Source organism: Martes martes, assembly GCF_963455335.1.
Source record: "Martes martes genome assembly, chromosome: 3".
Taxonomy (NCBI): Eukaryota; Metazoa; Chordata; class Mammalia; order Carnivora; family Mustelidae; genus Martes; species Martes martes.
Window position 1 is genome coordinate 62570097 of NC_137890.1, and position 71432 is coordinate 62641528.

General features: G+C 43.4%; 1 protein-coding gene across 2 annotated transcripts; it reads left to right on the forward strand.

The window, feature by feature from the left end:
* Nucleotides 1–31447: 31447 nt before the first annotated feature.
* On the forward strand, nt 31448–59297 carry LOC308339384 (mitochondrial ornithine transporter 1-like). Of its 2 annotated transcripts, none has more exons than XM_080797988.1 (7): nt 31448–31693; nt 34499–34623; nt 48193–48451; nt 52275–52412; nt 55769–55938; nt 56910–57068; nt 58857–59297. In XM_080797988.1, exons 2-7 carry the CDS (start codon nt 34569–34571, stop codon nt 58979–58981), a joined length of 906 nt encoding a protein of 301 aa, XP_080654114.1. In that variant the 5' UTR covers nt 31448–31693; nt 34499–34568; the 3' UTR covers nt 58982–59297. The 2 variants fall into 2 exon arrangements, with proteins under 2 accessions (XP_080654114.1, XP_080654113.1); XM_080797987.1 differs by having other exon boundaries at nt 31557–31793.
* Nucleotides 59298–71432: the final 12135 nt, after the last annotated feature.

Consider the following 71432-nt stretch of genomic DNA (forward strand, 5'->3'; position numbering starts at 1 on the left):
GACTTCAGGAAGGGGAGGGGACCTCAGTGGTTGCATTTTATAACTGCAGGAGAAAAGTCTCATAGAGCGAAGAGCAGGATTAACCCTCTCAGTCTTACTTGGACTCTAGCTAAGAGAGAGGCCTAATGAAGGAAGGAGGAAGAGGAGAACCAGCTTGGATTCTGTGGGCAGATAAAGATCTTTTCATTTCAGTATCTCCCAAATGGTTATCTGAGGCCGGGAGGCACTTAACCTTTTAGCTTTGCTTCCTCTGTTCCTCCCTGTGCACCACCCTCCTCCCCACAACAGTTTTGCTTTTTTTTTTTTTTTTTTTTTTTTTTTTTGTGGTCTCTGTGCCCACCATGGATGGGGTTTGGGCTCACAAACCCTAGTTCAAGAGTCGCATCCTCTACTGACTGAGCCACCCAGGCACCTCCAGTTTTCCTTTTTTAATCTAAAAAATTAGTGCTTTTCTCTACCATTTTCATGCTGCAGAAAGCCTGCCATGAAGGTGTCGTGAGAAAGGACACATCATGTTGTCTAGGTGAGAAATCCCTGCATACAGAATGGGAGGGTCTTTATCTTTTTGTTGGCTGGGAGGGTGAATGAAGAGGGCTCACCCGATTTCAAATCCAGTTTGGATAGAGAAATTATAATGAATTGCATAATTCCTAGGGTTGTAAATATTGTGTCCTTCAAAGCTTGAAAACAAAATAACCACATATGTATTTGGGAATGGTCTATACAAGTAAATATCAAATACCTTAGACAGTTTGGTTGCTTGGAAGCAAGGTCAAAGCATGTGGTTTAGCTAGAGGCTCTTATTTTGGCAGATTCTTGAGGTAGTGATAAGTCAAAATGTGGATTTTATTGTACTATTTTGACATGAAAGGAATTTTTTTTCCTGTTGTTCTCATATAACCTTAAATGTAGGGTTGTATCAGGATAAATCAGTCACTCTAATTTTGTTTCAGAGATGATGTAGTTTCTGGAATTTGTGACTTGTAATTTGCAGAATCATCAATTTGTCACACCAGTGAAGTTTCAATGTCAGGTTCAGCCCACCATACTGTGATTTGAATGTAGGAGAAACCCACCTACCTTAAGGCAAGTGTTACATCACCTGTCTGCATCTGGGACCTCTCTGTCTCTCAGTCTGAGGGGCCAGCTCTGAAGTGGGGGGAGGGGAACTTGCCAAACTTGTAAATATCACCTAAGGTTGTTGTGTACTGGGTACCAAGCTGGTTGCATCTCTCTAAATTTGAATGTAAACCTTTTCTCTCTGGATGGGTAGATATGCATGCCATCTTGAAATTTACATGCAGTGAATGTGAAGGCTTCCTGTGGACCATCCTGCTGACTTTTATGTAATCTGTGGGGCTGAATTGGTTTCTCCTTTCTTTTTAGTGTCCCATTATAACATTTGCATATACTGAATGTGAAAGATTCCTACACCTCTGTTACTGGTATGTCTTAAATGGTTTCTTAAACCTCTTAGAATTCATAAAATAGAATTGATTATATAGCGCCTAGATTTATGTCTATTATATATATTTGTATTAACAGGCAAATTTGTATATTTGGCGGGGAGGGGGGGATGGTATGTATATAACACTGATTTCAAACACAGTATTTGATGGCTCTACATTTTAGAAGAGATCACCAAATGGTTTTTATTGCTATTTTCTCTTCTGAAGTATTGGGGAAAGTTAAAAAATAAATACTAAGGAAAGGTGTTAGGGTCAAAAATTCCTGTAATTAGGTGTGTTTAGATGTGATTTACATCATCTTTTTTGGTTCTGTAATTGGTACTTCCCCAACTGTGATCACAGTGCTTTGTAGTAGCACTGTAATACTATATCCTAGTATTCCTGGATATTTCTTTAAGGTGCTTTGTATTTCTTGAAATGCCATTTGATATCTTTGAATAGTTATATAGAGGACGTTCTAAAAACAAACAAACAAACCCCCCACAAAACCCCCAGAACACAAGAAAGCAGATTTAGAATTACCAAAATAGAAATTTAGAATCATGGTTGCCACAGCTTTCTTAATTTCCCTGCTTACACTTTGGTGCTTAGATGGGTCCTGTGTATTTGGGGGCTAGTCCCCACACTGTCTGTTTCCACTTTTTCAGAGACAGACCTTCTGTATGATCCTTTTAGCCTGTGGTGTCTAACTCAGAAGTAAATATTCTGGAGTTATCTTTCCAGGTTAGTTGGGTTTCGAGCCATTTAATAAGTAGTTTGAATATTGAAGTTTGTGTCATTGCATTCCTTAGTGTGATTGCTTTATTTTTGCTTTATTTTGAGCTAAAGGTAGAGGATGTGGGAGAGAGATACAGGATAAAATGGAGAGAATATTATATCGATACATATGTAGCTCACATTTACTTGTTCATTCTGCTCAGCAAACTAAGGGAGGGTGCATGTTTGCAAGTCAGTTTCAGAATTCATTACCATTGGATTGCATGGCTTATAAATTATATTTCTAGGAAATATAAAATTATATTAAAAAAACTAAAATAATGGCTGTTGTGCCTTGTGATTCTGTTGAACAATGTAAATGATCTTGGGTTATATCATTTGCTGAATGCATTCGTAGAAAGACCCTACTTAATTTTTTTTGCGATGAAATTATGGAGACATTTTAATCAAAGACAAGCTGTTGATGGCTATGGTTCTTAGACTAACCATGACTTCCGCCTGTGTTTGTATAAAAGGAAAGAAGAGAAAAAAGGAAAACACATGCAGTCACGGAAGTCAAGAGCTGAGGTCATTCTCCTTCGATTGACAGCTCAGGGCCTCCAGTTAAGCTCTTTCACACTTCCCACCCCCATTTGTGTTTCAAATAACTTTTAAAGAAGACTGGGAGAAAGAAGTAAAGATGTCAGAGGCATAAAGTGAGAACTTTAAACATCTCAGATTCTAAGGTACTGCATCAGAGGGGTTTCTTTCCTGATAAAATTCTTTTTGTGATCCTTAACTGTGAATATTACATCTGGGATTTGAAATGGAGAGCCCTCCTTTAGTTACATGCCCTATTAAGCTGAGACTGTTTCAGGGACTCACCTAAATAAAAAAAGACATTGAATTTTATTAAGCAAACTTTGGAGTCTTGTACTTGCCTTTTTTTTTTTTTTTAAGATTTTATTTATTTATTTGACAGACAGATCACAAGTAGGCAGAGAGGCAGGCAGAGAGAGAGAGAGAGGGAAGCAGGCTCCCTGCTGAGCAGAGAGCGCACTGCGGGGCTCGATCCCGGTACCCTGGGATCATGACCTGAGCCGAAGGCAGCGGTTTAACCCACTGAGCCACCCAGGCGTCCCCTTGTCCTTGCCTTTTGCACAAAGCGCATCTCTCCTGGTGAGGTCGGCCTGCTCCCTCAGGCTACTTTGTTACTCTGGCTTGAAACAAGTGAGCAGTGGCTTTCCTGCAGACCTTGGCAGGGCTCGTCCGTCAGGGGTGCACTGATAAGAGCTTAATGACTAGTTAGACTGTATTTATTTTGCAGATGAACTTGGATGTCACCAGGACAGCACACGCGTGTAGGCTTAAAAACTTCTGAATTTAATGCCTCTTCCATCTTTCATCAGGTTATAGCTTTTGAATTTATAGTTATTCGTTCTAGCTATAAATACATTAATAGTATTTTTCTTTGGCCACATATGGGGTATGACCTTTGACATCCTGCTTGGCTGTGCCTGGGAATTTAACATCCTTCAGTTTAGATGGAATTCCCTTGCTTTGTTTCCTGTGATAGTGTGGGGAATACACATTTTGGCTCTTTCAACCAGTGGTGGAGGAAGACAGGAAAAAAATAAAAATTGAACCACACAGAGAGGGTCTTAATTATTTCTGCTGGGTGTGGTTCAAAAACAAACGTGCTCTTTATAGGAGTCTGAGCCTACAAAATTATTTAGTGCAGAATATTAGGAAAATATTATAATGATATTTAGTTGTTTTTTTTTTTTAATCTGGGTTTAATTTTTTGACTAGTTAGATATTTTAGGGTCTTTGAACTCTTGTATTTATAGTAGATAGAAAGTGTCTTGGGGCACCTGGGTGGCTCAGTGGGTTAAAGCCTCTGCCTTGGGCTCAGGTCATGATCCCAGGGTCCTGGGATGGAGCCCCCGCATAGGGCTCTCTGCTCAGCAGGGAGCCTGCTTCCTTTCCTCTCTCTCTGCCTGCCTCTCTGCCTACTTGTGATCTCTATCAAATAAATAAATAAAATCTTAAAAGAAAGAAAGAAAGAAAGAAAATGTCTTTTTGTGATGCTTTTATGTCTCAAGTATGCTATCAATAGCAGAGAAAGCTACAAAAGGGTACATATCACTTCTCTCCCCTGAGCAGGAGAGTGTTTTGCTGTTACTAAGTTTACAAGTGTGATTGTTTTCCTGAACCACTGTTAGAACCTCCATCAAAAATTATCCCTTCCGAATTGTCATAAAATTCAGTTCCTAAAATTTGATGAGGTAGAGAGAAATGCTGAAGCCAGACTTTCGCAGTATTCCCTTTTTAGAAGTCACAAAATTCCACTTTTGCCTTAAGTACTTTAAACAGAAAATCATGACACCCTGTTTATGACACCCTCCCTGACTACTCCCCCCTCCCCCGCATTAAAAGGCTTACTTTTTGTTCATTAATTTTCTCATTGCCCATCTAAAGCTGATACCTGGGGTAGATTAGCTAAAAATGTGGGATGTAGGGCATCTATCTGATCTGGTCCCAGTTATTCACTAAATGAAGAATGCCACATAGTCTTCTGAGCTTCTGAGGGTACAGATCTAAATGGTTTATATTAAAAGGGTCTTTTTGATCATCTCCTACTTCTCCCCTCCTTACGTTTTCATTTCCTCTTTGCGTTCTTTCTTATTTTCAGCCCCCTAATTTATTTAATTTGAATAAATTTCTCCAACCTATTAATGTAAATCAGGTGAAACGTTTCTTCCAGGGTTATTGCTGGTTACTGGTACGTTTTTACTTCATTAAAACAACCCTACTGCCATGGGAAATGGTCACTAAATTACTAATAGATCTAATCCCATTCAAAAGTATTTATAAGTAGAATATTTAATGTCTGCCAAATTGTTCCAATTTTAGTATATGTGCTGCCGAAGCGAGCACAATGTCTGCCAAATTGTATAGGAGTTAGGTTAAAGTGTTTGGATTCTCATTTATTTCCTAGTTCTTGAATTTTGGCTTGGGCTTTCAAGTTCCTTAAACTTTGTGTAATGAAGGTATGAAGAATCATGGAGATTATTTTTAATTTTTTTATTTTGAAGTAATCTCTATACCTAACGTGGGGTTCAGAGTCCCAACCCTGAGATTAAGAGTTGCATGCTCTGCTGATGGAGCCAGCCAGGTGCCCCTGAAGTTTCATTTCGAACAAATTTTAGAACTACCCATCTGAAACAGAAGCCTCTCTTCGGCCTTTTGCGGATTTTGAGAATCTGTTACTTCCCACACTGCTATAAGCCTAGGTTTTTGCCTATAATTCCCCACTCCCCTGCCCCTGGTTTGCTTCTGGTTCTGGATTTGGGAGCCACCTTGAATTAGCTTAATTTATTTTCCCTTCTGGAACAGGAAGCCAGTTCCTATAATTACTGTTTTCCCAGCTAACCAGTCCTAACTCTTTAATAAGCCTTTCAGAAGACTTAGATTTCTATGCGTTGACAAAACACAGAATCCCAAACCTAGTCTTCTGTTGTGGGTGGGGAATGACCAGTGAAGTACACAGAGGGGTTGCTGGTGCCCTTGTCTGGGGACACCATGCTTCTGGGAGGGTGGCTTGAGCCTGTGCTAGTTTTTGGATGCTGTCACCATTTGACATAGAAGAACTGTAGTAGACTGTAGGGGCGTAGGGGCCTGTGCTTCTAACCTGTGTTCAGAGGATGGTAGTACTGTGCCTCATCAGAGCAAGTTCCACATTAAGCAAGGCCCATAAAGAGGAGAGTAACTGAGAGGGGTAAGCTAAATGGAAACAACTCAATGTATTGTAGTCTTTAAGCTAAAAAATCTGTAAGTATGTGTTTACCTGTTTTGAAAGATACATATATTTTTTAAAGAGGTTTTTTTTTTTTTAAGATTTTAATTTATTTATTTGACAGAGACACAGTGAGGCAGGGAACACAAGCAGGGGGACTGGGAGAGGGAGAAGCGGGCTTCCTGTGGAGTAGGGAGCCTGATGTGGGGCTCTATCCCAGGACCCCAGGATCATGACCTGAGCCAAAGGCAGACACTTAATGACTGAGCCGCCCAGGTGCCTCCCCTTTTAAATATTTTTATTTTATGTATTTGATAGAGAAGAAGTACAAGCAGGGAGAAGGGAGTAGCAGGGAGAGGGAGAAGCAGGCTCTTGCTGAGCAGAGAGCCTGATGAGCAGAGAGCCCGACGTGCGGCTCTATCCCAGGAGTGACCGGAGCTAAAGGCAGATGCTTAACCAACTGAGCCACCCAGGTGCCCTAAAAGATAGTTTTACTAAAATTCAGTTTGTACTGGTAAATAGTCAGGGAAGGGAAGGAAACAGCTTTTCCGGCATCAGATAGTCTGGTTGTATACATGCCAATTTCCACTGAATCTGCACTATCAAATCCATCCCATTATGTGATGTGTAGTTAACCTATATTTGACTTTTGGGAAGAGAGAACCAACCAAGGTGCAAGATAAGTAAATACAGCCGTATCAGTGTTAATTCTGGGTACATTTTTTTTTTTTTAAAGATCCTAAAGTAACCTCTGTCCCCATTGTAGGGCTTGAACTCACAACCCCAAAAGAGTCACATGCTCTTCTGATGGAGCCAGCCAGGTGCCCCTTTAGGTGCATACTGTTACTACGTGTCCTCATAGAGTTAAAAGTGTATCTTCATTTCGTTCAGTGGTGACTCCTAAACTCTGGAGCCATAACCTGGTTTAGCAGACTTTGCACCTTCCTGTCCCATCTGTGTTTAACCCAGAAATTATTAATTTGGAGATGGGTGGTGTTGGCTGACTTCACATTCTGATATGTCTCTGTGTTAGCATAGTCTATACATTAGTAAAAGGAGTTAAAAATCGCAGGGTTGTATGGTTTTTGTGCTTTAATGAGTATGAGCGAGAATGCTGTCCCTGTTTTGCTTTAATACTTGGCATGGACATTTTTGTCTGTTGATGACAGAGATTTGACCCGTGTCAAACCAGGCAGGCTTTATGGAGTTGGCATCTCCAGTGCTAAGGGCTCCAAGCTCCTGTAAACTGCTTGGGAAGTGCCTGAGCCAGCGCTGCATGTGTGACCTCTTACATGCCTTGGGATGACCCATGTACAGATACTGTGCCATGAATATTTCTTCAGCTGCATTGGATTGGGTGTTCATTTTGTCTCTGTCTTCATCATCATCTCCCTACCCCTCCTAATATTTCCCTTTCTGTTAGAAGCGGTGAAGTTCCCACGTTCCTCTGTTAGTTGATGTGGAAATTTTGCCTACTTGGCTTCATTTGAGGTGAGCTGAGGTAGGAGAGGAATACTGGTCTTAATCAGAGATTGTTGGGGATGTGTGTTTTAATTTCCTTCTGTCTCCATTTTGCCACCTGTGATTTTAGAGAGTCTAATTGGCTGCCAGTGCCAGCTCCTGCAAAACATGCTTGGAGGTCTTTAGTCAGATCAGTTTTCTTACACCTCTGGAAGGATGTCCTTAGATTACCAAGGTGTTCCCGAACTGATGTTGGGACCATTGCAGAGCCATCAGAATTCCTAACATTTGCGTTTTATCAAATGACCTCAAGAGCCTCACCCAGATCTATAATATTGTGGTAAATATTAGGAGTCCTGGATTCTGTTTTCAGATTGGTAACCAGATAATTTATATTTAGATAAATCACATCACTGCTGTACTAGTTTCTTGATCTGTAAAATGGGGTTAACGATACCATGGGGAAGAACTTGATAGGGCAAATGGAAGTGTTTAGAGCAGGAGCTGTATAATTACGCTATACTATACACTTCAGCATTAGTCAAAACAGTTGGACTTAAAATTCAGAGTAGCTGGGAGTTTGGGGCTTTCATTTTTCTGTTTATGGGTTTCTGGATTATACGGAATATTCTTGTTTATTTATTAAATAGATTTTATTATTTATTCATGAGAGACAGAGATAGGCAGAGGCAGAGGGAGAAGCAGTCTCCCTGCAGAGCAGGGAGCCCAATGTGGGACTTGATCCCAGGACCCTTGGATCGAGATGTGAGCCCTAAGGCAGATGCCCAACCAACTGAGCCACCCAGGTGCCCTGGGATATTTATATTCATTTATTTATATTTATTTATATTTATTTATTTATATATATATTTTTAAAAAATTGTTTATTTGACAGAGAGAGCATGTATAAGCAGGGGGAATTGCAGGGCAGAGGGAGAAGCAGGCTCTCCCCCTGACCTCCACTGACTGAGCCATCTGGGTCCCTTGTATGGAATATTTTCAGGTAAAAAGCACAGATCAGAACCAAAGAAAGCCAAAATACTTAGTTATCTTTCCTAATAATACAGCACCGAGTATGATAGGGACATTCTGGAAGACTTGTTTTGTATTTTGGAAGAGCTTCTGATGGCATGGGAAAATACCTAGCAACATGAAAAAGCAGAATATAAAATTGTATATGAATTGATCTGACTGTATGAAATATCTTTCAATGTCCAGTTGTGTCAAAAATCTGAAGGAAGTAATACTCAGATGTTAATGATGGGAAGTATTTGGATTGTATAAATATGGGTAATTTATTTTTCCTTTATATTTTGACTGCCTTTTCACATTTTAAGCACCAAACACATTAGAAGCGTGTAAGGTTTTTGGAATGAAAATTAAGTTTATGGTTTTCCATTCCTCTTTGAGAGAGAATATTGGATTCAGGCAAGTGTTGATTAGTTTTACTGTTAAAGGAAGGAGAAGAGGATGGGGATTAGACTGCATATTTATTATTCAATTGCATAAGCATACCAGGTAGATATTGTTACTATCCCTATTTTTAATTATTTTTCCTTTTGTTTTTACTATTTTTTTAAGTTTTTATTTGTTCGTTTAAGCAATTTCTGCACCCAACATGGGGCTTGTACTCATGATCCCAAGATCAAGAGTCTCATGCTTCTCTGACTGAGCCAGCCAGGTGCCCTCTATCCCCATTTTTTAGATGAGGAAACTGAGGCACAAAATTAATTGCCCAATGTTACATAGTAAGTAATGGAACCAAGCAAGATGTCAGTGGTTTTTTATTATAAAACTCAGGCTCTTAACCACTTCACTGTGCTACATCAGAGAGAATGATTATTTTTGGACTCTTGGAGAACAAGAGTTCTCTCTGCCTGCCTCTCTGCCTACTTGTGATCTCTCTATCAAATAAATAAATTAAAATCTTTAAAAAAAACACAAAAAACAGAACTAGAACTTAAATTTAAAATTGGAAATATGAGGGTAAAATAATATTAATGGATAATAATAAGTTAATTAACAGAATCTAAACTGTTAATGCAGAAACTGACAATCCCAAGACAAATTTTTGTTGACTCATCTAGCTGGTTAACTTTTTAATTTAATTTTTAATTTTTTATTTTTTTAATTTAATTTATTTTATTGGCAGAGAGAGACACAGTGAGAGGGGGAGAAGCAGGCTCCCTGCAGAGCAGGGATCCTGATGCTGGGCTTGATCCCAGGACCCTGGGATCATGACCTGAGCTGAAGGTAGCCGCTTAAAGACTGAGCCACCCAGATGCCCCAAGCTGGTTAACTCTTGAGGATGACAAAGTACTTTGATGTAAAGAACCTTTGGGTTAGTGGATTTTTTCCTCTTCTGAGCAGAGGAAAGAGTTTGTGGTGATGATTAATGAATGGTTGGGAAGAGATGACCAAGTGACCCAACATGGCTTACAGCGTGGCCAGAAGGAGTTGCCCGGTGTTTTCCTTTGTAGGTGAATGGGTGGACTTTACTCCTTTGTGCTGTGGACTCTGTCACTCCCTCCACATTCTGCTTAAAAGAAGGAAAGTAGTTCCTTTCACAGATGGACTTGGCTTGTTGATGCTCTGTGGTTGACAAAAAGAACAAGTACTGACCCATTTGGACAGAAAAGACTTTGTTCTTAGGGTGAGCTTAAGCTTCAGAATGGTTACTGAGTCCTCATTTGAGGGGCAAGGATGAGGTAAAATTCTCCCATTAAGCTGTTATCCAAACTTCGCTAAGTGCTAGTCAGTCTTCCTTAACATTTGGCAGTGTCTCCAATGCATGGATAGGAAACTGAGGCCAAGGGAGGCCTTGGGGCTTGCTCCAGACCACCCTCCTGGCATTGTAGGAGTTGTGGATTGCCAAGCTTTCTTACTAGATCATCAGTTGGCCTGTATAACTACTGGGATTTCCCTTGTTAGAGAAAGTCTTTCGGTTTTGCTTTGCAATATGCATGAAGAGAGTTGTGTGGTTCAGAGGCAGTGATAGCCTGGGCTTCCCAGGTAGGTACTGCTTGCCTTTGGATCTTGCTTCCAAATAATATTCATTCCCATATAACTTTTAAGAAATCATGTCAGCTTAACAGTGGTTCTTCTTTTCACTGCTTCTGTATGTTGTTTGTGTGAAGTGGTGGTATTTTAGATGTTCCTAAACAAGTAGTTCATAATAGATGGACAGGATTTGTGCTAATGTAGCATGAGATTATGTAGGTTATTAATATTTGTTTTTTTTTAAGATTTTATTTATTTATTTGACAGAGAGATCACAAGTAGGCAGAGTGGCAGGCAGAGGGAGTGGGGGGAAGCAGGCTCCCCACTGAGCAGAGAGCCAGATGCAGGGCTCGATCCCAGGACCCTGAGATCATGACCTGATCCAAAGGCAGAGGCTTAATCCACTGAGCCACCCAGGTGCTCCGTAATAATTGTTTTATTAAAAAAATTTCTTCTTTTTTTTAAAAGATTTTATTTATTTATTTGACACAGAGCGAGATAACAGGTAGGCAGAGAGACAAGCAGAGAGAGAGAGGGAAGCAGGCTCCCCACTGAGCAGACCCTCTGAGCCACCCAGGCGCCCCAAAGTGATAGAATTTCTGTTTACCTATGTGAAAGGTCTCCTTGGGGCAGTAAGTAGTGTTTAGAACCTTGAGTATTGTCACCAAATTTATTCAAGGTTGTTAAACTTAGCAGAACTTATTCAAGTTAACATTAAGTATGGGTTTCTTCATCTCTGAAATGAGAATAATACTTCCTGGGATTGTTGTGAGGGCTGAGATTGGGGTTGCCACATAAGAAGGCAGAGGTTGCTGTCTCCCCTGTCCTCTATCCATTTTATCCACAGAGATTTTTTCAGATAGAAGGGAGAAAGGAAAAAATTCTAAGTATTTCTACATTCTTGTTGTATAAAAGACTAGGCTGGTAGTTCTCAACTGGGAAGGATTTTGCCCCCCAGGGCACATTTGGCAATTGGGGAAAGACTTTTGGTTGTGGAAATGGAGCAGGAGGGGGTCACTACTGGCTTATCTAGAGGCAAAAGGCCAGAGTTGTTGCTAAACATCAAAACATCCCTCAGTGCTCTGGACAGCCCCTCAACAAAGAATGATCTGGTCTCAAATGGCTAATACTGCTGAGATTGAGAAACCTTGCTCTGTGCAAAATTACCCTGTATATTTTCCCTACACTGAAATCCCTTTACTTGTTGATGATTAAGTGTCTGCAAAACTCAGAATGGCATGAATATAGAGTTTGCTTCAGTTCTTCTCCTCACCGTCCTAAGAGGTCAATAGATCATTCAGGACCCTTGCTGCCTTCTGAGACCTTGGATCCCCCAGGTGTGTGTTAGCAGAATGCTCATCCCAGGCCTGGTCCTCATGCTTCACAGAATGGGCATTGCTCCCACTGTGCTTCCTTCCTCCTCCCACACAACCTTTTTTACCACCTCCTTTATGAAGCTTTTTTTGATTTCCTCAGTGGAATTTCTTCCCTTGGATTCCTCATAACAGGTGTGCTTTCTCATGGAGATTCTCCTGGATTTGTGTCTTGCTTCCTGTGTCTCATTAGGCTCTGAGCTCTGTAGGGCAATACTCTTCCTTCTCTTTCCTGGTTCTGGAAACACCTGAGTTTAGTTCCTCACACATAATGGGCATGAAACAGACATTTAAAAAAACAGTTTATGTTTTTCTTGATGAGGATGTGAAACTGTTTTATTCTTTCAAGTTCTGTCTTCCTTCTATTACTTTACTGTTCCTCTGTAAGTTACATGATGATGATAATGATGATAATGATGAGAGTGATGATGTCATCAAAGGTTCTCATCTGGTTTCACATGTTTTTCTAGAGTAACCATTTAAAGTATCAGGTCCACTGTTGCTTTTGGACTAACCTAACCTAACCCAATCCATATGATTCTTATATGTAGAAAGGAAGAGAGTGTTTCAGTCTTTTCTGCCACTGAACTGTGCTGGTAGAAAAAGAAATTTCAAGAATTTAAAAAAAAAAAGTACAGTTAAAGTAGGCAGACATATTGTTAAGGAAGTAGGTGGACTCTCGATAAATATGTGTATTGTAGCTTGGAAATAACTCTAAAGTGCTTTAAAATTTTAGTTTTACCTGTAATTGATTTATAGAGAAACAAAATGTTCTGAAATTCTGTATTATTGGTTATCTAAACCATAGATTTAAGTTATTCTCATAAAGTTACTAGTTGCTGAGAAGTTGGACTAGAGTGGCCAAGATCTTGGTTTCTGCTGGTCACACTGCTTGGCTCAACTTCTGCCTTTAGGACTTTGTTACTTGGGCAAGCCACCTCACTGTGCTGTAGCTTTCTCATCTGAAAAATGTGAATAGTAATTCTCCTCTAAGTTGTGAGAATTCAGTGAAATGTAGAATGTTCTAGTGAGGTGTTTGGTATGTAGGAAATGTTTTATAAATGGTAGCTATTATCATTACTTGAGCATAGAACAGTTTATAGAAGACAGAAAATAGGAAGGACATTGACATATTTTGAGTTGGGAAGACTCAGGTCAAGGGTGAGCTCGGCATGTGGAACTGCTGTGAGGATTTATACTAATGTTATTAGCCATTCCATACCTCCATTGCTGCAGGGCGAGCCATGTAAATAATTTCTGCCATTCTGTGGATTGTCTTTTCACTTCCTTGGTATTTTTATCTTTTTTTTTTTTTTTTTGAAGTGTGGTAAACTACACGTAAAGTCACCATTGTAACCATGTTTTAAGTGTGTAGTCCGTGGCGTTCGGTAGTGTCGTATTGTTGAGCAGCCATCACCATCTTTCTCCAGTGTTCTTTTCATTTTGCAAAAGTGAAACTCTTTATCCATTAAACAGTAACTCCCCATACCCACCTACCGTCAGCCCCTGGCCACCAGCATTCTATTGTTTCTGAATTTGAATACGCTTATTTCACTTAACATAAGGTCCTCAAGTATATACTATAGCATGTAACAGACTGTCCTTTTTAAATGCCAAATAATATTCCATTGCATATACCACATTTCCATTCATCTGCCAATGGACACTTGGGTTGCTTCCATTTTTTGCTCCTGCTGCCATGAACATGGATGTAGAATATGTGGTGGTGTTCTTGGAAATAAAAAAGGTTTTTTTTGTTTGTTTGTTTGGTTGGTTGGTTGCTGTTGTTTTATTTATTTATTTGAGAAAGACACAGTGAGAGAGGAAACACAAGCCAGGGGGATGGAGAGGGAGAAGCCGGCTTCTTGCTGATCAGGAAGCACTGTGCGGGGCTTGATCCCAGGACCCTGTGATCACGACCAGAGCCGAAAGCAGACACTTAATGACTGAGCCACCCAGGCACCCTGGAAATAAGAAAGGTTTTAAGAGTTTTTGGTGGAGGCCAATTTATCTATATTTTTGTGGTGGTTGCTTATGCTTTTGGTGTTGTGTCTGAGAAACTCATTGCCTAATCCAAAGTCACAAAGATTTCTGCTTATATTTTCTTTTAAGAGTTCCATAGCGTTAGTTCTTACATTTAAGTCTTTGATACTTTTGAGTTAATTGCAGTATATAGTATGAGTTCCCGTTCATATTTTTATGGACTGTTGGTTCTGAATGTGTTCTCCAGTTGTTCGGTCTGCTTTGGTTATGTTGCAAGGTTGGAGCATAAACGCTTCTGGCGGAGGCCCTTCTTCACCACCTGCTACAGGACCCCGAGACCGCCCTCTCCTAGCCCCAGAGGATTGAGAAGTCTGGAGCAGAGACTTTGGCAGTTACTTAATTTTGCACCTTCTTTATGTTTCTTTGTTCAGCATAATGGCTTCATTCTTTTTCACTTACCTCCACAGCATACTTTATGTTAGGTAGAAGACTCCCCCTCCGTGTAAGCCTCTTTGGGACTCGAATTCCCACCTGTGTGGATGCACGTCCCTTTTCTCTTCTGACCGCACTCCAGCATAGTGGTGTGCCGAGAGGGATCTTAGTGTTGTACCTCAAGGCAGCTTCCCTCCCTCCCATTTAAGAAATTTAAAACAAATAAAATGACAGTGGTGTTGCCAAAGGATGTAGCCTTTACAGTACTTCAGTAGATTGTTTTAGGCCCTTTTCTTGTTTACCAAACCAGTCATTAGATGACAAGCCTCTCCTGGTTTTTCCAGTGTTGACAAGTAAGTTTTGCTCTTCAGTAGGAACAAAAATAGCCCAAGACTGTTTTTGAAGGATTCCCCCTGGCTTGTGTGTGTATAAACTACATGCAGATTTTCTATACAATCAGAGATTCTCAGGGTTTCAGTTCCCCTTACATAGTACTTGAATTCCTAGAACAAAGTGCCTAGCATTTTGGGAGGTCTGGGGTTCCTGGTTTTAGCTAATTATGTTTTAAAACCTCTTTCCTTGGGTGCCTGGGTGGCTCAGTCAGTTAAACATCTTCCTTCAGCCCAGGTCATGATCCCAAGGTTCTGCTCAGTTGGGAGTCTGATTCTCCCTCTGCCTGCCACTCCCCCTGCTTGTGCTCTCTCTCTTTCTCTCTGTCAAATAAATAAATAAAATCTTAAAAAACAAAAACAAGAACCCAAACACACAAAGCTAAAAGCCTTCCCTTATTTTTTGGAGGTAGAAAGGTGGAAGGTATTAGCCAGTTTTTAAGTGGTGAGCATTCTTCAGTAAGTTAAAAATACTAAATGTAACCTAAGTAAAGGTTCTTATTGCACCATATGTTGATGGGCTTGAGTTGCTGAGCATGGGAAAATCTTGGTGACCACCAGTTCCTATCTGCCTTCTAGGTCCTCTGGTTTCAGAATGATGCACATTCATTTCATTGTCCTGAATCCTGTCATCTGTAGCTTCCTCTTGAGAACACAGTGCCCCCCGGGGAGCCATGTGGAGGCCAGCGCCCCATAGGGCAACTGGATCTGTGGTCTTTTCCCAGGCCCACAACCCAGTATGTGAAAGGAGGTTCTGTGGTGGGCGGGCCCCACATCCAGCCATTTTATACACCCACAGACTGTGAATGAAGTTGAGGCAGTTGATAGCTTACTGCTCTAACCACCCATTGCCACTTACTGGCTGGGGCTGTTCACTGACCACAGTTGGATCACTGTAGTTCATGTTCCTGAATTCAGGAATTCAGACATGGAGCTCTTAGGAAGCGCACAAGGCATAAGAAGCATAGGAAGATGAGGTATAGAGGGAACACAAGCAGGGGGAAAGGGAGAAGCAGGCTCCCCACTGAGCAGGACCCTGGGATCATGACCAACTGAGCCACCCAGGCACCCCCATGTGGTATTGTGATGAATGTGGTAGACCACAGATGGTCTACCAAAGGATCAGGGACAGTACTGTTTTAATTCAGGGGAGAGGGGAGTCTGTTTCCAAGCAGGCGCGTGGGGGAAAACTTTGGGCTTTTGATATGTGGAGGTAATGACTCTGAACAATATTTTGGATTATTTCAGTTTACACAGTACTGTCATACTTTCAACCTCAGTTACTTGGACCTCAGCCACCCTGCCAGTTGCCAGCTGCATCTTGTCAGTAGGTGGCCATAATCCCCATTTCACAGATCAGGAGGTAGGCTTCTCATAGAGCATTTGACACATCTTCGATTTGCATCTGGCTGCGAGTCCAAATTCTACTGTTCCTTTTCCAGAAAGTAGTAGTAGAATGAGCAAAACAGCAGAAGAAAGACAAGCTCAGATAGTGCAGTGAGTTCTTCAGGATTGTGGAAAGGAGGGGTGAAGAGTAAAGGGAAAAGAGGGCCATGTTGATCATAAGGTACGGTGACACAAGTTGTCTGCCCAGGAAGACTGAAACCCTCAGGCTTTGAGTGTGTGTGTTTTTAAGAAACCGCTTTTTGAGGTGTAACTCAGTACATAAACTGCATATATTTTAAGTACACAATTTGATAAGTTTTGACTTAGAGATGCACATGCGAAATATTACCACAGTCAAGATAATGAACATACCTATCACTGAAAAGCTTCCTCATGCCACCTCAAAGGGCTTTTTATTTTATTTTTTTATTTATTTTTTTTTCAAAGGGCTTTTTAAAAAACAAAACAACTTTTTGTTTGGAAATATTTTCGAAAGGTAAGCTTAAAAATATAAAGAATGGGGCGCCTGGGGTGCTCAGTGGATTAAAGCCTCTGCCTTCGGCTCAGATCATGATTCCAGTGTCCTGGGATCGAGCCCCGCATTGGGCTCTCTGCCCTGCGGAGAGCCTGCTTCCTTCTCTCTCTCTGCCTGCCTCTCTGCCTAGTTGTGATTTCTCTCTGTCAAATAAATAAAATATTATATATATATATATATATATATATAAAGAATTTATGTGCACTCTTATCCAAATTCACCAATTTTTAACATCTGCCACATTTGTTTGCATTCCTATGTATATATATATATGTGTGTGTGTAAATTTAGATAGACATATACACACATTTTTCCCTGACCCATTCATGAGTAGCTTACATAAAATGGTGTTGCTTCATTCATCCCTTAATGTTTCAGTGTGTATTTCCAAAGAGTAAGAATAGTCTCCTATATATCCATAGTATAGCTGGCACATTTAGGAAATTTACTACCTTTTCTTTCTACTTTCATTTATTTTTAAAAATTAAAAAAAAATTTTTTTGGGGATGCCTGGGTGGTTCAGTGGTTTAGTTTAAGTGTCTGCCTTAGGCACAGGTCATGATCCCAGGATCCTGGGATCAAGTCCTTGCTCAGTGGGGAGCCCTCTTCTCCCGCTGGCTGCAGCTCCCTCTGGTTGTGCTTGCGCACTGTCTCTCAAATAAACAAATAAAATCTTTTTAAAAAAATCAAAAAAAATCATTTATTTAAAAATTTTATTTTCTTTAGACTTTATTCATTTTTTAAACATTTTATTTATTTATTTTAGAGGGTGTGGGGGGCAGTGGCAGAGGGAAAGAGAGAGGAAGAAAGAAAAAATCCCAAGCAGATGCCTCCCTGAGCGAGTTCCATGCAGGGCCAGTCTCACCACCCTGAGATCACAACCCCAGCTGAAACCAAGAGCTGGAAGCTCAACCACAGAGCCACCCAGACACCCCTAGATTTCTTTTCTTTTTTTTTCTCCAAAAAGTAATCTCTATCCCCAATGTGGGATTTAAACTCACAACCCTAGGATCAAGAGTTGCATGCTCAACCGACTAAGCCAGCTTCTCCCCAAATTTATCATTAATACAGTGCTTTTCATTCCACTTTTTAATTCCATGTTCCACTTTTGTCAGCTTCCCAGTAGCATCCTTACTAGTGGCGTGCTTTTTCTCCTGGTACAGGATCCAGTGACTGGCCGCACTGTGCATTGAAGAATTACTTTCTTCAGTTATGCCTTTGAACAGTTTCTCAGTTTCATCTCTCATGCAGTTGACAGTTGAAAGGACATACAGCAGTTAGATTAAAGAGTGTGAGGCTTTTGAGCAGGTGGTTGAAGTGATCCCTCGGGGTCCAGGGAACATGAACAGGGTCGGGATGGGCAGAGAGAGGGTCTGGGGCAACGGTCTTGTTGAGATTCAGAGAGGTCTAGGTTAGGCTGGAGGAAGTGCTGATAAAATTGCTTGGCTGTGGGTAGAACTGGGGAAGAGCAGAAGAGATTGCAGGGTTCTAGTAATGCTCATGATTTTAGCAAATCGAAGAAATAAAGAGGAGGGAGGAGTAAAGAAAAATTGGACAAGGGCAGGTTCATGTCCCCGTGTCATATACATATGTTTCTTAATTATTGACGTTATGACACCTGGCCTGTGTTAATTTTGTTTAGAAAGAGGTGGTGAAATGTTAGGAGTTTTGGATCTTGTGGCCAAATAGATAGAAGTTTGTTACACAAAGGGCAATTGTCAGTGAAGTCCCTTGGGTGCGTGTTGATAGCTGGTCGTCCTTCAGCTTTGGGTGGAGGGAAGTTGGTCCTCTGGCTCTAAGGAATCACGGCTAATGTCATTTTGGGTGGCAGAGTCTGACTACCCAGTTTTAGGGAAGTTCATGAGCCCCTTGTCTGCTGTGAAACCACAACTCAGTACACATTTGGAAGGGAGAGAGGTGTAGGTGGAGTTTACAACTTTGTTATATAGATTACTTTAACTTTCTTTCGGTATTTAACACTACACTAAGGGTAAGGAGTTACCTCTGGGTGTTCTGTGTAATATAGTTGAATCAAGAAAATTTGGGAATCTAAACTGACATGGGAGGCACCTGGCTGGCTCAGTTGGTAGAGCATGCGATTCTTGATAATCCGGGTCGTGAGTTGAAGCCCCATTTTGGGAATAGAGATTACTTAAAAAAAAAAAAAAAGTATTAAACGGACTAGGAATTACTTTTATAACCCTTGAGAAACCCTTGCGGGGTTTGGGGCAGGTCTCTCACTGATAGGACAGCTTTAGAAACAGCGTTACATTTCCAATTTTATAAAAGCTTATTGTTTTGTATTGAACCGTTATAACCACCTAAGATCAGTGAACTTATTTGGTTCCTTTGTCAGGAGATTGGGAGTATCTTTGAAAGTTTTTACAATATCTTAAGTAGTGGGATTAGTTAAAAATATATCCTGTTGTTACTAGAATGCCTGCTGGTGGGATTTCTCTTTTATTTGATTTTAGTTGAATACAGACTGCCCCTGATACATAGTGGTTTGACTTAAACGATTTTCCAACTTTACAGTGGTGCAGAAGCCATACACATTCAGTAGAAACCCATACTTTGAATTTTGAATTTGGATCCTTTCCCAGCTGGGCAGCAACGCCTCCCAGTCAGCCACGTGATGATGGGGGTAAACAATAGATACACTTATAGTCATCTGTACCCATATGACCACTCTGTTTTTCACTTTCAGTACAGTATTCAATAAACTACATGAGATATTCAACACTTTATTTTAAGATAAGCTTTGTGTTAGATGATTTCGCCCAACTGTAGGCTAATGTCCATGTTCTGAGTGCATTTAAGGTAGGCAAGGCTAAGCTGTGATGTTTGTAGGCTGGTTGTATAAATGCACTTTCGGCTTAGGATATTTACTTTACTTTTTTTTTTTTTAAGATTTTATTTAACACACACACACACAGAGACAGTGAGTGGGAACACAAGCAAGGGAAGTGGGAGAGGGAGAAGCAGGCTCACCACTGAGCAGGGAACCCGATATGATCCCAGGATCCTAGGATCATGACCTGAGCCAAAGGCAGATGCTAATCGACTGAGCCACCCAGGTGCCCCTCAACTTAGGATATTTTCAATTTACAGAGGGTTTAATCAGGATGTAACCCCATCATAAGTTGGGGGACGATTTGTATTCCTTAGAACAGGTATTTGCTCTTTCTTTTTTTGTTCGTTCGTTCATTCCTTCCGAACAGGTATTTTCTAAAATAGAGAGTAGTAAAGATTAAAAAAGCTTTCCACCCAGATCCCAGGTGCCCTCATTTAAACTCTCTTGTTTCAGTTTCAGCATATATAAAATAGAGCTGATAATCCGTACTGTCCTGGATTGCTCTTAAGAGTGTATATGTGATGTCTTCAGGTGGCTGTAGGGATGGTTGCTATCTATGTAACATCCCTACCATGAGCCACATTTTCCTTTAATTTGCACTTAAAAAAAATATATATATATATGTATATATATAAAGGTTTTGTTTATTTATTTGACAGAGAACACAACTAGGCAGAGAGGAAGGCAGAGAGAGAGAGAGAGAGGAGGGGAAGCAGGCTCCCCACCAAGCAGAGCCCGATGCGGGGCTCGATCCCAGGACCCTGAAATCATGACCTGAGCCGGAAGCAGAGGCTTAACCCTCTGAGCCACGCAGGAGGCCCAATACCATTCTTTTTGATGGCTGAGTAATATGCCATTATATACTTACCACGTCTTTAGCCGTTCATCTTTTCAGTGGGCACTTAGGCTGCTTCCATAGCTTGGCTATTGTAAATAATGCTGCAATAAACACAAGGGTGTATGTATCCCTTTGAATGAGTGTTTTTGTATTTTTTGGGGTAAATGCCTGGTGGTATGATTGCTGGATTGTAGGGTAGTTCTACTTTCAACTTTCTGAGGATCCTCCATGCAGTTTTCCATGGTGGCTGCACTGGTGTGCCCTCCCACCAGCAGTGCAGCGGGGTTCTTCCCCCCCCCCCCATCTTCACCAACACTTGTTTCTTGTGTTTTTTATTTTGTTGCCAGTAGCTTTGATAACGCTACTGTTCTGCTTTCTGTTGACTGCACTATCAGGCTATGATGTGGTAACATTCCAGGTGCACAACATCTTAGAATTGAGACTAGGTTATATCTCCTTTCAGCCTCTCCAGCAGAAATCACTTAGTCCCTGTTTATCTGCAGAAATGGGGGCTTTTTTGACCATAATTTTGCACTGTTGGCCTCCATTCCTTTTATGAGATGCACTCTCATTTACCAATGTCCTTCTTGGAGTGTGCCAGTCAAGAGCTCATCTATCCTCTGGCTGTGATGTGGTTAGTTTTGAGCACAGTGGGACTTTAATTTCCTGTGATCTTCCTTTGATTAATGCAGCCTAAGACCCTGACAGAACCTAACTGATGGTTCAGTTGAAGCTTGCAGTCAGCAAGTGTTTCTGTTTCTCACATCCTTGTTTTATAATTCTGTTGAACTTTCAATTTCATCTTGATTTTTAACCCAGCATTCTAATTTGTCAGTGTAATTTAATTCTGTTGTTGGTTTTCTTGCTTGTCTCATTTTACTTCTTGTCAAGTTTGCTGGTCTGCTTTCTGGGTTATCACGTGACACAGAGGTATACATATGGAATAAGGAAAGGTTTATTAGTAAGAGTCAGCAGCAGTAAGAACTAATGCCCCAGGTGTTCCCCAGGGTCACTTTAAAAAGCCCGTGTTCATAGAGTGGCCTACCAATGGATTAATGTTTTATGGTCATGTTTTTGATAGAGAAGTGTATTTCAATATGATTGTGTAGTTTTTCGGATGTCAGTTTACCGTCTTCATTGTTCTCTTCCCCTTTACCTACATTTCATTGTTTTTTTTTTAACTTTCCCATTGGAGGATTAAAGGAAAGGTGAATAAATGCAAATGAGGTTTGTTTTGATTTAGTAGGACTCTTGATAAAAGGTATTCTTTCAGCTGAGAATTTGTGTGAATGTCTTAACTATTAGCATACTTAAAGCCAAATAAAATGATTGGCATAGGCTTAAATCTCCCAAGTCTGAGCCTGGAAGCAGGGAGTGCCCTAGGGGGTCTTCTCCTATGTGGAGGTTAGTAATGAGTAGAGCACTCTTTCTCCTCCATGCTTAGTTATAGCTCTAGTAATTCTTTTTTTTTTTTTTAAACATTTTTTTTTAAACCACGTAAGAACCACCTCAGAGAGCTAAGAGTCCTTATTTCGTGATTCTTTTTTTTTTTTTAATTTATTTATTTGACAGAGATCACAAGTAGGCAGAGAGGCAGGCAGAGAGAGAGGAGGAAGCAGGCTCCCCGCGGAGCAGAGAGCCCGACTCGGGACTCGATCCCAGGACCCTGGGACCATGACCCGAGCTGAAGGCAGAGGCTTTAACCCACTGAGCCACCCAGGCGCCCCAGCTCTAGTAATTCTTGGGGAATGGGCAGGATAGGAGTAAATTGGGAAATAATTTTTAAAGGATTGGAATTTTCAGGACACCTGGGTGGGTGGCTCAGTTAGTTAAGCATCTGCCTTCAGTTCAGGTTATGATCCCAGGGTCCTGGGATCGAGTCCTACCCACGTCCTTGCTCAGCAGGGAGCCTGATTCTCCCTCTACCTGCCAGTCCCCATGCTTGTGCTCTTTTTCTCTGACAAATAAATAGAATCTTAAAAAAAATTTTTTAAGGAATTGAAATATTTCAGTAAATAATAAAAGAGCTAATTTTTAAAAAAGATTTTGTTTATTTATTTGTCAGAGAGATAGCAGAAGCAGGGGGAGCAGCAGGCAGAGCAGGCAGAGGGAGAAGCAGGCTCCCCGCTGAACAGGGAGCCCGATGTGAGACTCAATCCCAGGACCCCGGCATCGTGACCTGAGCTGAAGGCAGACACTTAACCGACTGAGCCACCCAGGCTTCCCAAGCTAACTTTTTTTTTTAAATTGCTTTATCTGTCACTAGGTACTTCGTGTATATTATTTTATTTAATCATTAAACAACACTGAAATAACTACCTGCTATTAACTCTGTTTTGTAGTTGTGGAAATGGGCTTAGGGAATAGTGGAATTATGTGGAATTGGCAGAAAGTTTGGTTACTTTTGTGGAGATAAATCTTTGATTTGAGAAAGGCAGATTGCCTTTTGCCAGAAAAGAAAGAAACTCCATGGGTGAGCTGGTATCCAAGAGTGATATCTCACGGTATCATGTTGAGGCTTAGTCATTTGAATCAGAGATTTGTTTTTTAAGTAAAACCCCCCTTTATTTTTTAATTTTTTATTTAGTTATTCTTAAAGAGTTTATTTACTTGAGAGAGAGTGAGTGCGCGCGCACGCGAGCACAGGCAGGGGGAGTGGCAGGCAGAGGGAGGAGGAGAAGCAGGGTCCCTGCAGAGCAGGGGGAACCCGACTTGGGACTTGAACCCAGGACCCTGGGATCATGATTTGAGCTGAAGGCGGTTGCCCAACCAAGTCACCCAGGTGCCTACACACCCCCTTTATAAGTGTAGCATTTTCCACAACTGTGAAATTTGAGATTTTAATTTCAGAATGAAGAAGTCTTTAATGGAATATAGTCTGTACCTGAGAGAGAAGTGTCAAGCTCATTAGTTAGGATACAAATCTTTTAAAATAACTGTATGTAAATAATTACATAATGCTGAAGAATAATTTTTTTTAAAAGATTTTATTTATTTATTTGACACAGAGAGAGAGATCACAAGTAGGCAGAGAGGCAGGCCAAGAGAGGAGGAAGCAGGCTCCCTGCTGAGCAGAGAGCCTGACGTGGGGCTCGATCCCAGGACCCTGGGATCATGACCTGAACTGAAGGCGGAGGCTTCAACCCACTGAACCACCCAGGCGCCCCTGCTGAAGAATAATATTAATACATCAGATGTCTTTTGAGGAGCCTCAATCATATACAGAGTACTTTAGGGTTTTAAGGATTTGGAAGAACCCCAGTTTTATACTGCTTTCTACTGCTGGAATGCTGATAGAAATAAAAATTGAGCTTAATGGGGCACCTGGGTGGCTTAGTTGTTAAGTGTGCCATCTGCTTGGGTCGTGCTCCTGGGGTCCTGGGATCCAGCCCCACATTGGGCTCCCTGCTCAGCGGGAAGTCTGCTCCTCTCTCTCCCACTCCCCCTGCTTGTGGTCCCTCTCTCACTGTGTCTCTATCAAATAAATAAAATCTTAAAAAAAAATGGAGCTTAAGCCATAGATGAGTTAATGAGATAGCTGCTTTTTATTTGGTACTTCTTTTGTACTAGTTGGTAAGGGCATAAGTAGTTCCAATTCTTACTCCGGCCATACAAAGTAGATGATGTTGATATTCCCCTTCTTTAAAGTGGAAATCAAGGCTTGGATAATTCAGGTAATAATGCAGTTAATAGAAAGGACAGGCTGGAATCAAATCCAGGTCTGTCTGTCTCCAAGGCTCTTAGTTTCTAATATTGTACTACCTTCAGTTTTCTAGTGCTAGTCTTCAATAAAATGAAATTACTCCTCTCTCTGCCTTTATCATCCATTTGAGCAGAATCACCCACCATGACATAGTCCCGCAACATGGAACACAGCTCTTGGGAGCTTAGAAAAATGAAGTGTTTATTTTATTATGAATTGGTATTTACACGTGTACTTTTAAAGTTCTTGAATCTTGAACTGGTCTGGAAGGAATGTTTGGAAATGTGGTTAATATCATTTTGACCGGTGTTGTTACTTGTTGGTTTCTGTTTTGTCAATGAAAGGATGGGGTTGAAGTGGCAATTATTTGTTCAGTGGTCCAAAATGTGTGAGAGGACTTGACCTCTTCATTTCTTGTTCATGATAATCTTAGGCTTACACTCTAGTTTCCATTCTCTCCAAATATTTTCACATATAGTACACCTCCTTTGTCGTGCCGTGTGCCATGTTGTGCCATGTGTGGTGTAGTCTACTCATGCTTTCCTTGCTTTAGAAAATCTGAAATTAAAAATTAAATATTCTTTGGTTTTGCTTTCTTCTTAGTTATTCAACATTGTTAACGTGTCTCTCTCTGTTTTTAGATCGTGATTTCTTTCTTTCTTGTTTTCTTTCTTTCTTTTTTTTTTTTTAAAGATTTTATTTGTTTATTTGGCAAAGAGGGAGAGATCACAAGCAGGCAGAGAAAGAAGGGAAAGCAGGCTCCTGCCGGGCAGAGAGCCTGATGCAGGGCTCGATCCCAGGACTCTGAGATCATGACCTGAGCCGAAGGCAGAGGCCCAACCCACTGAGCCACCCAGGCGCCCCCAGATCGTGATTTCTTTTCCTCCTAACAACTCATTTGATATTTTTTGTTCCTTCATCCAAATATAAGTTAGGATCGCAGAGATGCTGGCTTCTTGAGTGCTGGGGCTCCTTGTCTCTACTAGCTCCGACTGTATTTCCCACCTGGCCCTTGCATACCGAGGACATGTTATTTGGTCTTCTTTTCTATCAGAAGATTCTATGGTCTGTGGTGATGTCACCTTTCTTTCTTTTTGTGGTAAATATTTTTAAAGACCTTTCACCTTTTCCAATTCCCTTATTCATTACGGATAGTTGGTTCCCTAAAATATACTTTCTCTTCCTATTATCCCATTTGGATTCCATGCAGAAATTCTAATTGAAGTATCCACGTAAAGATGAATATTTTTGTATAATATTTTAAAAATCTGTTTAGTTTTTTCTTTTTAATTGAAAATTATTTGGATTCAGCAAGGTGGGTAAGGGATGTCATTGTATGTATTTGTGTGTTAGGGTTCTAGAGCAGAAGGGATGTAACTTGGAAAAAGAACACCTGAAAAACTCAGAATTTGTCTTGTGTTTCCTGTATCAAGCAACCAACCACTACCAGTTAATTGCAGTTTGAACTGGGGGTTAGTTGCTACTTTTCCCACATACCTGCCCCCCACCACCTCCATCCAGACTACCAAGTACTGCCCGGTTATTCTTTTCATTCCTTGGGTCTCTTTTAGGTCTTAATTTTATTGTGCTTCTTTACCTTTGCATCCACCCTAACTCACTGGTCTATTCTGTCCTTCAGCACAGAAACAAAGCTTCATCTCTCCCATTCCTGTGGTAGCTTCTAACACTTAACCTCTTACAGTAAGTAACGTTCCTGATCATAGGCTTTTCGTACATCAGGTGTCTCTCTATTACGAAATGCCCTTTCTGCTACCCCTGCTTACGATTTTACCGATAGACCTCTTGTCCTTACCCATGTGCGTTTTGCCCTCTCTAGAGCCTCTTCATCTGAAATACTGTTTCCCTGTCTCTTCATTAGACCTACATTGTCTCATCCTCAAGACTCATTTCCTTCTCAAGAACTTTCTAGAGGTACCTGTTTTGATTCTTATTTTTATCAATTAGTATTTCCATCTCTCTCCTTCATACTTCTTCAAACATTAGTGTCTTTGTAGAGCTCTTCTGAGAGAGCTCAGTGCGGTCTACTAAAGATATCTGTGTTCCATTCAAGTAAATATTCCAGGTAGTACTTTTGAATTCAGAAAGACCTTTTTTCCTTTCCCTCTCCATCCCATGTGCGATTTTATCAGCAAATTCTGCTCTGTCTTAACTTAAGAGTGTTCAGATTTCCTTCCCATGTCTCACCTCCTCCACCCCTGGCCCTGGTCCAAGCCATATGATTTCTCACCAGTTGCTTGCTGTGTCTCCTAATGGGTTTCCCGCCTCTGCCCTTGGCTCTGGTCAGCCAAGGATGTTGTGAGTACGAAATGGGAAAGTGCACAAAGCTTGGTCATAAGCACTCCATAAATGGAATTTGTCTAGTAACTATTTTAGACAGTAAGAGCTCCACTCAAATGCATCCCCTTCTCTGAAGAATCTCCTGACCACACAACTAGGATGCATTTGCTCTCTGAGCTGCCGTAACACGTTGCCTGCATGTCTTTCATGAATTTGTCATGCAATCTGCTTTTTTAAAAATGATTATATCCTTAAGAATCTTACCCTATGCTTAATATGCTGTGGGGGACATTCCTGATTACCTAACAAAACCCTGCTTCCCCCTGAGCCCTCTCCAGGTCTGCAGTGGTGATGTCTCAGGAAAGGTAGGCATCTCCTACAGTCCCAAGGGGGTAAGTCATCATTGGTCAAAACCAGGGGTTGGCAAATCACAACCTGCTAGCCAGATCTGGCCTGCCATTTTTCTTTTTTTTTCTTCTCTTTTTTCTTTCTCTTCTCTTTTTTCTTTCCCTTTTCTTCCCTTCCCCTTTCTTCCTTCCTTTTCTTTCTTTCAAAAGATTTTTTTATTCATTTCTTTGAGAGAGAGAGAGAGAGAGAGAGAGTGCAAGCGTGCACAAGTGGCAGGGAGCGGCAGAGGGAGAGGGATCCCAGGACTCTGGGATCATGACCTGAGCTGAAGGCAGATGCTTAACCGGCTGAGCCACCCAAGCACCCCATGGCCTGCCATTTCTTTTTGTAGGGTCATGAACCATACAAAAAAAATTTTTTTTTTCTTTAACAGTTTTAAAAGTCTGAAAAAATAAAAATCAAATAATATTTTGTAACAGGTAAAAATTATATGAAATTCAAATTTCAATGCTCCTAGATGAAAGTTTTTTTTTTTTTTTAAGATTTTATTTATGTATTGCACAGAGAGAGATCACAAGTAGGCAGAGAGGCAGGCAGAGAGAGAGAAAGGGAAGCAGGCTTCCCGTTGAGCCGAGAGCCCGACGTGTGGGGCTCGATCCCAGGACCCTGGGATCATGACCTGAGCCGAAGGCAGAGGCTTTAACCCACTGAGCCACCCAGGTGCCCCATAGATAAAAGTTTTATAGGAACACAACCATACTTGTCTCTTTACCATGTCTATGGCTGCTTTTGTTTAGAACAGCAGAGCTGAGTAGGTATGACAAAGATTGCATGCCCTGCAAAATATTTACTAAAATAGTTACTAGCTGGTTGGTCCTTTTCAGAAGTTTGCTGACCCCTATTCTAAACCAAATATAACTCCATTCTTTTCCCAATGTTTATGTTTGGGCAAGCATGAAACTCAAGTTCTGGGCTAGTGGAATACAGGGGGAAGCTTGCCAGGGGACTTCTGGGAAAGATTTTTGTGTGTGTGATGAAAAAGATATGGAGAATTCTTCCTTCCTGGCCTTAGATGTTACATGTGAGGATGTGATAGAGCTGTGGCAGCCACTTGGTGATCATGAGGGAAAAGTCAAGAGAATCAGAGAGAAGTTGACCCAGATACTTTTGGGCTGTTAAATTAACCAACCCTGGAAATTCCTATTTCTAGATTTCTCTTTATATTCAAAATAAATATATTAAGAGTTGTGCATCCTGTTATTTGCAGCCAAACAACCCTAAAGTATATGATTTAAGAAAATGATTTTAAAAATTATGTCATAGTATTTCCTTTTGTTGATGATCCATTAAATTTTATCCATTTGCAGGCATTTTTCCTAAGTCTTTGCTACTATAAATGATGTCTTTAAAAATATATGTATATTATAAATTCAAATCTAAGGCTTATGAAATATACAGCTCAGCTCATTTTTTTTTTTTCTTGCTCGTACCATTAAAAAGTTGTTAAGGAAAAGACAAAAGAAAATGACCTCCTTTATTTTTATTTTTTAAAAAAGATTTTATTTATTTAATTGACAGAGAGAGAGACAGTTTGAGAGGGAGTACAAGCAGGGGAAGGGGCAGAGGGAGAAGCAGGCCTCCTGCTAAGCAGGGAGCCTGATGTGGGGCTCAATCCCAGGATCCTGGGATCATGACCCTAGCCAAAGGCAGATGCCTTTTTTTTTTTTTTTTTTAGATTTTTATTTCTTTGACAGAGATCACAAGTAGGCAGAGAGGCAGGCATAGAGAGAGGGAGAAGCAGGAGCCCCACTGAGCAGAGAGCCTGATGCAAGGCTCGATGCAGGGCTTGATCCCAGGACCCCGGGGCCATGACCTGAGCCGAACGAAGCAGAGGCTTTAACCCACTGAGCCCCTCAAAGGCAGATGCTTAACGACTAAGCCAACTAGGTGCCCCAAACAACCCCCTTTAAAACATTGTCTTAACAACTCTTTAATGGGATACAAAATACTCCCTTATTCCACACTGGTGACAAAAATCCAAATCCATGCTTATTTCAAATACAAACTCTACCTGATTCCAAAAACGATTTGAGAGAGTTTCCAATAAAGGTTACATCAAGAGTCCACAATATTCAATGGGAGTTGTGTGATCAAAACATTTTTTTCTTCTTTCTCATTAATTAAAAGTACTGAATCAGAGATGATTTAAGTTTTTGAGTTATTTACAACTCCAATTAACACTTTGTTAAGGCACATCCACATGGTATTAGGGCTAAAATGCTCCAAGTGATGAAATTATATCCCCATTTTTGTATCATTCCCTAGTGCATTGTGAAATACTGTCGAAGTAGCAAAGTCTCGCTTTTTCATGTTAGCCACTCTGTCCCCCCACCTTTGACCTACATCACATCTGCCCCTTCATCAGATAGTCGGCTATACTAATGTCCCTGGATTGCGTAGTCCCAAGTGTAGCAAGCAACTTCCTGGAGCACACGGGTCAGTGCATTGACTCGCTTGCTGTTTGGAACCCAGATCTGAAATGCCATTGGCTTAAGCTACCTATACTGATGGAAGTAATGCAGGACTCTGTAAAGTCCTGTTCTCCAGGCCATCAGATGCCTGGGGAATTACCCTCAGAACAAAGTTTGAGTGGAAAATCACCAAGAAGGTGATTTTCCAATGAGTTCTCTGAGCTTCTGTGAGGTGTTAAGCTTTTCAACATGTTATATTTCTCTATTCCTAATGCAACAATAACAAAGAGCCACTCCTGTGAGGGAGTTTAAGCTGCCAAGGTGAATTTATAAAATGTGAAGGGAGGTCTATTTCAGGAGAAAGAACTGGTTCCTGCAACTCTCTTGCTTTTAAAAGGAAGCTTCTGGGAAGTTAGGGCCATGAACTTCAGACTTGAACAGAACTCTGCGGAGTTCCAGCTCTTTCATTAGTACTTATATAACTTTGGGCAAGTGACTTGGCCTCTGAGTCGCCCATCCTTCACCAACCTCACTGGTGCCAGGCAGGGTGTGAAGCACCAGGATACAGCAAGCAAGACAACAGGACAGAGGCAAATGGATGAGGGTTTTTGCAAAAAAGGTAACTTTGCTAATTGGGGGTTCAAATTTGCACAAATGTTTCCTGGTTATTTGTGAGTTTACACATAAACTGAGGCTAAGGTTGTTGAGGAAATGTGAGGGAAAAAAGAAATGTAGCAGGAGTGCTGAGAGTCTGGAGCAGCTTTTGTGAGAGTAGGAGAAGGGACTCAAGGGAGACAACACAAAGAACAAGGTTGGCTGGCCACCCGGTGAGGGCGCAACAGTGACCTGGAGTAGTGCCTGCCCTCACGACGGTGGATGGCCCCAGCTGGCTCCTGGAGCGGCAGTGGCCCACGTGGTGGATTGCCCCAGCAGGATCACGGAGATCAGAGGCCGTGATGCAGTTGCGTGAAGGCTGGGGTTTGAAAAGGTTAAATGGTTCACTAAAGGTCACCCAGATTTTTACACAAGCATCCTGGCTCCAACTCCTGTGCGCTTTCCAATCTGTACTGGATCTGTCCTTAATGAGGTTTCCTTTGAGTCTCAAGTTTCTAGCTTGCTAAAGCCACTGGACCAGGGGATACTGAAAGTCCTGGAGTCCTCTAGAATGTTGTAATGGTAGGTTCTGCTCCTGAGTCTGCTTCCCACCAGTTAGGTCACAAGTCACCTTGGGCAAGTATTTCAAACTCCCTGGCGTGTTTCTGTAATTGAGTTTCAGAAACTTGACTTCTAAAGTGCTGATTTTGGGAACCTGGGTGGCTCAGTGGGTTAAGCCTCTGCCTTTGGCTCAGGTCATGGTCTCAGGGTCCTGGGATAGAGTCCCACATCCAACTCTCTGCTCAGCAGGGAGCCTGCTTCCTCCTCTCTCTCTCTCTGCCTGTCTCTCTGCCTACTTGTGATCTCTCTCTCTGTGTCAAATATATAAATAAAACCTTTAAAAAAAACAAAGTGCTGATTTTATGAAAAGTCAGTTTGTGCTGTTTTTATGAGTGCCCCCATTTACCAGGAGCTCTGATGCCCTCACAGCGCCTCCTACCTCTGGAAAATCTGTTCAGTTGTACGTTCAAGTTAAGCACTTGCACTAACACAAGTCACGGGGGATATTTAAGTCTCCCCTCCCCCCATCACTTAAGTGATATTGTCAGTCATCCAACACCGCAATCAAACAGGGCAAAAACAAATTGTAAAAGGAAAAGATAGCACAGTTTAAGGAAGAAAATGCAGTATAGAAAATGAAAATAAATGCATGAACACTGAGCCAAAGAAATCTGAAGGCCACGACTGAGTTACATGAAGCAGCTAGCTGTCAGGAACAGACTAAGAGCTTTCCAATTGAGTAGGTGTTAGCTCTCTGTCTTAGCGAACTGGAGAAAATTCCTTTACTCCCCGTATACAAGATTCTTTGAATAGTGCTTTTTAATAAAATGCCAGAGAGCCACAGAAGTAGCCTATAACTCATTAGGAACTGAAAGATCAGAGAAGCCCGATTTAGAGCCAGTTTTCATCGGTGGGTGTGACCTTGCGGGAGGCAGACTAGGAAACGTTTGTTTTGTGGGGGTTTTTTTTCCTGGCAATAAGCGAATATATTTTTCATCACCACGTCTCCGGTACTTCTGTAGTCAAATATAAAATAGAGGCCTTGAGTCCCAGCACGGTTCACCAGCCCAAAGACTTCAGCGGGTCCTCCCAACACCCCCAACCCCCGCTGGGGGTTGAGTTCCAGCTGGGGTCGAGCCTCTCAGGAGCCCTCCGGGAACCTGGAGGAAGGGAAGCAACCCGGGGATGGCCCGGGCTCCCTGTCCTCCAGGTCCTCCAGTTCGTGGGCACGCGGGCCGGGGGTCCCGTGGCCTGCGCGGGGCCGAGCGCGCCGCCTCAGCGGCGGACTTCCGCTTCCCACGCGCCGGCCCCGCGCTGCCCGCCCCCGGCCGAAGGGGTGCTCCGGTCCCGGGGGCCTTCGCCCTTTGCGCTCCCGCGCGGGAGGGCGGAGCGGAGGGCCGGCCGGCTGCCGACGTGGGTGTTAAGCGGCCGCCCTGGCGGCGGAGGCAGAGCCGAGAGCCCGCGGCGGAGCCAGAGCAGCACGCGCGGCCAACTGGCGCGGCGGTGAGCGTCAGCCCCACAACCGTCGCTCTGGGGGCGGCCGGAGGGAGCGGGGCGCGAGCGGACCTACGCGGCCAGGCGGCGCGACCTTCCCGGGCAGCCGGTAGGCTTCTGGGGTCCGCGGCCCGCGCGCCGTGCACGTGCCCAGGTCGTTAACGGGCGCCGAGGGCCGGGACTCGCCGGAGACTCCGGGGCTCCGCGGCCTCCTTTCCGTGGAGTCAACTGCCGGGAAGGGTGTCCTCTTTGCCCCCGCGGAGTGTCATCAGGCCTCTGGGCACCGGGCCGCCCGTGCCCGGGCCCGAGCGGGGGCGGTTATGAATGGGAGACTCTCGCAGGTTGTTGGGCTGGAGTCCGAGGAGGTGAAAGCCAGGACGAGATAGTTGGAAGCAGACTCCCTCGCGGGCCCTGTGCCCCCCGGGATCCAGAGCCTCAGAGCGGGAGTGCCTGGCGGGCGTCGCAGCGCCTTGGGTCCGGCTCTAGTCCTGGGGGGAGGGCGGCCGCGCCAGCTTGAGCCTGTGCCGCAGTCTTCTCGCCCTTGGTGTTACCTGGTGGAGCAGGTGGCCTCAGAGCGTTCTCCCAGGCGAGAAACTCATTTCCCCCCGGGAACAGAAGGTGTGCGGCTGGCGTTGTTGTTTGTCTCTCCTGGAGTCGGACCCACGTGTGCTTGCAGGAGAGGTAAAGGGGCGCTAAAAGGATTCAGCTTTTTAACTGGCTCAAGACTGAGTTTTAACTTCTGCTGACCAGTCTTGCCTCCCCCAAGCCGAATGTATTTTTCAAGACTTCTTGAAGCTGCCTTCTTAAACCACACAATAATTTGAGTCAGTTGCTGAGTTAATCTGTTAGTTCCCATCACTGTTTTTTTAGTATCTTAATAATTCTATGAGTCGTTACTTGTGGGATTTGATGCGTTTAAGTTTGGCTTACCGGAGGGGTTAAATTCGCAGCGATGACACATAGTAGGATCTATGCCTTTCTTATAAACTCAGAAAGAAATGTTGGCACCCCAAGAATTCAACCGATGGAGAAGCTCCCCACTTGCCTCCATTTTTCCTTTAAAATGCGGGGCTCGGTGCTTGTTTTTTGCTTTTCTTTTTGGTCAGGTTGGAATACTCTGGAATTAAGTATTGCTCGGTAGGCACAGACCCAAAAGGCAAGACTTGAGTTGAGTCCCCTGACTACTTGTATGACCTTGGAAAAGCTCTTGCTTTCTGGCCTCGGTTTTCCATCTGGAAAAGGAAGAGATTGGATTAGGACCCTCATAGCCTTCTCTAGGTACAGGATGGCCACAACCTCGTCAACTATAGTTATTGATACTGCCTCTCCTGTCCTATCAATAACATAAAATCCATGTCTTGTCTGTTTCACTTTGTTGCTTTTTCAAGTCCAGTACTATGCTTTTGTGGTTGCTGGTTTTACAATCTTTTTTTTTTTTTTTGCAAGGAAAGCAAGATTCTTGGTGTCTGATCACTCACAACAGGTGTCAAGTGGTTAAAAAAGACTTCTTAGTGGATAAAATTATTTTCCGCCCACGTTTAGGTCCACATTGGCATTCATTAATAACCCAGCTGGCCCACCAGCCTCCAAGAGGTGGCCTGAGTGGGAGCACAAAGGTCTTTAGCGTGATGAATGAAAATTGTTCTTTGTTATTGACGGATAAGTCACTTTCTTAGTTTGAAAACCACACAGAATTGGTTGCTGAATTGGTTAGCTTGATATTATGTGTTAATGAGCCACCTTTCTTTTTTTTATAAAAAATCTGTATCTTTTAAGTCCATTTCTCTGTGATAGTTGATTTTTGTCTAACAGTAGAGGAGTAGACTCTAGTTTTCCCAAACTTTTTAAGCTCTAGCCCAACCATGCTGAAACAAGATCACTGGGAGACAGACCTGGTTATCTGAATATTTTACCGGTGCCCCAGTGATTCTTATCAAACAAATTTAGGACACAGTGTTGCTTCTCAAAATGTGATTGGTGGCCAGTCATTATCAGCCTCATCTGGGAGTTTGTAATGACTGGCAAGGTTTCTGGTCCCACCTGAGGCCTAGCACATCAGAATCTGTAGTTTAACAAGGTCCCCAGGTGTTTTGTGTACACGGTTATGGTTGAGAAGGTCTGGAGAGGCCTTTGATGACCATTACTAATGCTTGGTGCTGTGCTCTGTAGTTCTAAGAACAGCTGTCCCATGTGGCTATTTGTGATTGCCTTTATATTATGATAATTCTATTATTCACCTTTGATTCGGGGGGACCTCCAGCTTAAGGGGCCCGAGGGCTCATCCTGCTGGTGGAAGATCAGGAATTCAGACCCACGCATATGTCACTTAGCAGAACACCTAATCCATTACTTTCCAGACCTGCTGTTTTGTGACCTCCTAAGAGGGACTCAACTCAGGTTGCTGTCTGAATTTAGAACTGAGCTTCGTTGCCTGACAGTTCCACTTAGGCCTCTGAAAAACTAGTTTGATATGACTTGGGTGTCTGTGGTATTTGGCATTCACTTGTAAGATTTTCAGAAGGGTTGGTTGAAATGCTCCCTATGAGTGGCTGTAACTCTGATAACTCAGGGAAGGTTTTTGACTTGTGAGTTTTTCATGGGGAGATGGTGGGCGAGTAGAAGGCAGGCCAGTTGCTAAGCTGCACCGATACCTTGACTGCCTTTTTCTTTTCTTTCTTTTTTTTTTTTTTTTTTTTTTGCAAAAGGGAGAACTGATCTCCCAGCTCCCGGAGGTTGAGGTCCCAGTAACCAGGCAGCAGTTCTAGAGAAAGGCTGCAGAGGCTTCACTGATGGTGAGCTCTGGTCTCCTTTCAGGGATATGAGACACCCGTCATAAGCTCCGGAGAGTTGCCTTCCACAGAGACCAGCAGAGGAGTGGGCCAACATGAAGTCCAGTCCTGCCATCCAAGCTGCCATTGACCTCACAGCGGGGGCTGCAGGTAATTCCAGGGGAAACCCATCCTCTAGTCTTGGAGTACCTGCTACAAGTGGGATCCAGTGAAGGGGTGGTGAAAATATTACTTTTGTCACTCCCAGAAGCAACATGCTTTCTCTTTGGAGGGAATCCATGTAATCGAAGTGTACTATCGTCTTCTAAGAACAGCAGAAGGTAGAGCAGTTCCCTTACAATAAAACTTTGAGTCAGGGTGCAGGGTGGGAATGTCCTCAGTTCACAGCTGGAAAACCTCACAGCTCAGAGTTGAAGTCCTTTGTCCATTGTCACACACCTGGGATGTGCAGGTGACGTGGGATTTTACACCAAGCCTGGCAGTCTTCAGAGCCCTTGTAGTCCAGAATCATACTATGCCGTCTCTCCAGGGAAGTCCTACTTACTGTCCTTATTGCTGCCAAGGAAAGAAAGGAGGACACTCTTTGGAAATGTCTTTGGTAACTGAGGTTGATATTTGATGGTTTCTAAAGGCCTAAAAAGAAAAGAGAGGCCCTAGGATTTGCCAGGGAAGGGTGGGCTGGACAGGGGCTGAGCCCCAGGGCAGACTGTGGCCTCAAAAGGCACAGGTAAATACTCCTGGGCAGTGCTTGCAACACACACAGGCCACTCTTTAGAAATATCACCTTTACTCAGCCTGAGGGCAGTAATTGGAAGTGTGTGCGTGGTGACTTGGTTCTCTAGGTTCCTGTGTTATTTTAGCGCCAGAGGAGTGCTGGAATGCTCCTATTTCCCAAATGAGAACCCTGGTTTACCCTTGCCCCTTACACTGATTCCCTTTTTAAAAAAATTTTTTTATTTTTTTATTAACATGATGCATTATCAGCCCCAGGGGTATAGGTCTGTGAATCGCCAGGTTCTTACACTGACTCTTATAAGGGCCTCGGCCCCTGGGAGTGGAGAGGCCAGAGGGGTGAGTTGCCTGTTGTCCTCTTATCCAGTGGGACCTCCCGGGTCAACAGATCAGGTGCAGCCACAGGGCCACCCTCGTCCTGCCATCATTCCCTTAACTGTGAAAAAGAAGTTACAGTTTAGAGAACAAAGTATTTTCTCCTGAACCAAAGGTCGATGGAGGTAGGCTAATTGAGAAAGGCTATAGGCAGTGCATTACAGACTGATAAGAAGTACAGGCACCAGCTCCCAGTTTAGAGACCACAGGAGTGTCCTGGCCCAGGAGGAGGGGGAACTAAGGGTGGCCTAGGTATCCACTGGCTTCTTGCCTGCTGAAGGCCTTGGGTCAGTCCCATACCAGCTGCCGCTGGTAACCCATGGTCCAGCCAATGGCCCCATGTACCACTCCCACCCCCATGCCAACCCCCAGGCCACATTGGGATGACCCTGACCGTGGGAATGGTGGACCCATTTGCCTGCCTCCGGCACCCTCTTAACAGTCCTGGGAATGCTCTGGGCTCAGTTTTTGTCTCTACCATAGGGTGGTCTTTAACCACAGGAGAGATTCTCAGCTTTTGGAACTAAATGTCTGTCAGTCAGTCTGCCAAAGACGTAGAATCTGTTGTGATAGAATTTTCTTTTTCCTGGAAAGGCATTTCTGTGTGGACAGGTATTTGGGTGTGACTTATGTGCTTTACAGTAAATTTTAAAGATACAGATTGCAGTTGTATTGTTGGGAGTCTGGTGTATAAGGCATTTGGGGGGCATGCTTTTTTAAAACATTACCATGTTTTGGGCCCGTCTACGTATGGCATTTAATTCTCCTGATAACTAGTTGGGATTTCTTCCTGCCCTGGTCTCAGAGGGTCACCCCTCACTGATGTAGCATGGCCCTGCAGCATCTGACTTTGGGGGACAACAGGCTCCTTGGCAGTGCTCCATGCCAGGTGGACCTGGCAGGTGAGGGGTGAGAGGTGAGGGACTCCTTGGCTGGCAGGGGAGGCTTGTGTTAGTGACCTGAGAACTTCTACTGGGAGGTGCATGGCATGCAAACAGGAAGCCATAGCCCCACTTTGGAGGGGCGGCAGTCTCCCAGTGTGGAGCTAGGAGGGCCTGCAGAGGACTCTGGCTCTGATGCTCACTGTGTATTATAAAGGACATCCTGAGAGGCTGAGTGCATTTGCCCATGACTGTGCAGCTAGATGGTGTCCAGACAGGGCTAGGATGTTGGTTCCGTGGTTCCTTGACCGGTACTGTTGTTGTCTTTGTTTTAAAACTCCATAATGGGCAACAGCACTCCTGGGGGTGGAGGTTAATCTCAAGCCTCTGCTGCCAGCTGTCCGGATTGGGACATTGGGCCATCGTGGACTGAGGTGATCTCGTTGTAGTATACACATGTTCTTTTCCGTGTCCCTCCTTTTCTTTGAAATAGACCTCCCCCATCCAGTGGGTTTCTGGTCCAGTTTGTCTGCTATAAAATGCTGGGAAGCTGGCACTGCCTGTCTGCTAGTGTAGGAGAAATTCCAGAAATTCCAAGCAGCTAGGATGGGGGAGGATTTGAAGAAGATAGGTCATTGTATAATGTTGAAGTGAGGCAGTGTGGAGATCAAAAGTTAAATTCCTTCATGAGGAACCTTGGTCTCCCTTTAAAATACAGTAGGTCTTTCTTTCTTTCTTTCTTTCTTTCTTTCTTTCTTTCTTTCTTTCTTTCTTTCTTTTTTTAAATACAGTAGATTTTTGACAACTATAACCCGCTCCCTGCTTTGACTTTGTTGCTGTATGCCTTAACTAGCCTAGCTTCTCAATGTGACCTAGACCATTGACGTTTATCCTCTCGTGCCAAAATTCATGATTCTCCTGGCCATCTGGATGTCTTCTTTGGAAAAATGTCTATTCAGGTCATCTGCCCATTTTTAAATCAGAATGTTTAGGTATTTGTTGTTATTGTTGTTGTTTTTTGGTGTTGACTTACAGAAGTTCCTTATATATTTTGAATATTAACCCCTGGTCAGATGCATCATTTGCAAATATCGTCTCCTGATGCATCATTTGGAAATATCCCCTCCCATTCAGTAGGTTGTCTTTTTGTTTTGTTGATGGTTTCATTCACTATGCAGAAGCGTTTTATTTTAGTGTAGTCCCAATAGTTTGCTTTTGTTTCCCTCACTTTAGAGACCTATCTAGAAAAAGGTTGCTAGGCCAGTGCCAGAAGTTTTACTGCCTATGTTTTCGTCTAGCAGTTTTATGGTTTCAGATCCCACATTTAGGTCTTCAATCCATTTTGAGTTTATTTTTGTGTATGGTGAAAAACAGTTTCATTCTTTTGCATGTAGCTGTCCAGTTTTCCCAATACCATTTATAGAGGAGACTGTCTTTTCCACCATTGCATATGGCTGCTGCTTTTGTGGTGGAGTAATTGACCCTGTAAGTGTGGGTTTATTTCTGAAACTTTTTATTTATTTATTTTTAAAGATTTTATGTATTTATTTGACAGAGATCACAAGTAGGCCGAGAGGCAGGCAGAGAGGCAGGCTCCCCGCTGAGCAGAGAGCCCGATGCGGGGCTTGATCCCAGGACCCTGGGATCATGACCTGAGCCAAAGGCAGAGGCTTAACCCAGTGAGCCACCCCAGGTGTCCCTGAAACTTTTTTTAAGAAGATTTTATTTATTTGACAGAGAGAGAGAGAGACCACAAGCAGGGGGGAGTGGCAGGCAGAGGGAGAGGGAGAAGCAGGCTCCCCACAGAACAGAGGAAGCCTGATATGGGACTCGATCCCAGGACCCCGGGACCATAGTCTGAGCTGAAGGCAAACACCCAACCGAGACACCCAGGTGCCCAGTGTGAGTTTATTTCTGGGCCTCTGTTCTGTTCTTTTGATCTATGTGTCCCTTTCTGTGGCAGTACTGTGCTGTTTTGATTACTACTGCTTTGTAGTATTTTTTTTTTTTTTTTTGGGAAGGAAAAGGTTTAATATAAAGATTCAAGATTCACATCAATATAAATGGTAAAGTTACCTTTCTCTTGATAAGAGCTCAACTTTTGCCTTTCTCGTTTTAATGTTTCTTGCCATATTTTTTCCTGTGTTTTTCTGTTACTTTCACCCCATCTCTTCCTGTCTATGGTCATATTGATGGATTCCCTCCCTCTCCCCAGTCGTTTGCACTTGATCTTTAGCAAAAGGCCAAGAGGTGATCCTCAGTAGTTTAGAAACTATACTTCTACATAAGCTACAATGATTAAATTCATTTTAACACACTCTTTAACTTTACCAACATCTAGGTAGTATCCGTTTTCTTTTCCTATATTCCCCAAGTGCACTGTTAGCTATTCATCTTCCTGAGTAGAAATGTGGCATTTTATTTTCCTGTTTTCCTTTTTTGATGTGGGAGAAAGATAATCTACATTGTGTGTATGCGTTTATAGTCACCCTAGATCGCTAAAGTATATCCTCCAGTGATTCTTCCAAAGAGGGTATGCACGAAACAAACTGTGAATTCTTTAATATCAAAAAATGTCTTTGTTTTACCTTCAAAATAAAATGCCACTTTGGCTGGATGTAGGATTCTAGGTTTAAAGGTTTTTCCCTGCAGAAATTTTACGTTACTGCCCCATTTACTTCTAGCATCCAGAGTGTCCAGTAAGTCTGCTGTCAGTCTGACTCTTGTTCCTTTGTAGGTTCACGCTCCTCTTTCTGGAAGACTTTATGATTTTTTTTTTTTATCCTTGGAATTCCCAGATTTCTAGGAGTCTCTTTTCATCAATCTTACCGAGTACTTGGTAAGCACTGACAGTCTCAAGACTTGAATTTTTCTTGGCACCTGGGTGGCTCAGTTGGTTAAGCAACTGCCTCTGGCTCAAGTCATGATCCTGGAGTCTTGGGATCAAGTCCCACATCCAGCTCCCTGCTCAAAGGGGGGTCTGCTTCTCCCTCTGACCCTCCCCCCTCTCATGCACTCTCTCTCTCTCATAAATAAATACAATCTTAGAAAAAAAGACTTGAATCTTTCTTTAGCTCTGGGAAGTTTTCTTCAATTATTAGTTATTTCCTCTGCTCCATTCCCTTTATTATCTTTTTCTGGAATTCCTGTCAAATGGATGTTGGAGCATCTGGATCTCTCCTCTATCTCTGGATCTTTCTTTATTATCTGTTTGGCCATTTGCATTGTAACCTTAGAACATTCTTCAAGTCGATCTTCTAGATCATTCCTCGTCTCTTCAAGTATGTTTCTTCTGCTACTCAGAGCATCTATGGAGTTCTTTATTTCCAAGACATCTGGATGATAATTTTTAATATTTCTAATCTTCTCTTTTATCTCTTTGAAGTTATTAATTCCACTTCTTCTAAAATTTTCTTCTCGTATATTATCTGTTTCTTTAGGTGTTGGCGCCTTTGTTTGCAGAGTTTTGTGTCTGTTTTCCTTCAAACTATGGTGATTCCTGATGGAGTACTCAAATTTGTACATAAATGCCTATTCTGCTTACCCGAACTTATCTCTAGTGACTTTGAGGGAGAGGCCAAACACAAGGTTAGACAGACTGTCCCAGTTCCTTGATTTATGAGCATATCTGTTTCCTCTTTTTTCTGGGGTCTTTGTTCCATCCAAGGTATCACCAATTTTCATCTGAGTCCCAAGCCACATAATTTTAGGCAATTTCTTTAAGTCCATTTGAGGCCTCTCTTTTCTCAGTCTGGAAGGCAAGTCTTAACATGTTCTACTTCAGAGTCCTCTCCTTCGTCCCACGATAGAACTGCTTCCATTTCCTACCCTGAACTTTCTTCCTCCTCTGGCTCAGAATCTTCTACTTCTTTAGTTACAATAATCTCCAAGGCATCTTTGGTCATTTCCTCAACTCCATGCTTCATATTTACCACAGTATGGCATTGGAAGATTGAATCCTTTCCTCACATAATTCCAAAGCCGTCTCTTCTCCCTTCTTCCCAGCCTTCAAGCCTCCTGCCTCCCTCCTCTGCCAGCCTCCTGCCTCCCTCCTCTTCTAACTCTGAGCCGTCTTCCTCTCAAGGGTTTGTTTTTCCTTCTACTCTGAAGATCCTTCCTCCTGAGTCTCTAAGTTCTTCACCTTCTCTGGCTCAGCAACCTTTACCTCTTTAACAAATAGCTCAAGCCTTCACCAGTTTCCTCCCCAGTTCCATGTTTTGAGTTTACTAGTTTTATCTACTTTTTCTTGAATTTATATCTTCCTCCCTTTTTTTTTTTTTTTTTCATTTTGTGGGAGTGTATCTTTCAGTAATTCTTTCATAAATGATTTCTGGCTGGTAAATTTGATGAGGCTTTACGTATCTGAAAAGGTCCTTCACCACCCTTAAGGCTTAAATGCTCATCTAACTGGATATAGAATTTAAATTCAAAATCACTTTCCCTTAGAATGTTGAAGACATTAACTCCATTGCTTACTAATATTCAGTGTTGCTGATGAAAAGTCTGCTGCCAATGCAGGTCTTGCTGCTTCATCTTCTCTGGAGGTTTGTAGAATATTCGCTTTATTCTTTAAATTGAGAGGGATTTTTTTTTCCCCGTCTTTGCTTTGACCAGTTCGTCCTCTGCAATGTCTCTGTTCTCTCCTGTTACTTCTGTAGGATGCTCTATCTCTGCGTCCATAAACTATTGCTTATGGTTTCTTCCCCACTTCCCATGACTTTGTGTTTTTGTGATTCATCATGGGACAATTCCTTACCTTGGTTTGTCTTGTATGCTTTAGCTTCATCTAATTTGCTAGTTACTTCTTTTCTTCTAAAAATCAAATTTTCAATATCCTCAACTATTTTAGAGTGTGCTTCTTCTATTTTCTTAATCCTGGTTTTTATGTGACTATATCTTTTATTTGTTTTATTTTATTTGTTACTCCTTTTTGGTACTAGAATTCTTTGGATTTTTCATTCTAAAATTTCCTTCAGGTCATATTTTAAAAAGAATTTTAAGTTATTTACTTGAAAAAGAGAATGAGCACGAGTGTGAGTGCAAACAGTGGGGGGAGAGGCAAAAGGGGCAGAGAGAGAGAGGGAGAAGCAGGCTCTCTGCTGAGCAGGGAGTCCGATGTAGGGTTGGATCCCAGGACCCTGAGGTTATGACCTGAGCTGAAGGCAGATGCTTAACTGAGTCACCCAGGCACCCCTCCTTCAGGTCATTTTTAAGAAATTTTCTTATCTTTTCAGCCACTAAGTCCAGATTTTCCATCAAGCCTTTAAACTTCATCATGATAACTACTGATGTGTCTCTGCATTTTCAGTCTAATACCTGAGCCATCTTCTGGTCAGTTTCTGTCAACCAAATTCTTTCCCCATGGTGATATTTTCCTATTTCTTTGTGAAAGTCTAGTAATTCCTTCCATCCTTCCTTCCTTCCTTTCTTTCAAGATTTTACTTTTAAGTAATCTTTTTATCCAATGTAGGGCTCAAACTCACAACCCTGGGATCCAGAGCTGCATGCTCTTCTGACAGCCAACCAGGCATGCCAAGTCTAGCAATTTCTGACTGTACATGAGCCATTGTTGATACGTATTCAAAACAGAAGTATTTTATTTTTCTGAAGAGTAATTTTTGTTTTTTCAGGCCCACTAAACTCTCCCAAACTAAAAAAAATCTTAAAAATATCTATATGTATCTATATACATCTATATATACATATCATCCAGTGAGGGTCTTCACCTAGAAGGAAGTTATCTGCAGAGCAGGATTTGGTCTTCAGCACAGCTGTGTCTCAGTGCCTCGACAAGGGATCCAGCCTGAGGAGACACACACACACGCATGCCCGCACGCACGCACGCACGTGTGCCTAGTGCTTTGTAGTATATCTGGAAATCTGGGATTGCAATACCTCCATCTTTGTTGTTCTTTCTCAAGATTGCTTTGGCTACTCAAGAACATTTGTGCTTCCATACAAATTTTAGGATTATTTGTTCTGGTTCTTTGAAAAATGCTGGTGGTATTTTGGCAGGGATTGCATTGAATCCATTGATTTGCTTTGGGTAATATGGACGTTTTAACAATATTTGTTCTTCCAATTCATAATCATGGTACAATGTTCCATTTGTGTTGTCTTCAATCTCTTTCTCATTGCTGTATAAGTTGCAGAGAACAGGTCTTTAACCTCCTTGGTTAAGTTTATTCCTAAGTCTTTTATTCTTTTTGTTGCAATTATAAATGGGATTGTCTTCTTAATTTCTTCTTCTGCTACTTTGTTATTAGTGTAAAAGAAATGCAGCAGATTTCTGTATATTTTTGTATCCTACAAATTACTTCATTTATCAGTATTTATTTATTTGACAGAGAGAGACACGCGGCAAGAGAGGGAACACAGCAGGAGAATGGGAGGGGAAGAAGCAGGCTTCCCGCCGAGCAGGGAGCCTGATATGGGGCTCGATCCCAGGACCCTGGGGTCATGACCTGAGCCGAAGGCAGATGCTTAATGACTGAGGCACCCAGGCACCCTCTTCATTTATCAGTTCTAATAGGTTTTTGTTTTGTTTTGTTTTGTTTTGTTTTGTTTTTTTGAAGTCTTTAAAGTTTTTTTTATTTAAAGTAGACTCCATGTCCACTGTGGTGCACAATGCGGTGCTTGAATTCGGGACCACGAGAATAAGACCTGAGCTGATATCAAGAGTTGGATGCTTAACCAGCTGAGCCACCCAGGTGCCCCTAAGGTTTTCTATATGTACTATCATGTCCTGTGCAGATAGTGACTGCATGACTTCTTCCTTACCAATTTGAATGCCTTGTATTTCTCTTGGGATTGCTGTGGCTAGGACTTCTAGTACCATGTTAAATAAGTGGTGAATATGGACATCTCTGTCTTGTCTCTAATCATAGAGGGAAAACTGTCAGCTTTTCACCATTGAGTGTGATGTTAGCTGTGGGTTTATTATGCTGAGGTGTGTTCCCTCTAAACCTACTCTGCTGAAATCCATCCATTTCATGTTGTATTTTGTCAAATGCTTCTCTGTATTTGAGATGATCATATGGCTTTTATCCTCTTGCTAATTGGTGCATTCCACTGATCGATTTCAGAATATTGAAACCACTGTTGCATCCCTGGAATAAAGCCTGCTTGATCTTGCTGATGGATTTTTTTTTTTTTTCCTGTATTGTTGAATGCCATTTGCTGTTATTTTATTGAGGGGGATTTTTGCAACTGTGTTCATCAGAGATGTTAGCTTGTAATTTTTTTTTGTACTATCTTTGCTTTTGAGGTCAGGGTAGTGCTGGCCTCCTAGAATGAATTTGGAAGTTTTCTATTTTTTTTTTGGAACGGTTTTTGAAGGATGGGTATTAACTCTCCTTTGTGTTTGATAGAATTCACCTGTGAATCCATCTAGTCCAATTTTGTTTGTTGGGAGGTTTTTGTTTTGTTTTGTTTTTTGATTACTGATTCAGTGTCATTACTAGTAATTGGTCTGTTCAAATTTTTTTCTTTTACTTTTTTTTTTCCTTTAGATTTTTTCTATGTACTTAGCATAAGCAGGGGGATCAGCAGACAGAGGGAGAGGGAGAAGCAGTCTCCCCACTGAGCAGGGAGCCCAATGAGGGGCTCGACCCAAGACCCTGGGACCATGACCTGAGCTATCCAGGTGCCTCTCTGTTAAAATGTTCTACTTGTGATTCTAGATGTTTCTGGGCATTTATCCATTGCATTTCTTGGAGGTTGTCTAATTTGTCAGCCTGTAATTTTTCATAATCTTATATGCTTTGTATTTTTGTGATGTCCGTTTTCTTTTCCGTTATTTTTTAAAATCTTTTATGGTTTTTTGTCTTTCATTATGTCTGTTCTGATCTTTATTTCCTTCTATTTTGGGGCTTTGCTTGTTCTTCTAGCTCTTTTCAGCATATGAAATTGAGATTTTTCTCATTTCTTAAGTTAGGCCTATATTGCTATAAATTTTCCTCCTAGAACTACTTTTGCTACATCTCCAAGATTTGGGGCTGTTGTGTTTTCATTTGTCTCCATGCATTTTTTTCGTTTCCCCTTTGATTTCTTGGTTTACCCATTCCGTGTTTAGTAGCATCTTATTTAAATTCCGTGTATTTATGTTCTTTATGGGTTTTTTTTAATCTTGCGATTGATTTCTAGTTTCATTCTGTTGTGGTAAAAAAGCTTGATATGATTTCAGTCTTCTTATATCAAATGAGATTTATTTTGTGGCCTAATATGTGATATATTCTGGAGAATGTTCCATGTGCATTTGACATGAATGTGTATTCTGTTTCTGAGTGGAATGTTCTACATGTATCTGTTATGTTCGTCTGGTCTAAAGTGTTGTTCAAAGCCACTGTTTCCTTGTTAATTTTCTGTCTGGGTGACCTATTGATGTATGCAGGGTATTAAAGTCCCCTACTGTAATTACTGTCAATTTATCCCTTTGTGTCTGTTAATTGCTTTATGTACTTAGGTTTCCTATATTGGTACATAGATATTTGTAACATCCTCTTGTTTTCTGGTTGGACTGATCCCTTTATCATTATGTAGTGCTCTTCTTTGTCTCTTGCTACAGTGTTTTACAGTCTATTTTATGTAAGTATTGCCACTCCAGCTTTTTTTTTTTTTCCTTTGCATGTTAAATGTTTTTCCAGCCCTTCACTTTCAGTGTATGTGAGTTTGGGTCTGAAGGGAGTCTCTTGTAGGCAGCATATAGATAGGTTTTGCTTTTGCTTTTTTTTTTTTTTTTTTTTTTGAAATCCAGTCACTCTGTCCTTTCTTTTTCCCTTTCCTTTGCTTCCTTCCCTACTTTCTCTTTCTTTCTCTCTTTCTCTTTCTCTTTCTGTCTCTTTCTCTTTCTTTCTCTGTTTCTCTTTCTCTCTCTCTTCTTTCTCTTTCTCTCTCTCTTTCTCTCTTCCTCTCCTCTCTCTCTCTTTCTTTCTCTTTCTCTCTGATTGTAAATGCCATGCCCAATGTAGGGCTTGAACTCATGAGCCCTAGATCAAGAGTTGCATTTTCTACTGACTGAGCCCCCCATCCCTTTATCTTTTGATTGGAGCATTTAATCCATCAAGGGCCTTTGACTATTGGAACATTTCGAAAATGATATGCCTCCCTGTACAGTTAAACAGAACATTTATCAAGTGCCTCCATTGGGTTTGAGGTTCTCCGTTTTTGCATGGGTGGACAAGGTGGCCCTGGACCTTCTGGTGAAGGGTCTGCTGCTTGGTCATCCCCATTTTCACCACCGACGCCATCCCTGCCAGGTTAGATTTCCTTACCACCTTGTTATTTGCTGACTCAACTATTTTAAGCATAGAAAACCCACAACCCTGGCCCTGGTGAAGTAGAGAGTGCACCATGGTCTGAGCCCCTCTCCTGCAGGGCCTTTTGGGACACCTATGAAAGAATGCAGAACTATTTCCATTTTTCAGTCAAGGAGAAGGAGATGATCAGAGGTCTATGCTTTGAGCAAGTGGAGAAATATTCCTCTAAGTTATTCATAGCTTCTGGGATACTTGATGGGTATCTGAGGACCTACTAGGTCTCAGTGGCTGGTGCTGGTGTTCCGAATCATCATCACCCACTTAAGGGGGGCCTGGACAGTATCGTTTGTGGTAAGTTACATGGGAGTCAGTTACCTCCATAGATGAGAGGAGGGAATTGTAGTTAGCATTTGAGCATGCACTAGCCTCCTGCCTTCTCACTGTTGGAAATGTAACTATTACAGATACGCAACAATTCTGTGTATTAGCAGCCTGTGATGTCCGAACTGTTGCAGGTGATTGGGTTAAACTATGGAAAGGTTCCAGTTAAAATTGCAGTGCTCTGAATGAAGTGGTTTATTCAGTTTATCTGCCTAAATTATGTACCCTCTTTTAAAATGCTGACATTCACCTCTTCTTTTGGAAGAATTGTTTTTATATAATTAGGGTCCTATTTTATTCCTAGAAGTACCTGAGAGAGAATAACTATAATTGTAGTAGCGTCTTATTGAATAATGTTCCACTAATTCAGAACTGAAGATAATTTGGCAAGACAGAGTGGAAACGGATCATTACTCTCCTAGAGGAAGTGATCTCTCCTGGAAGAATGTAGGGATAGGATCCCAGATATACTTGCAATTGCTTAAAAGAAGAGCTCACAGTTTTCAGACTCCTTGAAAATGTTTATCTGCCAGTAATTCGTAGGAGTTATTCAAAACAGCCCCTCTCCTGTCTCTACTTTGCACAATTCAGTCAGAGTAACTATGTAATGTCAGTTATGAAATCGCATAAAATCACATAAAATACTTATGTAAGCCTCCTCTTCAATTTTTTGAAAAAAGATCCTGAGGTGGGGGCAGGAGCAGAGGGGAAAGGATAAGCAGACCCCATGCGGAGCACTGAGCCCAATGCTGGGTTCAGTCTCACAACCCGGAGATCAGGACCTGAGCCCAAATCAAGAGTCTGATACTTGACCGGCTGAGCCATCCAGGGGCCCCAGCCTTCTCTTCAATTTTGATGACACTTTAAAAACCTAATCCAGGGGCGCCTGGGTGGCTCAGTGGGTTAAGCCTCTGCTTTCGGCTCAGGTCATGGTCTCAGCGTCCTGGGATCGAGCCCCGCATCGGGCTCTCTGCTCAGCGGGGAACCTGCTTCTCCCTCTTTCTCTCTGCCTGCCTCTCTGCCTACTTGTAATCTCTGTCAAATAAATAAATAAAATCTCTTATAAATAAATACATACATACCTAATCCAATAGTTAGGTTTCCTGACACAAACAGTGGACATCTGAGATGCAGGGACCTCTGAGGCCCCGGAAAGGTAGAAGCATTAACGAGTGGCATTTTCCAAATGCTGACCTAGTCCAGGATCCGGGGTTATGACAGGGTGGCTAGGGTTCATTCTTTTCCTTACATTCAGACTTTTTTATTGAGGTCCTCTACAGCAATTTAGATTTTGCTGTTTTCTAAACTCTTACAATATAAAAGTGTAAAAATACACGATTGATGCTAAGCACGGTAGGATTCAATGTATTCTCCATAGGATGATTCCATAGGAATCATTAGTTGGTAGAATCCAGATGAAGATTTTCCGTGTGGTCAAATTTTAGCTCTTTAGGGATTAGCCAGACTCTTTGTCATCTTTGTCTGTTGCCTCTTTCCCTGTTTTTCTGATAGTCATCTGTGCTGCCGGGGATTAGGCAGAGAGGGGTGATTCACTCCTGCCGGACCTCTCCTCCCTCCCTTGATACGACTGCACGCACACAGAGTGACTGTTCTTCATGAACTGTTCACGCAGCAGCTGTTATCTTCAGTCTTCTCGTCCATTTTTATTTAATCCTCATGCAAACTGGATGGGGAACCAAGGCTCCGAAGTTAATATCGCTTGTCTAGACTCTCACAGCAGAGCCGGCCTTCGGGACCAAGTCCATCTGACCCCATTGCTGACACCTCCGAACACATGCCACCCCTGTGCGCCCTGCGGTCTTGCCTGTTGAACACGTGTCTGTCTCTCCCACCGAAGTTGGGCTCCTTCAGAGCTGGAGCTGGGTGCCGGGCACAGTGGGGACCCTTTGTTATTAACTGAGCTGGGCTTGGAGGTTTGGTTGCCGGGGGGTGGGAAGAGAGGTTGGAGTGAACTGTGACAGAAGAAAGCCCTGGGGTAGGGTGCTTCTCTCTCTCTCAATTTCTGTGGGTGTTTGCGGCTGCATTCTAAAGCAGAAGACTGGTGCTGGAGGAGACTTCTGTCCTGGTTTTAGGGGGCACAGCATGTGTACTGACCGGGCAGCCCTTTGACACCTTGAAAGTGAAGATGCAGACGTTCCCTGACCTGTACCGGGGCCTCACCGACTGCTGCCTGAAGACCTACTCCCAGGTGGGCTTCCGCGGCTTCTACAAGGGGACCAGCCCAGCGCTGATCGCCAACATCGCCGAGAACTCGGTCCTCTTCATGTGCTACGGCTTCTGCCAACAGGTGGTGCGGAAAGTGGTTGGATTGGAGAAGCAGGCCAGGCTGAGGTGAGTTGTGGGCACTAACACTTTCTTCCTTTGTTTAGAAAGACAACGTTGTTGCCCAGTCAAACTTTTTATGATACCTTATGGGAAGAGGGTTTCCTTTTCTAAAATAACCACTTTGTTTTTGATTGTGAAGTTGTCATGTAAAACTTGCAGAAGGCTGGTCAGTAATGCACCGTGGAGGAGGAGGTGCCCTTACGTGCTGGTGTTCTTCAGGAAGATGCTTGTCAGATGCCGCTGGTGGTACTGCTTCTCTTGTGGGCACGAGGGCTGGACGGGAGCCACAGGTGCAACTTGTGAGCGGAGCTTTGGGTTCCCCTTCATCGCAGTGCAGAGGACTGGAAGAAGCTGCCTGAGCCAGACAGGCTGGAGAGCAACTTGGAATTTTAGGAGGAGTTGGAAGCATCTGTGAAGATGCGGGTGGACTGACTCTTTGTCTGGCCAAGTCTGCCCAAACGTTGGACTTCGGCTTGTGCTGTGTCCTCCCTTGCGTATTTATTTACATAGAGACTATAGAGGATTCAGGAACCACCAGGATGTGTAGCCCTCCCTTTTCTGAACATCGATTTATTTTAAATCATTTAAAATAGTATCAGGTTCATGGTTGGGCAGATAGCCATATGGGTTGTTTTGGTAGGAATTGGAAACCCCTTCTGTACAGAAGTGTTCCCTGGAGATGCCTAGTGATCTCAAAGATGTGCCCTTTTGTAAGCAGGAGTTTTGTCTTCATGGATGGAACGTGTTTTTTAAAGGCTTGGGACTGGCTGGATCGCCCAGGGAGATAGCATCTGTAGAGGGCTGTGCATGGGTTCCAGGACCTTCCGGCACAGAAGGGGTCATGAAGAGGAGGAGGAAGTAAAGAAATAAGCAGGAGAGAAACCAGGAGAGTGTGGGATCTCATGCTAGAGACTGACAGAAAGAACACTGTAGCGACTGTCACTCTTCCTGCTAGAGGGCTTTCTCTGGGACAAGATGGGAAGTTTAGGTCCCCTGCGACATTCCCAGAGGAGGATGCCTTATGGAGAAGATGGAGGTAGGAAGCAGCCACATGAGGTCCTGGGAGGAAGTTCTACAGCCAAGAAGCCATTCTTACCATCCGTACCCTCCTCTCCGGTCCTGGTGAGGCGGGAGGGAGCTGCGTCTTCATCCCACAGAACGGTGTTTGCTTATTACCTGGCAGGGAAAGACCACCTTAGAGTTGATGGAGCCTGGGGCACCCACACCTGTCCTGTTTTGTTCATCCCTCCTCATGCTCCTGTGAGAGCAGCAGAGCCCCTGCTGTTCTGTTCTAAAGCTGGGGACTCCGACTTGCAGATACTGGCTTAGGATCCTATTACTTGAGCTCATAACTGAGCGCAGGACCCAAAGCCGTGTCTTCTGAGTCCCCGTCCAGTACTCTTGCCGTAAGACCAGAATTGGGGCTCTGGACTGTGGTAGGGGTCAGGTCTAGAGGAAGGCGTGGTCAGTAGAGGCAATGCAAGGAAAGCACGGCTTGGAAGAGCCTGCCGTGAATTTCAGCAATGATACCGTAAATATTTGCCTGTCCTTGGCTTGAATGCCACCCCGAGAAGAGTTCTCCTTTGACCTTTGTCCGCATGGGATCTTAACACAGCAGGAGGGTTCAGGTACATGTTTGTTGAATGGGTGATAAACAGCCGATTCTTACCAAATCCCATCCTGTGCCCACTGCGGTTTCAGTTCTGGGTCTAATGCCTCTCCTGCAGGTGCAGCCTGGGGCCCCGCGTGCCTCACTGGGCGCCCAGGTAGGGGAGAGGACTCAAAGTCCACTGCAAGTGTACTTTGGCCTTGCTGCACTGGAACAGCATGCTCATACTCAGGCAGCCGACTCTTCGGCTGAAGGGCTTCCACACTGATTGATGCCATCTTTGTTCCCGCAAACCGGGCTGTTCTGGCTACTGGTCAGCAAACTGATGAAGGGTGCCCGAGGGAAACGAAGCCTGGATCTGCAGGCTGGCCGAAAGACTGCAGAAACCACTTTAAGCTTTGGTCTTGACAATCCGCTGAGTAGCTGTGAACCATGTTGGACAGTTTCCATTCGAGAATCATACCCGATTCTCTGAAATGAGAAGCAAGTCTGGAATGCGAGCAGGGTCTCCCTCCTAGAAGAAAGCCTCGCTCCCCACCAACTCTTCTGGGAGCAGGCAGGCTTGGGCCCCGCCCTCCGTCTGTCCATGGCACCGATGCCAGGACACCACGGAACAGAAGGTTGGGGCTGAGATTGGAGGCGGCCCTTGATTTTATATTCCTGTCTGACCTCCGTTTAGGTGACTGTTTAACGGGACCCCGGACAGTTGCATGTGCTCGGTCTGTTAGGCTTTTGCTCACGGTTTGGGGAAAACTTGTGAGGGGATCTCAGTAGCCAAGGGAGGGGGTCACCTCACGGGGGTGTGGCGTCCTGGTGGTTAGGTGACGGCAGGCTGCTGGCTTGAACAGGTGAGAGTCAGGGAGCGAGTTGTCTTGTGAGCAGCTCACTCTTCCTGCCCAGTCCCGGGTGCCAGCAGAGCTCTGGTGACGGAACACTCCCGGACTGGAAGGGATCTTATTTTCTGACCCTTGTGAACGCTCAAGAGAATTCCTGACAATTACTTTCTCAGACTTTTCCCCGTATTTTTGAACTCTGATGGGACCTCGCTTTCACAGCCCTGCTGGTGACTATGGCTGGTGGTACCAGACCCTCCTATGGTGAAATGAATGCTTCTTGTGTTTACGTGCATTTGTTTCTCCGTTTACATTCCCGATGTAGCCATTTTACCTCCAGCCCTCGAGCTTGCTGACCCCCTCCTTCACCCCCCTCCTCCACCATCCTCCTCCATCATCCTCGCTCCTGCTGCCCTCTGTGGCTGAGGTCAGGAGGTCATCAGCGGAACTGGGAAATCTTTTTTGCAATGAGCAGCTTTGTGGTTAGAGATTTATTCTGGGCTTTCATCTGCAACAGTTACTTTGTACATGTGGTTGTTCCAGGTTGGATTTGGGTCGTGCAGGGATGGCCCCGGAACCTTGCTGTATGAAGCTTAGTGGCAGATACGCCGAAGTAGTGGTGATGGTGTGTCTTTGGGGTGGTGGGAGTTTGGGTAATTTTTTTCCTCCCTCTTTTTTTTTTTTTTTTTTAAATATATCACTGTGTCTTAGTTCTGGCCGCTGTAACAAAATACCATCAACTGGATGGCTTAAACAAACATTTGTTTCTCACAGTTTTGAAAACTGGAAAGCCCAAGATCATGCTACTGGTTGATTTGATATCTGGTGAGGGCCTATTTCTTGGTTTACAGAGGGACACCTTCTTGCTATGTCCTCAAAGGGTGGAGAGAGAGAGCGGTGGCCTCTTATAAGGACACTGATTGCATCATGGGGGGTTCTACCCTCACGACCTCACTAAACCTAATCACCTCCCAGAAGTCCGCTCCGAATACCGTCACATTGGGGGATTTCGGCTTCTGCATAGAGCCCTAGGGGTGGGGGATACATTCCGTGCGTGTCGCCATGACTATGACTAATAAAAGGAGCTGGATCTTGCAGTCAGGCAGACCCAGGTCTGAATCCTAGCATTGTCACGTAGTAGTGGTGTGACTTCAGGTACATTAGGTATTCTATGCACGGTTTTTCCACATGAAAATTGGGGTGTCGGTATCGATGTTGGCCTCCCGGGGCTGGGGTCCTTCGATGAAACCGCTCGTGCGAGTTCCCAGTGGGCACTCGGGAAAGTGTTCCTCTCCTTTGATCCTTGCTCTCCCTTACCAGCCGAGTGCTTTGCGTGGGGAGTGCTGAATGAATGAGTGACCGACTCCCGTTGCTGGTTTCCTTCCAGTGATCTGCAGAATGCAGCGGCGGGTTCCTTTGCCTCTGCCTTTGCGGCCCTGGTGCTCTGCCCCACTGAGCTCGTCAAGTGCCGGCTGCAGACCATGTATGAGATGGAGTCGTCAGGGAAGATCGCCAGAAGCCACAAGTAAGTGCTGTTCGGGCACAGACGTTGGGTCTCTCGTTGCCTTGGTGCATTGAGTATTTGTCAGTTTTATATTCTACTAAAACTCAGTAGCAGAGAAAGAGATTTATCTACTCCAAAGTACTGTGTTTTTAGAACTCTTTCCCCTTCCAGTCAGAGGGGGACCTCCTAAATGAACTTTCAGAGGGCGGGACCCACTCCTGCTCCCACAACAGACCACTGTCTGCAGATGTTTCACACCTGGGAGGTGGAGAGGCCGAGAGCTCCTCTCACTCTTGGCTCATTGAGTGCATGAGGCAGCGTCCCCGGTTGTGCTGGAGGCACACAGCAGACAGCTTTGAAACTGTGTCTGAGAGCTGAGCCTTCAGAAATGCCAACTTGGGTTCCAAGATGAATATTTGGTGCCCGTTCCCAGGTTTCATGTGAGCTGATCAGCCCAGATCCCAGGGTCACTCTCTTACCTCCCTCCCCCACCCTTCTCACGTACCCACAGAGAGCCTGGCTTCTGAACACTCCTCAGAGCCCTTGTGAGCTACTCTGCAGCCATCAGAATGCTCTCCCCCTCAGTTCTGCAAACAGATTCTAGTTACATGAGTGTGTGTCATACACAGTGTGATTTATTGTCTTTATTAATCTCAACATTTGCTTATTTATCTTGACATCTGGCTGACTAAAGCTCTTTGTCACTGTGGTTGACTCAGTTTGAAAATCTGACCGGAAAAATCAGATTAATTGACCATTTACAGAAGTAGTCTCCTCCCAGGGAGGGTGGGGTTTCTTTTTTTTTTTTTTTTTTTTTTAAAGATTTTATTTATTTATTTGATAGACAGAGATCACAAGTAGGCAGAGAGGCAGGCAGAGAGAGAGGGAGGAAGCAGGCTCCCCGCTGAGGAGAGACCCCGACGCGGGGCTCGATCCCAGGACCCTGGGATCATGACCTGAGCCGAAGGCAGAGGCTTAACCCACTGAGCCACCCAGGCGCCCCCGAGGGTGGGGTTTCTGATAGAGTTCTATATCCTGCCCTCTGGAGATTCTTTACAACCAATTTGAAGCTATTATTTACAGCCTAGAGATCCAAAAGCATAAGTCTTTGAAACTTTTTACTGAAATATGGTGTATACCCAGAAATCATAAGTGGGGGTTCTAATAGTCACTAAACAAACACTTTCATAACCAATGCCCAGATTCAGAGGTAGAACAGGAACAGAATCCAGAAAGTTGCTCTCATGTCCTTTAGGAGTAGTTTAAGGTATTTTTTTTAATTTAAATTTTTTATTTAAATTCAATTTAGTGAACATATAATGTATTATTAGTTCCAGGGTAGGATTTAGTGATTCATCACTTAAATACAACACCCCGTGCTCATTATATCAAGCATCCTCCTTAATGCCCGTCACCAATTACCTCACCCCCCCCACCACTCCTCCAGCAACCTTCAGTTGGATTCCTAAGGTTTTTTTTTTTTTTTTTTAGGATATTATTTATTTATTTGACAGACAGAGATCATAAGTAGGCAGAAAGGCAGGCAGAAACAGAGAGGGAAGCAGACGTGGGGCTTGATCCCAGGACCCTGGGATCATGACCTGAGCTGAAGGCAGAGGCTTTAACCCACTGAGCCACCCAGGCACCCCTTCCTAAGGTATTTTTAAAGAAAGTAATTGTTGGCTCCAAAAACTTAAGCGAATGGACACCTTGCACAAAGGTAAGTATCGGTTGACAATATTTTAGGTGTGGCTATATACTCCTGGCCTACACGGGGGTATATGGTACCTTGGGGTTAAGACTTGGTTCAGAAGGCAGGCCAGTCATGTTGAGTCGGATCACTGCGTTACATTCCCATTATAGAATGGGAGCTGAGTTGTAGGAAGGACCTAGATAATGAGTGATGTCTGATGAAGCCTTCTGAAATGCTTTTGATTACCGGGGGGTTTGATTCTTCACTGGTCCAAGCAAGGTCACCTGCTGAGAGCACAGTGAAGAGAACGGGGTTCCCTAAAACACACCAAAGATGTGGTTTCTGCTGCTGTTTTCCTGGCAGATAAGGCCTGCCATGGTGCGCACCGTCAGGAAGAGGGGTCTAGACAGAAAGGATCCTGCATTACTGCTGCTCCAGGGCTCTGATCAGCCTGAAATAGAAATTCTTGCCTACTTACTTTCTAAGAACTAAATCCTTGGTGCTTCTTGCCCTGTAGAGTTTCTAAGAATTTCCTTTGTCTTGCCTTCAAGTAACATCTACTCCCTTACTCCCTCGCTGCACTAACACGAAGCAAAAAGACCGTAAGCACTTGAACAGATTCCTTCTATACCCACCCATTCAAAAGAAAGGTAGAGGAGGGTAGGCACTGAGGGAGGTAGAGGAGTGGGCAAATACGAGGGCATTTTGTTCTTGCTGAGCTTGTACAGCTCCTTATTGTAATTTCTCTTATTCATTGTTGGACAAAAGTGGGTATTGGCTCTTTTACATCTTGGATAATATCCAGAATGTATGAATGCACTTTTTTTTTTCAATGAACTAAAAAGTGAATTTGTTTATTGAGGGCAAGAGGATGCAAGCAATATGAAAATCAGAGCTTGTCTGGCTTTCCCTGACTTTTCTTTCTCCGCCTGTCAGATGGGGGTTGGATTTTATTGGTACGTGTTCTGAGGGTCCCGATCTGCTCCTGGAATCCTTTATACAGGGGGAAGCTGTGGGGCAGATTCCTGAAGACCACCTCCCCCGACCACCCTTGGGGAGAACGGTCATCGGGCAGGAGTTGGCTCGGTAGCACCTACTTCTTTTCCCTTGTTTCTTGTGTACCATCAGATAGACCTTGCCTGCGATGGTGAGCCTTGCAACTAGCAAAAAGCAGCTCTAGGAACCCGCCCTGCCATGTTGGCACTGGTCTAGGTCCTTCATTGTTTTGTCCACAGTCAGAGGAGGTCTATCTGATTTTCCAGAAATCCAGGGTACTCCTTCTCCAGGAGTGTTCTCAGGGCTTCCTTTGCTGAGTGGCACACTTGGGAAATGTGAACATGGTTCCATTTGAGACGGGGTTCTGGCGTGGTCTGCTGAAATCTTGGCTGGAGGCACGGTGGCCACACACAGCTCTCTATGAATACACATTTTAATGATATTTCCTTGCTGTTGGATAGTTCAGGTGAGAACAGCTGTCCTAAAATAATAGGATCTGTGCTTCTCTGAGATTTCCTCCCTGCAGAGGCCTCATTTTCAGAATTTGGGTCCCTGGGTTTCTAGAATCAGCCATTCCCTGCCTGCCTAGGGTTGAGCCAGGTCTGCCACTGGGGTGGGAGTGCCAGCCTCGTCCCCCAGTCCCCCCCCATTTCCCCGGCCCTAAGCACAGCTCCCTGTCTCCCTGCAGCACAGTCTGGTCCGTGGTGAAGAGCGTCCTCAGGAAGGACGGCCCCTTGGGCTTCTACCACGGCCTCTCCAGCACCTTACTCCGAGAGGTGCCTGGCTATTTCTTCTTCTTTGGCGGCTACGAGCTGAGCAGGTCGTTTTTTGCATCAGGGAGATCAAAGGACGAGCTAGGTAAGCATTTGGCTGGGCTGGGCTGGGCCGCGCCCCACAGGGGCCTTCTTTTTACAGAGGCTGTGGGGGTCTGCTGGGCACTGAGGTTTCTGGAGGCTTGGAAAGGACCTTGGCACCTTCCTCTGGGTGCACTCATGTCCTCGCCACGGGGGTGAAGCTGTGCATCCCAGACTTCTTTACTGGAATAACATTTTGGGGGAGAATATAGAAATTACTTTCCTGTGGGAACTCTTCAATAAAGGGGTAAATCACCTGTGAAGCATTTTGCAATACGCATACAATTTGGTAATAAATCTTGAGAGTGTTTCCAGGGGACTGAAAAGTGTCATTCTTCCTAGGTTGTCCTGTGTAGCTGCCTGACGCAATCATGTCAATGTTTGGCTTGCATGAATGATTACTTGTTTCTTCTCAAACACATCACTTCAGTGTTTTGGACTTATTCTGGGGTTAGGCAAGCTCCCAGGCTTAACTATCATATTCAATAAGACAACTTTGGCTTTCATGGTAAAGGAAGAATCAGGGCTGTGGGGCATTAAATTAATGAAATACTGCAGACTGAGAGGGTTGGAAAAAACGTGACCTGTGTTTCAGTGGCCTCTGTTCTTATTCCCCATGGGGTGGAGGGCGGGTTGCCATGTTGCTGGGGGCCTGCTGGTTCTTGTGAGGGCCAGTCCTTTGGAGGGCAGGCCAGGAGGGACACGGCGCCACAGTGACCAGCACTGATATGGTCCTGTGATGAGGGGCAGACCCAGAGAGCCACATGGGATCTTGTGTCCTCTGAGCAGGGAGCCCAAAGGGAGCTCGATCCCTGAGATCATGACCTGAGCTGAAGGCAGATGCCTTACTGACTGAGCCACACGTGCCCCAAGTGTCAGCATTTTTATTTGCATCTACCTGCACCCACTACCACCTTGACCTCTGGAAATGCTGTCCTTGAGACAAAAATGCTATTGGCTGCTTTCCTCCCCTAGGCCCTGTCCCTTTGATGTTAAGCGGTGGAGTTGGTGGGATCTGCCTCTGGCTTGCTGTTTACCCAGTGGATTGCGTCAAATCCAGAATTCAAGTTCTTTCCATGTCTGGAAAACAGGCAGGATTTATCGGAACCTTTATAAGCATTGTGAAAAATGAAGGTGAGCCTGCTCATTGCAGAAATGGAGTGGGTGTGTATAGACCGGTCATTTTGCCGTAACCCTTGTGGAGGTCGATCGCGTGTGTGTGGTTGCTCTCTTCCCCTGCCCCCTGTCCTTTTTCTAGCGCCCCTTCCTTAGCTTACTTCCATTCTCAAGAATGTTTAATGTCGTTGTTCCTCACTTCTGGGCCAGGATTCTTTGTTCTAAATAGCCCGGAGGGAACTTTAAAACTCCAGATTGTGCCTCAGGGGACAAATGCTTGGAAGTCAGCGCCCCTTGTTTTATAGAATATAGATAGTATCAGAAAACCATCTCTAACAGAACCACTAAAGGATTTAAAAGAACGTGCTGCAAGTCCCTAATGCTAAGACTTCCTGAAGGGGATTGGCTCTGAATTTTGAGAGTTCACGTAGGAGTATAAAGAGACAATTGAGCCTGAAAGCCTTCACCAGCTCTTTGAGGGTGAAAGCGAGACCAAGTCCTTTTATGGCTTTGAAGAAGCTGAAATAGATCTGATGGAGATTTGAGTGTTAGCATCAGGAGTGGGTGTGGAGTGGGGGTGGGAAAGTGTGAAGGGGAGGGTAGAGGGACTTAGGGAAAGGGGGATATGCCAGGTTGGGTATCTGGTTTATATTTTTTAATTTTATGCCACCACTCCCCCCAATGTTGACTCTGTTTCCCTGTGGATTTGTGGATTATTAGGAATACCAGTAGTGATCCCATCTGAGCCAAGGAGCTGGCCCATTGGTCATTCACTTCTGCTAAAAACAGGTTTTCGTGACCTTTTTTTTTTTTTTTTAATTTAAATCACTGTGTTTGGTATTTTTCTGACAAAATCAAAAAAGAGAAAAAAAATTATTCGTGGACGAATGTTAAATTTTTTGTTTCCCCTTTTACCTCAACTGTATCATAGTACATCTGGGTTTTTTTGTTTGTTTTACTGTGTGGCAATGTCTTTGGGCATGATGCTATTCAACCATTGTCAATGTGAGAACATTTCTGAAGATGGGAAAGACAAAAATATGTAGGTCACAAACTGGTTTATTATATATATGGATTAAAAAAAAAACCTTTTTTCATTGTGGTCTTAACACTTTGATGTAAAAATGAAAATGAAAAAAAAAAAAAAGATTTTCTAGGTGATTTTTGTATAAAGCCAGCATTGTGCCTCTGGTGAGTAGAGACCTTTCCTTTCAGCATCCACTCTACATCTTCCACCTCGGGATATGAACTTCTCGGGCTTGATTTTGCGAGAGAGCGGTCACAGGGTGTGGAAACGGTTCAGTTCTTACTCCAGAGTTGCATAAAACTTCATAGTTTGACAGAGTACTTACTACTTACGCCTCCCTCATCCACTTGGATCTTCGTAACAGTCTGGGCAGTGCCAGCTGTAGACACAGGACTGTGCTTATGGCCCGGTGTCCTGTGGTCCTTGCCCTCCCAGGTGACACTGTGAGGCTGTTGCCCTCCTGTGGCCCTGGGGCTGCTTCTCTCTGCCCAGGTGAGGCCTCCGCTCTGCCCGGTCCATGTACCGGGAGCGAGCCCGGGATTCGTGTGTGGTACCTGAGCGTCCCCCAAGATTTGCTGGAAGACTGGATGCCTGGCCTCGTTGCCATTAGCCTCTTTCCTTCCCATTAGTCCAGGGAAACCTGGACAGAAGCCCTTCCATTCCTCGTTGGCATTCAGTGTGTTGTCTGGATCTGTAGGTGTCCAGCCCTGGGCTCTGCGGCTTCACAGGGTCTCTCTGAGAAGAGGCGTCTCAGTCTTTGATCACTTCTTGTCTTCTAGGAATAACGGCCTTATATTCTAGACTGAAACCCACAATGATCCGAGCGTTCCCTGCCAATGGGGCGCTCTTTCTGGCCTACGAATACAGCAGGAAGCTGATGATGAGCCAGTTCGAAGCCTACTGAAGCGTCCTGGCGAACCGAGGTCCAAGTCTAGGCATGTGACCACTACAGTTCATCTCAGGGTTTCACGGAGTACAAGACCAATGGGGAATTATTTTGGTTTCATCGGAGTTCTGTTTTTTTGGTCTTTCCTTATTCTACTCTGAATCTTAAACTTTGTGAAAAGGGGCTCTATTTTATCCTATTAATTTCTGCCCATAATCGTACTGAAATCAAACTAAGTTGCTGCTCTTGTCCTTGGTGGGACATTTAGGGCGAGCTGCCGGCCTTGCACAGGATCTGAAAGGCTAAATATAGTTCTTTCGGGACTTTGCATAAACCTGTACGTGTCCATGCAGCTTGGATGGTTACATGTTAGTAAGGCATCATTTGGTTCCATGTTTAATTCTCAGATCTCACCAGAAAACCTCTGAGGTAACTGTGTTTCATGAAGATGGCTGTGAATGATTCCTTACTCTAGATGTAGGCTCTCTTTTAGAACCTTAGTACATGCACTATCCTAAGTGGCTGAAGTTAAGTTTTCCTATGGTGCTTGACAACTGAACTATCCATGTAGATTTTGTAGAGGAGAACATACCTGCAAACTGGTGTGGCTTCCATGTTCACGATTTAAGTTAGGAGTCAACCTCTTGGATTTTCCCAAGATGTTCTACCATTAAAATAGTGCCATTCACTTCCTAGGTGGGATCATCTTGTGCCCCTGACACATTGTCAGGGGTGGTGAGAGCAACATGCCCCTCACCTGTGCCAGCTCCCCTTCTCTCCCAAAGAACTCCCCCTCTGCTGGGCCTTAGGTTGAGGGGAGGGGGCCCTGCTTCTGTGCTTTGTGAAGGCCCATGACCGACAGCAGGCCTGCTTCTTCCGTCTCTGGGTCCTGGCCTGGGTAGGATTCCAGATTATTTCTTTGGACCGTCTGTGGCCTGCTGATCCACTTTGGACCACTCACTGCCTCCACTGATCAGAAACTCTTCCCGGGAGCAGAGTGCCAAAGCCAAGAGAAGCCCTTGTTCCCTGTCTGGTGCGTGAAGGACAGTGCTCGTGGGCAAGGTCCTCTTTCTGATGGAACTGGACAGAACCTAGGACTTGTCCTCCACAGTGAGTGATGTTGGGGCTGACCCTCTTGTTTAAGTTTATCTCGGGATTGGTAACTGCCATGTTTCTTATTGGGTTGGAGCCTTTTACATTTGGTACTGGCAGTCCGCGGATTTTCAGGATTGTATATAGGGGGCGACATTATAAAGCAATGAAACAAGCCAAGTAATTTTATTAAGCTATGCCATATGAATGCACTAACCACCACCACAAAACTCCAGGTCTCCTGGTGTAAGAGGGTCCCTTCTCATCCCCACTTAGGCAAGCCTCATCATACCATGCTGCTCCAAGACCAGCAAGGGCTCTCTCAGAAACAAGTGGTCTTACGCAGGCTGACGCTGCTAACGTCTGTCCCGTGTGTGTCTGTCCTTGTTGCCACAGTGTACCCCTCGAGTGAAACCTCTGGTTTCCTGAAGCTTTTACTTCTCTGCAGAGGCTGTGCTAACTCTAGCCATGTGCCAGAAGCCAGAGGGTCGGGACAGTGGGCAGCTGCTCTTTCTATATACTGCAGTTGTGAAAGTTGGCCCACCAGCAGCATTCTATTTCTGCCTGGTTGTGTGGATGGGGTTGATGTAGGAAACTGTTCTATTTTTTAAAAATAGCTAAATTTCCGGTTATGTTTTGGATAATTCTATTCCAGGGTAGTCAGATCTATTTGAAAAAACCAGTATCATTCTGATGTACCATGATGTAAGATTCTCGAGTTGTTCAAGGAAGTATTTATGTCAGGTTGTAAGGAGGCAAGCCCGTAAATTCTCTTTATGTGAGCAAAAGCACAAGAGTGTGGCGACTCAGTGGCCAGGATTTTTGATGCATCTTAGAGGGTTAGGGAAGAGAAACCCTAACTATAATCTTCTTTCAAAAAGCAAGTCTTGAAAATTGGGGTTTTCTTCCTTAGTGCCAGCTAAGTATCTACCGTGACACCCCCCCCCCCCGTCCATTTACCTAAGCTTATGGCTGCATGCATTTTCAAGGGAACAGTACAAACTGTTTAGCGGCAACATGTGTTTCTGTAACACGAATTATGGCAAGTGATGTAGTCAGAGCTTTTTCTAAAAAGCCTTTAGATGGGCTACTGCACTGGTAGCTGAGACCCTTTGAGGGCTATTTGGAGGGATAAAGAGCAACTGCATTCAGGCCATGTTCATAAATAAGGACATTTTATTTATATAATATATAAATACATAAATAATGACGTTAAGGTACTTAGAATAAAATAGCATCCAGCAACGAAGAGAATGGGATTCCCTGTGGACACTGGACTAAGCAGTGTTTATAGTGAAAAGATGATCTTCACAGAGTTCCCTAAATTTAAATGAAGTTGGCTGGGTGCAGAGTCTGTGTCAGGGGGTGTATTTTAAAATAATCTAGAGGGGCGCCTGGGTGGCTCAGTGGGTTGAGCCTCTGCCTTTGGCTCGGGTCATGGTCTCAGGGTCCTGGGATCGAGCCCCGCGTCGGGCTCTCTGCTCAGCGGGGAGCCTGCTTCCTCCTTTCTCTCTGCCTGCCTCTCTGCCTACTTGTGCTCTCTCTCGCTCTCTGTCAAGTAAATAAATTTAAAAAAAAATAAACTAATCTAGAATTCTCTAGGCAGACATTTCCTTTGACTTCACGGTGACGTTACAAAGAGAGAGAATCTACTGTAACATCTGCTTATGTTTACCCAGATTCTCTTGTCCTCCAAGGACTGCATGTGTAATTGAACCTTGTATCACAAGCTCTGCGGGGACTGCTTATAGGAACAGTCCTATGGGCTCCAACCTTGTTCTGGTGCCCATCGGAGGTTTGTTGAATAGCTTAGAAGTGACCTTTTTAATCTGACATTACAAATGTGAAAGCAGGGACTACTTACCCCAAAATACATAATAAACCTCACACAATGTTGTGAGGAATCATTTTAAATGTTATTTTGATATGAAAGTTCTTTTGAAAGTTTTTTTTAAAATTTATTTACTTATTTTAATAAACATATAATGTATTTTTATCCCCAGGGGTACAGGTCTGTGAATCGCCAGGTTTACACCTTTCACAGCACTCATCATAGCCCATACCCTCCCCAATGTCCATATCCCCACCACCCTCTCCGTTCCCCCCTCCCCCCAGCAACCCTCAGTCTGTTTTTTGAGATTGAGTCTTTTATGGTTTGTCTCCCTCCTGATCCCATCTTCTTTCATTTTTTCTTTTCCTACCTGCCCCCAGCCCCCCCACATTGCATCTCCACTTCCTCATATCAAAGAGATCATATGATAGTTGTCTTTCTCCGATTGACTTATTTCGCTAAGCATAATACCCTCTAGTTCCATCCACATCGTCACAAATGGCAAGATTTCATGTCTTTTGATGGCTGCATAGTATTCCATTGTGTATATGTACCACCTCTTCTTTATCCATTCATCTGTTGATGGACATCTAGGTTCTTTCCATAGTTTGGCTATTGTGGACATTGCTGCTATAAATGTTCGGGTGCATGTGCTCCTTCGGAGCACCACGTTTGTATCTTTAGGATATATACCCAGTAGTGCAATTGCTGGGTCATAGGGTAGCTCTATTTTCAGTTTTTTGAGGAACCTCCACACTCTTTTCCAGAGTGGTTGCACCAGCTTGCATTCCCACCAGCAGTGTAGGAGGGTTCCCCTCTCTCCGCATCCTCGCCAGCATCTGTCATTTCCTGACTTGTTAATTTTAGCCATTCTGACTGGTGTGAGGTGGTATCTCCTTGTGGTTTTGATTTGTATTTCCCTGATGCCGAGTGATGTGGAGCATTTTTTCATGTGTCTGTTGGCCATCTGGATGTCTTCTTTGCAGAAATGTCTGTTCATGTCCTCTGCCCATTTCTTGATTGGATTATTTGTTCTTTGGGTGTTGAGTTGGATAAGCTCTTTATAGATTTTGGATACTAGCCCTTTATCTGATATGTCGTTTGCAAATATCTTCTCCCATTCTGTCAGTTGTCTTTTGGTTTTGTGAACTGTTTCCTTTGCTGTGCAAAAGCTTTTGATCTTGATGAAGTCCCAGTAGTTCATTTTTGCCCTTGCTTCTGTTGCCTTTGGAAGAAGTTGCTGCGGTTGAGGTCAAAGAGGTTGCTGCCTGTGTTCTCCTCAAGGATTTCGATGGATTCCTTTCTCACATTGAGGTCCTTCATCCATTTAGAGTCTATTTTCGTGTGTGGTGTAAGGAAATGGTCCAATTTCATTTTTCTGCATGTGGCTGTCCATTTTCCCAGCACCACTTGTTGAAGAGGCTGTCTTTTATCCATTGGACATTCCTTCCTGCTTTGTTGAAGATTAGTTGACCGTAGAGTTGAGGGCCTATTTCTGGGCTCTCTATTCTGTACCATTGATCTATATGTCTGTTTTTGTGCCAGTACCATACTGTCTTGATGATGACAGCTTTGTAATAGAGCTTGAAGTCTGGAATTGTGATGCCACCGACTTTGGCTTTCTTTTTCAATATTCCTTTAGCTATTCGAGGTCTTTTCTGGTTCCATATAAATTTTAGGATTATTTGTTCTACTGTTCTATTTGTTCTGTTGTTCTATTTCTTTTAAAAAAAATGGATGAGATTTTGATAGGGATTGCATTAAATGTGTAGAATAGACATTTTCACAATATTTGTTCTTCCAATCCATGAGCATGGAATATTTTTCCATTTCTTTGTGTCTTCCTCAATTTCTTTCATGAGTACTTTATAGTTTTCTGAGTATAGATTCTTTGTCTCTTTGGTTAGATTTATTCCTAGGTATCTTATGGTTTTGGGTGCAATTGTAAATGGGACTGACTCCTCAATTTCTCTTTCTTCTGTCTTGTTGTTAGTGTAATGAAATGCGACGGATTTCCGTGCATTGACTTTATATCCTGCCACGTTACTGAATTCCTGTACAAGTTCTAGCAGTTTTGGAGTGGAGCCTTTTGGGTTTTCCACATATAGTATCATATCATCTGCAAAGAGTGATAGTTTGACTTTTTCTTTGCCAATTTGGATCCCTTTAATTTCTTTTTGTTGTCTGATTGCTGAGGCTAGGACTTCTAGTACTATGCTGAACAGCAGTGGTGATAACGGACATCCCTGCCGTGTTCCTGACCTTAGCGGAAAAGCTTTCAGTTTTTCTCCATTGAGAACGATATTTGCAGTGGGTTTTTCATAGATGGCTTTGATAATATTGAGGTATGTGCCCTCGATCCCTACACTTTGAAGAGTTTTAATCAGGAAGGGATGCTGCACTTTGTCAAATGCTTTTTCAGCATCTATTGAGAGTATCCTATGGTTCTTATTCTTTCATTCTTTCTTTTATTAATGTATTGTATCACAATGATGGATTTGCGGATGTTGAACCAACCTTGCAGCCCTGGAATAAATCCCACTCGGTCGTGGTGAATAATCCTTTTAATGTACTGTTGGATCCTATTGGCCAATATTTTGGTGAGAATTTTCGCATCTGTGTTCATCAAGGATATTGGTCTGTAATTCTCTTTTTTGGTGGGATCCTTGTCTGGTTTTGGGATCAAGGTGATGCTGGCCTCATAGAATGAGTTTGGAAGTTTTCCTTCCATTTCTACTTTTTGGAAGAGTTTCAGGAGAATAGGAATTAATTCTTCTTTAAATGTTTGGTAGAATTCCCCTGGGAAGCCGTCTGGTCCTGGACTTTTGTTTGTTTGGAGATTTTTGATGACTGTTTCAATCTCCTTACTGGTGATGGGTCTGTTCAGGTGATCTATTTCTTCCTGGTTCAGTTGTGGTAGTTTATATGTCTCTAGAAATGTATCCATTTCTTCCAGGTTGTCAAATTTGTTGGCGTAGAGTTGCTCGTAGTATGTTCTTATAATTGTTTGTATTTCTTTGGTGTTGGTTGTGATCTCTCCTCTTTCATTCATGATTTTATTTATTTGGGTCCTTTCCCTTTTCTTTTTGATAAGTCTGGCCAGGGGTTTGTCAATCTTATTAATTCTTTCAAAGAACCAGCTCCTAGTTTTGTTGATTTGTTCTATTGTTTTTTTAGTTTCTATTTCATTGATTTCTGCTCTGATCTTTATGATTTCTCTTCTCCTGCTGGGTTTAGGCTTTCTTTGTTGTTCTCTCTCCAGCTCCTTTAGGTGTAGGGTTAGGTTGTGTATTTGAGACCTTTGTTTCTTGAGAAATGCTTGTACCGCTATATATTTTCCTCTCAGGACTGCCTTTGTTGTGTCCCACAGATTTTGAACCGTTGTGTTTTCATTATCATTGGTTTCCATGAATTTTTTCAATTCTTCTTTAATTTCCTGGTTGACCCATTCATTTTTTAGAAGGATGCTGTTTAGTCTCCATGTATTTGCGTTCTTTGCAAATTTCCCCTTGTGATTGAGTTCTAGCTTCAGAGCATTGTGGTCTGTAAATATGCAGGGAATGATCTCAATCTTTTGATACCGGTTGAGACCTGATGTCCCTCCTTGGAGCAGACTTTTAAAAGTCCCGATTTTGTGCTCCGTTGCTCTGCAGCTTGCCGGGAGCCGGCCCCTCCCCCCGCGGTCTGTCTTCCTGTCACTTTGGATTCACTTCTCCACAGGTCCTACCTTTCAGAAAGTGATTGATTTTCTGTTTCTAGAATTGTTGCTCTTCTTCTCTTCGATTTCCCGTTGGATTTGTAGGTGTTCACAATGGTTAGATAAGCTATCTAGCTGAACTCCTGCTACCCGATGTCGTCTCAGCCTGCTTCTTCTCCGCCATATTGACTCCTCCCCTCTTTTCAAACTCTTAACTTTGGCACACAGTCCCCAGAAACAGTCGTTCTCTCAACCCTGGCATACCTCCTTCAGAAAAGAAAAAGCACCACTAACATTTTACTTTGTATATATTTAATGCTGTAAAAAATATGTGTGTATAAATGTAAATATACCTGCAAGCAAGGAGGGTTAGGAGACATAAATGTGTGGCAGGGATTGTGGAGAACATATTGTATCCTAAAGAGGAAACTTCTATCAGTATCCGCTATGACTTAAAATGTAGCTCGACTGCAAATTCCAGACAGTAAATTTTCCATATTTTCTTTTTATGGGGATTATCCAGCTTATTAAGTGGAAAGTAAAGCCTAGGAAAGAAGAAACAGGTTTCAAGCACAGAAGGCCAACCAGGGTTAGTCTTAGTCCCCCTCCTGTGCCTCAGCTGGCACATACAAGTGGAAGGGCTTGGTAACATCTGGGATGGCCAATGCTGGGGCACTCAGTAAGGCTGTTTGTAATTCCCAAAATGCTCCTTCTGCCTCTGCTGTCCACTCTACCATAGTAAGTCCTACCTTAGCCAGTTCGTAGAGAGGTCGCGCCATCTCCACGAACCGTGGTATCCACAGCTTGCAGTAGCCCACCGTCCCAAGGAACTCCCTTATGGAGACCAAAGCCTAAATAAGTGGCGTGGCTCTGACAGAGCTGTGTTTTTATTGCTGAAACCCGATACCCTTTTCCCTGCAGAGTCTCTAAGAGAGCTCTCGTCCCCCGCAAGCAAGACCCATAGTCCTCAATGGCTATTTCTACTATTCCCACTAACTCAGTCCTCCTTCAAGCACGAGAGAACTAGAATTCTAGAGAACTTCCAGACTCAGGAACGAATTTCCAGATAGGGAAGAAGTTTCCCTGGAATAATAATCTTCAGTTAACTAAAAAATATATATATTTCCCAGTTTAGTCACTAGAAAGTCATTTTTAAATGGGAGACTATTGATTTTTTTAAAGCTGTCTTCAATGATGCTTACTGTGTCCTCTAACTTCTGCCCTAGATCTAAGTGTGTCAGTCACCTTTAAACTAGCTAAAGCCTTCCTCGAGGATGCTTTCCTTTCTGGCCTAGAATGTGGTAGGTGGTCGGTCATCAGTAGATGAACACATTCGGTGGACCTGCCCTAGTCAGGGTAACTGAGCAGACTCCTCCTCCACTTGCAAGGGGAGGGATTTATCACCACACTCTAGATCTGATTAGAATACATTTCAGCTCCTATGACACAGTCCTATGGCATGGACTTTTGAGGATAATGCCACAGTGGTTCTCAAGAATAGCCCTATATTTTACATAATGAAGAATGGGGGACTTGAGGATTTCTTGGTTTCTATAAATTGAGGGTAGGAGTGCCATTCTGCCTTACACAGATCTTGGAGCTTAAGCCTTTTCTACTGGATTATATCAGAGCCATACCTGTTATTTTGTACAAAAGATGTGTGGAACCAAAAGAAAAATGGGCAGTTTATAGTCATAGTATTTATGGGCAGGTTATATGTCATAGTATGTCATAGTATTCAGGCAGATCTTAAAATTTTTAAAAAAGTTAATTTTCATGGTAAAAATGATACTAAAAACTAATTCCAAAGGGATTACAATTCCTTCCTTTCTGTATATGTTGAACAATTACACACACAACATTAGACACACAGCACTTAACAGTCTATAACCTTCTGCTCACGACACACACCATTAGACACACAGCACTTAACGGTCTATAACCTTCCGCTCACGACACAAAGGAGACTTTAAGAAATGGCTTTTTCTTGGGGCGCCTGGGTGGCTCAGTGGGTTGGGCCACTGCCTTCGGCTCAGGTCATGATCTCAGGGTCCTGGGATCGAGCCCCGCATCGGGCTCCTTGCTCAGTGGGGAGTCTGCTTCTCTCTCTGCCTCTGCCTGCCTCTCTGCCTGCTTGTGCTCTCTGTCTCTCTCTCTGTCAAGTAAATAAATGAAATCTTAAAAAAAAAAAAAGAAAAAAAAAAGAAATGGCTTTTTCTTGCCATCCCTATCAAAATTTAAGGAAATGTAGTTTTTTCTATATACATTAGACAATAGTCCTCCAACCTAGTTTACATCGTGCTGACCAGAGACCGATGCCAGTTTATGTCTAAAGACCTCATCCTTTTCTACAAGGAGTAGCTACATTGATAATTGACTGTCAGTATTAATGATAAGAATACCCACACATGAGAGAGTTTTCATCTCATGGCCCTTGAAAATCACAAAATTAAGCAACACTGCCCGGGCCAGTACTTCTGGTAGTGGAGCTCCTGCTTAGGACCACTGACTGAGCGAGCGTGCTGACCGGCTTCAGGGATCAAAGGGTAGCCGTCCGGTATGGGAACAATCGAGGTCACTTGCTTCCACACACATACCATTTCACTATCGAACAGATTCTCCCATAACGGGGAGCAAGCAGGGGGTGAAGGAGGGCACAAACTTGAACTTGATCAACATTGTTAGTTGTTGGCAGTTCTGCTTGATGATTTTAATAGGGAAACAAAACCACTGAGGCTTAGAAATCTGTTACATAAAGAGTAACACTTGTACACTTTGTGACTTCTCAGCAGAAGTTACACACTCATGTTCAGAGTAATGACAATGGCAAACATTCTCATTTTTCATAAGGTAAATATTAGATTCAAGATACTATTTAGGGGGTCTGGGTGGCTCAGTGGGTTAAGCCTCTGTCTTCGGCTCAGGTCATGATCCCAGGATCCTGGGATCCAGCCCCGCGTCGGGCTCTCTGCTCAGTGGGGAGCCTGCTTCCTCCTTTCTCTCTCTCTGCCTGTTTCTCTGCCTACTTGTGATCTCTGTCAAATAAATCTTAAAAAAAAATACTATTTAACACGAATTATGTATCAGTTCAAAGGAAAGTTGGATCTCCCTCATTGTAAAGTACTTTATAAACTATGGGGAGCAGTGTGTTTTAAAGATACAAAACAAAAGTGTGATCACCACTCTACAGTAAACATACCTTGGTTTTTTCCTTATCTGAGAATATATGCAAGTTCTATAGAATTTAGAAAAAATGAGCAAGGGGCGCCTGGCTGGCTCAGTGGGTTAAAGCCTCTGCCTTCGGCTCAGGTCATGATCCCAGGGTCCTGGGATCGAGCGCCACATAGGGCTCTCTGCTCAGCGGGGTGCCTGCTTCCCCACCTGTCTCTGTCTACTTGTGATCTCTGTCAAATAAATAAAATGTTGTTAAAAAATGAGCAAACATCTCTTCTGTTCTTTTTAAAAATTTTGTTATAGACCGGCCTTGTTTTTCTCCCCCTCCCTGGCTAGGGGTTGACATCTCTGATCCTGTTCCTTGCCAGGAATTGTAGCAAAGGAAAGCCTAAATCAGAATCATTCAAAAGGCCAGACGAGAATACTGGCATAGGTTGGTTCTGGATGACTCACCGATGAAGAGAAAAACTGCACTTTCACGTCATCATACAGAGGTGGGCAGTTGGACAGATGGATTGTCACGCTGCCTGTTTCAGCATCATGAAGGATCTGTGAATGATCACATGGAACTCAGGACTGTAACCCTAGCTAATGGGTGGATAAACAGTGAGGTTCAGTTTGCTTATCGCGGCTTCCTGGATTTATCAAGTACACTTGGTCTCAGAGTGCAGTCATTACACATACAAATAAATGTGAATCATTATTTCTATTAAGTTGCAATACTGTTTACATTGTTAAAAGGCCAACATGTTTGGAGGGTATGGTACTGCACTGCTGAAAAGTGAAATACTCCGTTTTCTATCAGAATTTAAATGTCACCGTTGAACGTGTGTCATTTGATTTGCAGATGCTGGGACACACTAAGAAGCTCAGTTTTAAAGTTGGCATTCACATTCAAAAAACAGTATGTAATTGGTCATGTTTTATTAAAAAGGCGTTTGCTGATGGTGTCATAGGCTTTGTCCGTAGCCAACTACTGGATGGAGTGACCACAGGTTGGCCAAGTTTCTGGAATGAAGGACTTTGGGGCTATCCTGAGTATTTCTTTGTTACTGATTGGCCCTTGCATAACAGTGGTACCCACACTAAGGAGAGTCTGTGTGAAATACCAAAGAAGGTGCAGACTCAGGTGATGCTTCAGGGAGCTATAGACATAAGAAACAATGGTAGAATGGCATGAATTACACGTCAAGCTGGATAAGGAAGACTGTGTGGTTGTGTGTTTTGGGGAGCTTAATGAGAAGCATAGAATAAGAAAGTTTCACAGAGGAGCAGAAAAGGAGTTGTGTGTGGAAGGATTTGTGCACACGAGGAGCACTGAAAGAGAATGCCGTGCAGACTGGGTGGTGTGGCGGAGGGGGAGGAAAGACATCGAACACATGAAACAGAAATGAGAGTGTTGTGTCCCAAGGGCCAGAAGGCACCCGGTCTACTTGGAATGGAGTCTGCAGGTCAAGTTCCTGATGGAAATAAGCTCAGGTCTCAGGTATGATAGGGAAATATCTTAAAGGTTCAAGAGCCAGGAAATAAGAAAAATTGTGGAAGCATGGGGGCGGGGCAATTCCTATGCGACAAAGTGGCCTGACAGTTATCGCTTATACCACTTAGTTAGTGATTATAGCTCACAAAGCAACTTCACATATATTATCTAACCTAGTCCTCACAACCCTGGAGATGTGGTCTTTATTTTGCAGATATACTGAGCCAAAGATACTGACTGGCTTTGACTACAGGCCCAGAGTGCATTCTTTTTCTGCTCCACTTACTGCTTTTCAAGTAGGAGCAGAGAAATACCTGCATATTGCCGGTCTCTCGACACTGTATAGTATGAAGAGGAGGGAAAGGTAGGGAGACCACTGTGGAAATCCAGGCATGAGCAAATGGGGTGCTGGACTGGGCCGTGACGATGGGAACAGAAAGGAACGGAGAGAGTGAGGAGAGATTCCAAAGGTGAAATCAATAGGAAGTGGTGACTGGATGTGGGGGCACGGCCAGGAGAGACTCAAGGATTCTACATCGTAAGGCCTCAGTGAGAGAATTCTGGTGTCACTTGCAGAAGCAGAGGAAAAGCTCATCTGACAAATCTGGATTGACAAACACAGTTCCGTCGTTGGGGCAGAAACTGTCTAGGTAGGTGTCCTGCACCTACCACGTGGTGGGTACTCATAAGCCTGTGCAGAGCGGATGGAAGAGAAAAAAAAAAAATAGTTTACAGCAGGAGAATGGATGAGCAGAACCAAGAGTAGAGTATGGGCAGCGATAAGAAACAGAAGTCAAGGATCAAGTCTGGGCGCGTGCCTTCCGTGGGACAAAGGGGAAGGAGTGGTGGTGGTGAAGTAATAGGAGAAGAGAGACAGACCTGGAGAGAGAATTTTGAGGGTGTATATTTCTTAAGACCCGCGAAAGCTTCTTCTTGCTTTAGGGTAGTCGAAGGCACTTCAACATTTAAGAAAACAGACTACCAGGTCCCATCGCTTAGGGGAAAGAGGTATATGTGTCCCCCTTCCAACCACTCTTGCGTTACTTCTCACAGTGCAGTCCCATAGGACAGCGGAGGTAGAGTCACTTGGGACACTGCTAACACTTAACATGCTGGTTTGACATTGGGATTTGAAACAAACACCAGAATTTCCAGTTTGCATGCTGTCTCTTACCCGACAGTTTTTGGAAGCAGA

What these genes read in the sequence shown, in the direction of transcription:
- LOC308339384 (XM_080797988.1), top strand. Translation starts at nt 34,569, where the DNA reads ATGAAGTCCAGTCCTGCCATCCAAGCTGCCATTGACCTCACAGCGGGG. An exon ending in AAGATCGCCAGAAGCCACAA is followed by an intron (nt 52,413 to 55,768) that starts GTAAGTGCTGTT and finishes GTCTCCCTGCAG; the next exon opens with CACAGTCTGGTCCGTGGTGA. An exon ending in AAGCATTGTGAAAAATGAAG is followed by an intron (nt 57,069 to 58,856) that starts GTGAGCCTGCTC and finishes CTTGTCTTCTAG; the next exon opens with GAATAACGGCCTTATATTCT.